Source organism: Miscanthus floridulus, unplaced genomic scaffold (assembly GCF_019320115.1).
Source record: "Miscanthus floridulus cultivar M001 unplaced genomic scaffold, ASM1932011v1 os_2097_1_2, whole genome shotgun sequence".
Classification (NCBI taxonomy): Eukaryota; Viridiplantae; Streptophyta; class Magnoliopsida; order Poales; family Poaceae; genus Miscanthus; species Miscanthus floridulus.
In genome coordinates this window covers 4,831-75,965 of record NW_027098099.1, presented here as the reverse complement: position 1 = coordinate 75,965, position 71,135 = coordinate 4,831, and the positions used below count along the sequence as shown (strand labels likewise).

Here is a 71,135-nt window from a genome sequence, read left to right as displayed (position 1 = left end):
GCATCATCGGTCATGATATCTCCCAAGATTTGGTTTGGTGTCATTGTGTTCAAATCGGTCCTCACTAATAAGGTGACCAACATGCCAAATCTTGTGGGCAAACATCTCAAGAACTTATTGGAGAAGTCCTTGTCCTCTATCTTCTCACCAAGTGCTTTGAGATCATTGACAATCACTTCCATCTGATGGAACATGTTCGGCACACTCTCATCTTCCTTCATCTTGAAGCTTGCAAACTTCTCTTTGAGAATATATGCCTTTACACCCTTCACAGCTTGAATGCTCTCAAATGATTCTTCCAATTTCTTCCAAGCTTCATGAGCCATCTTAATATTCTTGATTTGCTCAAATGTTCTCACATCAATTGCATCATGAATGGCACTTAGAGCAATGTCATTATTTTGGAGAAGCATTTCTTCAGCTACGGTGGGATTTTCTAGATCCTCAATCTTAATTTTGGTTTCTACCACCTATCACACCTTTCTATTGATTGACTTGATATGTGTGGTCATCTTTGATTTCCAATAAGAATAATTTGAGCCATCAAATTGGGGTGGCTTCTTGGTGTTGTTAATTTGAGCCATTTTAACACCGAAGGTTGTTAAGCCTCAAATAACGGTGACCTTGGCTCCGATACCACTTGAAAGGTCCTAATGGCTAGAGGGGGGTGAATAGCCTAATAAAAATTTCTACAACAACACTTAACAAAATGGTTAGACAATTATGAGGCGAAGCAAGTGCTGCGCTAGCCTACTCAAAATGCAAGCCACCTACCACAATTCTAGTTTAGATAGTGTCTATTCACACAAAAGCTATGACACTACCCTATGTTAGTGTGCTCTCAAAGGCTAACTAAAGAGCCACACCAATCAACCAAGCAAGCTCTCACAACTAGCCACACTAAAGAGCTTATCAACTAGTTTACGGTAAAGTAAGGAGAGTGATCAAGAAGGTTATATCGCCGTGTAGATGAAGAAACCAATCAATCACAAGAATGAAAAACAATGAAGACCAATCACCTCGGAATCAATGATGAACACAATGATTTTTACCGAGGTTCACTTGCTTGCCGGTAAGCTAGTCCTTGTTGTGGCGATTCACGAGGTTCACGTGCTAATTGGCTTCACACGCTAAACTCTCAATAGGGTGCCACACAACCAACACAAAATGAGGATCACACAAGCCACGAGCAATCCACTAGAGTACCTTTTGACTCTCCGTCGGGAAAAGGTCAAGCACCACGAAATAGAGCCGTTGGCTCAATTATTTGGCTGACTGCGCATCGACCGGACGCTCCGGTCAGAATGCACCGGACGCTCCGACCGTGAATACCAGACGTGTCCGGTTAGCCTACCGGACGTGTCCGGTAGCTCCCAGAGTGCCACGTGTCCAGTTCAAACTAACATAGCCATTGCTGCCCATTCTGCCGACAACCGGATGCTCATACCGGACGCACAAACACAAATGACCGGACGCAGAGCCGCTGCGTCCGGTCGAGTCCAGTAAGCCCCTAGGGCTGACCAGACATGTCTGTTAGAAACTGATCGGACGCTGAGCCTCAGCGTCCGGTCAAGTATAGTAAGCATCCATGCTCGACCAGACGCGTCCGGTCACACCGGACCGGACGCTGCTAGCGTCCGATCAACTATTCTGTCGAACACTGCGTTTGCTGATTCACACCGGACATGTCCGGTGTGGCGACCGGACGCGTCCGGTCACTGAGTTCGTCGCCAAATACCGGACGTGTCCGGTCACCATACCGGACGCGTCCGGTCACTCTGTAACCAGCGCGACTAACTCCTTTTCAACTCTATCTTCTTCACCCTTGCTCAAATGTGCCAACCACCAAGTGTATCACCTTGTGCACATGTGTTAGCATATTTTCACAAACATTTTCAAGGGTGTTAGCACTCCACTAGATTCTAAATGCATATGCAATGAGTTAGAGCATCTAGTGGCACTTTGACAACCGCATTTCGATATGAGTTTCACCCCTCTTAATAGTACGGCTATCAAACCTAAATGTGATCACACTCTCTAAGTGTCTTGATCACTAAAACAAAATGGCTCCTACAATTTATACATTTGCCTTGAGCCTTTTGTTTTTCTCTTTCTTCTTTTCTATTCCAAGCACTTGATCATTACCATGGCATCGCCATCTTCATGTCTTGATCTTCATTTGCTTCACCACTTAGAATGTGCTACCTATCTCATGATCACTTGATAAACTAGGTTAGCACTTAGGGTTTCATCAATTTACCAAAACCAAACTAGAGCTTTCACCCGGACCGGCGGCCCCAGCTGTCGTCGCCGTCGCCGTCAAGAGAGGAGGAGGGGAACACGCGGAGGAGAAGGAGAGCTCACCGCCGTCCCCTGCGCCAGCTCGGGCACCAGCCGGCGCCGCCATAGCCGCGACGGCCCTCCCCGCTGAGCTCCCCGCAGCTCACGCGAGGGGGGGGGGGGCATCGGCCTGCTGCCGCAGAGAAAGGAGAAAGGCCCCGCCGCCGCCATCCCTGCCGGCCGGGCGGCCATGCCGGCGGCCAGCTCCGGCGACGGCGCGACGGGGGGAGGGGAGGGGAGGGGCTGCTAGGGTTTGGGGGAGGAGCCGCCCGAGCCGCTCACGTGGGAGCGACGCGGGGGCAACAAAAATTTTGAAAACCACTTCTAGCCGAAACTGGAAGGTAACTAATAGTTCTGACATTTGAGAGAGGCATTTTATCCAACTTTTGAGTTTGAGCCTTTGAGGAACCTTAAACTCCAGCGATAGTTGGTAAAAAAGAAACATGCTAACGGATTTGTGTCCGAGTGATTCAATAGGCAGCATTTTGCTCATCTTGCACTATAGATTTTTGTCCAGGAAGACTGGAAGAGTCATCTATTAATCTGTACCTGATTGGCCACAATAAGTAAGTGAAATGAAATTTTCTGTCAATGTCATTGCTAGGTGCTGGCACCTAAAGATGATTGAACCGAGACATACTTCATTATCGTGAGGCCATGAAATATGTCATGCATGGAGTAGAAACTCAGACTCCGTTACTTGTGCACATTACATCGTCGCATTACTCATCAGGCCATCACCTCTCACCACTAATGCGGTAAATCTTCACCCAGGTCCCAGGCCATTACCTCTCACCGCCAGTGTGGTAAATCTTCACCCTAAGCTAGATAAGTTTCCCGTGCATTTTCCACGGGAAAATAGGACGAGTTGGAATACAACATGGAGAAGCACATTTGCTTTACAAAATTTGAGGCACGCCAACACTCAAACTAGGCCGACGTGCACGGCACATCTTCAGTACAATCTGCATTCCTAGTTCGTTTCACTTCAGGTTCAGGTGCTGATGGCTTGGATGGCCTATTGGGCTTGATCTCTTCGACCTTCTCCGTTGGGACGTCAAACTGCGGCGCAACAACAGAATATGACTAGTTAGATTCCTCATGGATAGTGGAAACATAATGATCGATATAGAAGCCAAATGCAGCACGCATAAAAGATATGGTGCTTTTGAATACTTAACATACCCTGAATCCACAGCCAGACACACAAGCATTGAAGCATTCCTGCACGGAAAACTGAATTCGTCAAAAACTACAATGAATAACTAAAACATGTCAGTATGTCAGACAATATGCAATGCAAACAATAATGTACAGAATAAACTTGATTAGTATTCCCTTGACAAATCTCAACAGCTATGGTTGTTGCGAATCGACACCAGAAAAGTTTAATACCACACCGGTCTCCCTTCAGATGGAAATGCATGCAGGACATCAAAACTTAGGAATTCACAGGCACTCTATATTTCTCCAAAATTTATATTAAATTGGGTTACCTGTTGTCACCAAATTATCAATAAATCGACATATAATCATTAACATAGGCAAAACAAAGTTCATCAGACTGATATTTGTATACCACTCAAATTATTCAACTCAGTTTTGTGACTGGACTGAAATATCAGAATTAACTACATTCTACTGGCATTATGCCTGTAAATATGTTGAAACATCGCCGCATTTATGCTTTTTAAGTAACCATTGTTTCATGCTTCCAATCAGCATATAAATTTTAAAATATTGAGCAGATAAAGGATTACATGACCCGTCACAAATACCAAACATAGTTATAGCCTTACATGCTTTAAACTAAAAAATGCCTCTGGTGCCCTGATTATGCAGATCAAATAATAACAAGATATCAAAAAATAACTATGTTCAAGGAGTGTATAAATTAGTTCAAAATGACATCAATTATCTATTTCTTCCAGCCATGCGTTCCTCTAAACTTGATTCTGTAAGGAGCATGTTCAAAATATGATAACAGCCAGAAAGTTGTAAATGTAGAAGTGCAGCAATAACCAGGATAGATGGTAAATGTTTAGTTTATATAATAACTTCTACACGATGTAACCAGAACAAACAGTAAAATGAAGGACTCACCAAAGAGTAACTATCCTGCCCTGGAGATCGATCAATATAGGCGCTCCACTGGCGATCTTCTAACACCGGATCTTTGTAGCATATTTCAGTACATTTTCCTATGCCTGAGGAGTTTACAGCGAGTAAGTTGCATGCACACTGCAAATACAGTGTCGAGAAGACGCAATACCATACTTTTCACAAATACTACTATACGAGCATACACGTTAGCAGAGGCAGACAGACACACTATGACAGGAGCCAGAGAGACCTAGTGCTAAAAATCAATTCTTAATCGACAGAGAAACTGAACAAGCTATTCTGAAATCAAACAAATTTAGCTCCAGGAAGAGCTCAATCCAGGGGATGACACGCAGCAACAGCCATTCATTCAGCTTCCACATCAAGTATACTCACACTCGTCCCAGGTGTCGCCGTCCGCGTTGCACCCCTTCTTGCAGAACACCCTCCCTGTAAATAAAACCAAATGACAGAAAAGAGAGGAGAAGAGGAGACCCGTTCGTTAGCTTGGAGTGAAGCAAGCAACCAAATCATTTAGCGGGGTGAAGGTGGACCGAGGCACTGACATGGGATCTGCACGAGGCTCGCGTACTTCTTGGTGCAGCAGCTGCCGCACGGCGGCGTCCAGTCGCCGGAGAACATCCCGGCCTGCCTCCGGCGCCTATCCCTCCCGCGTCTCGCACGGACACGGATCGGTCGGCGAAGCGAGCGGCAGCGGGACCGCGGCGGCTGCCGAGGGATGCTGGTGGGCGGGCACCGGTAAAGGGGGAGGCGAGGGGCAGGGGCGGAGGAAATGGAGGTGGAGAGGGAGCGGCGGCGGCGGCGCGCTGTTCGGTTCCTATGCCCTGTCCGCTGGTCGGCGCGGAGCAAATTGGGGAGAGGTATTGTAGTGAAATGAAAATAATAATGGAAATGGAAAAAAAAAGTTTCTATTTTTTCCGCAAACCGAGCCTAGCTGACCTCGGATGTCGGATGGTTAGATTCTTGTGACAATGGCATATGTCAATCCATATCATTGAAGTCCTCGAATTGACTGGTTGTTTATATTGTGCTAAATTTATTTTAGGATTTCCACTCCCGGTCAAACTATTTTTTAGTTCAATGAAGTTTTATTTGTTGAGCAAGAGCCGGAGCCAGAGCTGGAGCTAGAGCCGTTTTGGTAAACCGCTTCCTCCACATATAGAGCTCTTAGGGTGTTTTCAATGGCTTTTATCAAATCGCCGGCTCAAAAGGAGGAAAGAGAAGATAAAAAAAAAACTCTGGTATGAGATCCTCCACATATATAGCTCTCTAGGGTGTTCCCAATGGCCTTTATCAAATCACCTGCTCAAAACAAGGAAAGAGAAGATAAAAGAAAAAAGAAAACAAACTTTGGTACGAGACACATTAGTGGTTGGAGATTGTGCGAGCTAGTATCTTGAACCTCGCTAGCATTTTTGTTTTCATCATTCTCTTTCATCAATCTTGAATATAATATGCTCCTTACTAGCTATTTGGATTGCTGTTAGACACACCCTTACAGTCTCATAGAATCCCATACAGAACCCACCACGGTGAGGTGAAGCCGAGTGAAGCCGCTATTTTTTGCTTCACTCTCCATATATCCTCTATGAGAGCATGATTTAAGAAGGTCCTTAGGTGAAGCAGTTTCATTTTATTCGTCTGACACAAAATAGCTCCAAACGACTCTAGGAGCCGGTGGAGAGAAGCCGTTCCAAACGGGGCCTTAGTATACTGTGTTTTCAGTAGTATGTAACATGCTTATCAACATAAAAAAATATATTATCAATCTCTAGATTTGTCAAAGATGTTGATACAAATAAATATGACGTGTCTATTTTAGACCTAATTGTGGATCACCTGACCTGTTCACAAAAAAAGTCAACCCGACCCACCAGTATGTTGGGTCATGAATCATGATTTTTTGATCCGTTACTTGATCTAACCCGAAAAAAAATCTGACCCAAAGTAGAAAATTTGAGAAATAAATAACATGATCCGACCCAACCTGTCATCAGGTCAGACTTGACCTAAAGATTTCGACTTACATTTTTTTCTCGGACTGAAACCTGACCCAACACTCGATTGGGCCTAACATGTGTCGATAGAAGTGTGGATGTAGATACGTGAACATCTATGTCCAAAATATTAAAAGCTCTTTTATAGTAGTTGGAAAAGTACCATGGGTACTTTCAGGTACTTTCATTTTTTTGTTTATTAGCCATTTTATTGACAAAGATTATATATATATATGTCCCGTGCTGAATTTATTGTAGGAGAAAAACACTGTTCCGACTGAAAAAACAAGTTGAAAAGTACGGATTATAAGAGAAACGAACATAACCATAGAATATATTTTTTAAATTCTTGAGGGTATATTGGGGAATGGGGACACAGATTCAGTTGAAGCCACCTGCTACCTTAGCGGACGAGCTGGTGATGGCGTGGCGGTCGGTGTCTTCTGTGTGTCCGTGAAGAAGATGGTGTCCACGCACCGGCTCTGCAACTAGGCTGCGCTGGAGCCTTGCGGTGCTATGCTATGGCGGGGCCTGCCGTGCAGTGTGATCCTGCGCACGACAGCGCGGGGCTCCTCTACATCACGCACAGGGGACGATGACCGCGAGCTCGGGAGGCATGGAGGGTGCCGACGTGCGCGAGCGTGGGGCCGCAGTGCCGGTGAGCGCAGGAGGAGGAGGAGCGGGTGGGCACCGGGCATACGAGACAGGGATACGGCGAGGGCACACCCGCCAGGTGTTGCGACGGGCGGCCGACTGACAGCTCCAGCCTACAGCCGCCTGCGATGGGAGAAAATGACAGAGGGGTTGAAAGATAATGAATTGTCGTTTTACCCTTTACCATAATTTAATTAATTAATAAACACTAAGATATGGTCCCACTTATTTTAGTACCGGACCCACCTATTTTGGTACTATCCACACATATTTGATACCTCTAGATACTTTCAGTTTGGATCTCGGCGATCTCTCCGACCACCTCGACGAGCTCTCCGACCATCTCGACGATCTCTCCGACCACCTCGGCGATCTCTCCGACCACCTCAGCGAGCTCTCCGACCACCTCGGTGACCTCTCCGACCACCTCACCGGCTGATACACCACTCCAAGTTCCTACTGGACCAATCACTCGTAGCCACGCCAAAAAGATACAACAAGAGGTGCACACGCTACTTTGTGAATTTCAATTAAACATTGATGGTAATTTCGAGCTACCTAAGTCGTGCATGTTGTTATTACTCAGGTTCTTCGAGAAGGAAGACAAGGATACATCAAGAATGGATCAGAGAGAAGAGCTACGTTCGAGTCAATCCAACGTGGCGTCCGATCAGTTTTAGTGAAGACTGCTCCGAAGCTCAACAGTCTGCATGAAACTAAAGATCCCGTGTAAAACTGAAGGAGTTATGATCAAGATAATGAAGACTGCACAGAAGCCCAGAAGACGCGCGGAAACTAAAGACCACCTCATAAAAGCTCTAGCCAGTTGACCTTCCACCTTCCCAACGTGGTTTCTTCAGTTCACATCTATCTTAAGAGACTTCTCGTGGTATAAATACCACCTCGAGGCTACCAGTGATATTGCAGCCGAGCTGCCGAGTGTTTACTCAAACCTTTGTTCTTCCTTGTTTTTCCTGGACTTGTGAAGAGATTCCTCTGGGATCCACTAGTTCGTGCTTTGCGGGTTCCAGTACGGCTGCCCCGCCTTGTGTGGATTAGCTCCGGTTGTGGTTCTGCGGTCGTTCAGAGATCGAGTCGAAGTCTTCGTGGTTTCGGTGTCTCTCTCCCCGTTGCCTGGTCGCATCCAACCTTGGTCAGGTATAAAGCTAGTTACTCTGCTGTTCCCTAGTAAGTTACCCTTTTATCCCCGCTACCTTGTTGCAAGTTATCTTGATCATGACCTACTATTGTGAAAATCGGGCCAACTCCCGTACTAAAATAGTTTAGTACCTATCATCTGGTATCAGAGCTTTGGATTTGACACGGTAGGTCTTACCGTCATCCACATCGTTATCCTTGTTTAATCTACTTCATATATTTGTGTTTAATCATATCCTATAGTCCAAAGCCACACAAAAAATACCTATAACCATTTCGTGGTACTGTTATGTTATGTTTTGTGTTCATCAAGTTGCTAGTCACCACCGTTTATATAAAAATTGAGTTGTGTCGTTCGTTACCGCTGTCGGTGTTATAAAAAAATAGATCAAAAAAAGGAAGAAAGAAATATTAGTTTCAAAAAAAAGAGAGAGAAGTGAAAAGAATTTGAAGGATTTGTGTTGCGGTGTATTGCTGAAAATTTCAGATTACATATTTGAGTTGGTGGTGATCTTGTTAGGAGCAACGTTGTATCTTTGAGCACATCAAACCACTCGGTTGGCAGTACCGTAGCCCTCCTTGATAGCCACCTATAGCTCCACCAAAAACCTGAATCGGGACGTTCGATTCGTAATCCTTAGGACCTCTCTACCACCTCCGTTGAAGCTGCCACACCAGCACTGTCACAGTCCTTGAGATCAGGAAAGAACTTGGGTAAGTAAAAGGTGAGATCGAGTGTTTTCATAAATTTACCTATTCCACTTTTTCTTGCAACTAGTCTAACATGGCAGGATCCAATTCGAGTATTCATGGTGGAAACCATGGAGATGGGGAGCCCCCTGTCACACGGGCTGAGGTGCGCCATATGGCAAACTCGCTGGTGGAGGCGATGGAGAGGATGCTTGACGCTCGTCTTCCCGCGGAGGGAGTCCGAGGACCACATCGTCGTCATGAAGAAAATCACCGGGAGGAGTCTGGTGATGAGAATTCTAGTTTTGGCCATGGATTTGGTCGCTTCGGTGATGGCCATGGAGGACATGGTGGTGGTCGCCGTGCTGGTTTTGATAATTAGCTTGGTGGCCGTCGTGCACATGGACGTCGTGTACGATTTGAAGATGAAGATGAGGTTCATGATGAGTATGAAGCGGGATTTGATGATAATGAAAATCCTTTTGGTCACCATGGGTGTTTTGGATAGCCACATGAACATCGTCGTGGTGCTGGTCCTGATGGGGGAAATCATCATGGTCGTCGCAATAGAGATGATCCGGATAGCCTTGCTCGTGTAAAGTTGAGTGTTCCAAAAATTTTAGGGAAAGAAAATGCTGATGCTTATCTTGAATGGGAGGAGCAATGTGATTAGATTTTTAGAGTGCACAATTTTTCTGATCAGAGGCGTGTTAACCTTGCTTCTGTTGAGTTTTTAGGTTACGCTCTCACATGGTGGAACCAAGTTCAAGAAAATCAACGTGTGTTGGGACGTGATCATATCAACACATGGGCTGAGATGAAGAGAGTAATGAGAAGACGCTTTGTGCCATCAAACTATCAGCGTGACCTCCACAATAGGTTACAAACATTGAGATAAGGATCAAAATCTGTTGATGACTACTTCAAGGAGATGGAGTTACTCTTGGTGAGATCTGGAATTAGAGAAGATGAAGAGTAAAAAATGGCAAGATTTTTGAATGGTCTCAATGAAGAAATTTCAGGTTTTGTTGAGATGTTTCCATATCATAATTTGCAAGACCTTGTTGATCAAGCTATGCGTACCGAGAGAAAAATTTAGCAAGAGGGACGAAGAAGTTCTTATGGGAGCCAATCAATTTCAGCCCCATGGCGTCGGCAGCAGTCCGGTACCTTTATTGGCGAGGGAAGATCACAAGGAGTTGCTACTAGGCCTTCTCCATCCATTGGTGCTGCAAAGACCATGGTTTCTACTGTTTCTTCACTAGCAGTTCAGCAGGAACATCGATATCCTGCTGCAAGCACAGCAACCCTTTCTGTTGCATCAGCTGTTGCTTCTTCTTCCCATACCCGAGGCATTATTTGTCACAAGTGCCAAGGTCGAGGACATATTGCTGCTCAATGTCCTAGTCGAAGGACCATGATTATAAATGAGCAAGGTGAATGGGAATATAAAAGCGAACCTGAGGAAGAAGCTCCAATATATGATGAAGAAATTATGCAAGATAAAGGTGATGAAATTCAACCTGATGATGGAGACAACAATTGCTTCATTTCTCGCCGAGTGCTTAGTGTTACTACTGTCCAAGAAGAGAATAATCAGCAGCACAATCTTTTTCACACCCGAGGTATGATCAAGGACAAGTTGTGTCAAATCATTGTTGACAATGGTAGCTGCAATAATATTTCAAGTCAAGAATTAGTTGAAAGATTAGGACTGAAACAGCAGCGCCACCCTTCTCCATACAAGATGCAATGGTTAAATGATTGTGGTGCGCTGCATGTAACAAATATTGTGACCGTTCCTTTCTCCATTGGGCGGTACAATGATCATGCGGAGTGTGATGTGGTTCCAATGGAAATATGCCAATTGCTATTAGGAAGACCTTGGTTATATGACCGAGATGCTCAAATTTGCGGTCGCACCAACAAGATTGTTCTCATGTACAAAGGAGAGTGCATCACTTTGCTTCCCTTGTCACCGGAGGTGATTGTGAGAGATGATCTGAAAAGAAAACAGTGAGAGAGCGAGAATCACCTACGAGTGACCCACAAAAATAGTGAGGGAGAGATTCCAAAGTTAAATAAAACCACATGGCCTCAAAGAACCAAGACACCGGGAAAAGAGGGTTTAGTTATGATGGCTAGGAAAGGGGATTTAAAAGAATTGAGTGAACCCAATGCTGTGTTCTATGTGCTCCTGTATAAGGATAATTTTCTTGTCACTAACGACTTACCCTCTACTTTGCCTAGTGTTGTTTTTGATGTGTTACAGGAATATAAAGATGTGTTTCTAGATGAAGTGCCACCAGGACTACCACCTAAGAGAGGAATCGAACATCAAATTGATCTTGTGACCGGTGCTTCACTCTCAAACCGTGCTGCCTACCGCACCAACCCAGAAGAAACCAAGGAGATTCAGCGACAAGTGGAAGAATTGATGAGAAAAGGGTACGTACAAGAAAGTATGTCACCTTGTGCTGTTCATGTACTTTTAGTGCCTAAGAAAGATGGGTCTTGATGGATGTGTGTGGATTGCCGAGCAATAAATAACATTACCATAAGGTATAGACATCCCATCCCTCGGTTAGATGATATGCTTGATGAACTTAGTAGTGCTATAATATTCACTAAAATTGATTTAAGAAGTGGATACCACCAGATTCGCATGAGAGAAGGAGATGAATGGAAAACAGCCTTTAAAATAAAATTTGGGTTATATGAATGGTTGGTAATGCCTTTCGGGTTAACCAATGCACCAAGTATATTTATGAGATTGATGAATCATGTGCTTAGAGCTTTTATTGGCAAATTTGTTGTCGTTTACTTTGATGACATCTTAATTTACAGCAAGTCTCTTGATGAACATGTTGAACATATCCAATGTGTGCTTGCTGTTCTACGTGAACAGAAATTGTATGCTAACCTTGAAAAGTGCACCTTTTGCACCGACAAGGTAGTCTTTCTTGGATTTGTTGTTACAGGACAAAGAGTGGAGGTAGATGAAGAAAAGATCAAGGCTGTCCGGGACTAGATGCCTCCACAGAACGTGAGCCAAGTAAGAAGCTTCCTTGAACTTGCTGGTTTCTATCGGCGGTTCGTGAAGGATTTCAGCACTATTGCTGCACCAATCAATGAGTTGACAAAGAAAGAAGTGCTTTTCAAGTGAGGAGAAGCACAACAGAAGGCATTTGAAGAATTGAAGATGAAGTTAACAACAGCAACAGTCCTTGCACTCCTAGATTTTGGTAAGTCATTTGAAATAGAATGTGATGCAAGTAGAGTTGGGGGAGGTGTGCTCATGCAAGGACGAAGGCCAATTGCATACTTTAGTGAAAAGCTAAGTGGTCTAACTCTCAATTATTCAGTTTATGATAAAGAATTATATGCTCTTGTTCGAAGTCTGAAAACTTGGCAACATTACCTTTTTCCTAAAGAATTTATGATACATTCAGATCATGAATCATTGAAACACCTTAAAGGACAACTGAAACTGAATAGAAGACATTCAAAATGGTGTGAATTCATTGAATCATTTCCCTATATTGTCAAGTACAAGACAGGAAAAGAGAATGTTGTAGCAGATGCGTTGTCTCGACGTCACACATTGCTAACCCAACTTGACACTAAGATTCTTGGATTAGAAAGCATAAAAGGTTTATATACAACTGATTCATATTTTGCTGAACCATATTCCAAGTGTCGAGATGGCAAAGGATGGAAAAACTTTCATGTGCATGATGGGTTTTTGTTTCGAGCTAACAAACTATGTATTCTAGATTGCTCTGTTCGAATTTTACTTATGCAGGAAGCCCACGCAGGACTCATGGGCCATTTTGGCGCCAAGAAGATAGAACAAGTCCTTATAGACCACTTCTTTTGGCTAAAGATGAGAAGAGATGTGGAGAGATATGTTCTTCGCTGCGAATCATGCCACAAAGCTAAGTCTCGTGTGAATCCTCATGGATTATACACTCCTCTGCCTATCCCTAGTGTGCCTTGGGAAGATATCTCTATGGATTTTGTTCTTGGTTTACGTCGAACCAAGCGGGGAAGGGATTCCATCTTTGTTGTGGTTGATCATTTTCACAAGAGCGATGATGCTTCACATATCGCTGAATTGTTTTTCAAAGAAATTGTACGACTACATGGGGTGCCACGAACTATTGTTTCTGATCGTGACACCAAAATTTTTAGTTACTTTTGGAAAACTTTGTGGGGGAAACTTGGAACACGGTTGCTGCTCTCTACGACGTGTCATCCACAAACGGATGGACAAACTGAAGTTGTGAACCGTACTCTATCAATGCTACTGCGAGCTATCCTCAAAAAGAACTTGAAACTTTGGGAAGAAAGTTTGCCACATGTCGAGTTTGCAAACAACAGGGCAGTACACTCGACCACTAAATTTTGTCCATTTGAAATTGTATATAGGTTCAAACCCACTGCTCCCATAGATCTTTTGCCTTTACCTATGCAGGAACGTGTAAACTTCGATGCAAGCAAGCGAGCCGAGTTTGTTAAGAACCTTCATGATAGAGCTCGGACAAACATTGAAAAGATGACAACGATGTATGAAAAGCACGCTAATAAAGGTCGAAGGAAGGTGTTATTTGAACCAGGAGACTTGGTTTGGGTGCATCTACGCAAGGACAGATTTCCTGAACAACGCAAAAGCAAGTTGCAAGCCCGAGCTGATGGTCCATTCAAAGTGCTACGCAAGATCAACGACAATGCTTATGAAATTGATCTGCCTAGTACTTATGGTGTGAGTACCAGTTTTGATGTGGCCGACCTATCTCTATTTTTTGGATTGGAAGAGTCAAGGATGACTCTTTTTCAAGGAGGGGAGGATGATGTGACCACGCCAGCGTTGGGGACCTCGGCGATCTCTCCGACCACCTCGGTGAGCTCTCCGACCACCTCGGCGACCTCTCCGACCACCTCGACGACCTCTCCGACCACCTCACCGGCTGATACACCACTCCAAGTCCCTACTGGACCAATCACTCGTAGCCGCGCCAAAAAGATACAACAAGAGGTGCACGCGCTACTTTGTGAATTTCAATTAAACATTGATGGTAATTTCGAGCTACCTAAGTCATGAATGTTGTTATTACTCAGGTTCTCCGAGAAGGAAGACAAGGATACATCAAGGATGGATTAGAGAGAAGAGCTACGTTCGAGTCAATCCAGCGTGGCGTCCGACCAGTTTTAGTGAAGACTGCTCCGAAGCTCAACAGTCTGCATGAAGCTAAAGATCCTGTGCAAAACTGAAGGAGTTATGACCAAAATAATGAAGACTGCACAGAAGCCCAGAAGACGCGCGGGAACTGAAGACCACCTCATAAAAGCTCTAGCCAGTTGACCTTCCACCTTCCCAACATGGTTTCTTCAGTTCACATCTATCTTAAGAGACTTCTCGTAGTATAAATACCACCTCGAGGCTACTAGAAAAGTACCTTTTGATAATTTAATAATTCCAGTGATATTGTAGCCGAGCTGCCGAGTGTTTACTCAAACCCTTGTTCTTCCTTGTTCTTCCTGGACTTGTGAAGAGATTCCTCTGGGATCCACTAGTTCGTGCTTTGCGGGTTCCAGTATGGCTGCCCCGCCTTGTGTGGATTAGCTCCGGTTGTGGTTCTGCGGTCGTTCGGAGATCGAGTCGAAGTCTTCGTGGTTTCGGTGTCTCTCTCCCCATCGCCTGGTCGCATCCAACCTTGGTCAGGTATAAAGCTAGTTACTCCGCTGTTCTCCAGCAAGTTACCCTTTATCCCCGCTGCTTTGTTGCAAGTTATCTTGATCGTGACCTACTGTCGTGAAGATCGGGCCAACTCCCGTACTGAAATAGTTCAGTACCTATCACCACATATTTGATACCTCTAGATACTTTCAATTTGGTACCTTCTATTTTTCCATCGTCCGATCTCTATCCAATTGATGGTCCATGTTTTCTTCCAATCATTGTAATATTTCCCTAATATTAATTGAAAAAAAAATTTATGTTTCATATGCCCTACCTTAGTCTCTCTCTTAAGCTAATCTCTCTGTCGATGCACTCTACACAATATTTTTGTACATCATTAAGCATAGAGGCAGTATTGCTCATTTTTTTTCTAAAAGGGCAGTAAAAAAAATTATTGCAAAACTTACTGGAACAAACAAAGAGAAGTTTCACTCCAGTTTTTTTAGCGAAAATAGGCCAAAGACCATACAATTAGGGTCTTAGGGATGACGCGTCACGCATACCTTGAAACTAGAGCAGTATCATTACTCAATATCTATAGAATTGTGGTAATTGGTTACATATATGTATAAACGTAAATTCATTCTATAGCATGATGGGTTTGAGACGATGGAAAATTGGAAATAGAGGTTTTGATGTGGGATACCAAACACTTGGTGAAGAGCCGCGTGCCCGCGTGCATCGCCGAGCTCGCCGACAGGGAGCCAGGCAACGCCGTGCTGCTCTGTGTATTTAAACAAGCTAGGAGAATATTTAGAATCGTCTTTAGTACGGGAGAGCTAGATTGTTTATTAATGAAACAGGAAAAGCTTTATATATAACTAAAAGTTCGCATGCACTTGTATATTCCTTGTACTGATGATTCAAGTGTCGGTCCTAACAAAACTTCAGTGCTGCATTATCTGCTCACTCTGTTTCATAAGCTAACAAAAATTTTACCAAGCAAGATAGAGAAAAACTGAAAAAGAATCATATTTCCTCAGCAAATAGACACATCATCGAGTATTGCATCACATGCTTTAAATCGTTTTGCAGGTTTACAGTAAGCGAAACTGCTTATTTTTCTTCTTTGAGTCGCCACCCAAAATCCCATAGACACACTGTTTTGATCTCATGGTCTAAAGTTTAGTTGATTACTAAGCTTTACTAGACCACTTTAGCACACTTGTATGGTCTTATGAACTAATATTTCCCTAGATTGATTAAACTTTAGACAATAATGTATATCATCTGTTTATAGTCTCGAGAACTAGCTAAACTTTATACTATACGTAAAATCCAAACACGACCTACTAACAACCTATAATAAGTTCGAAGAGGCGGAACTTCTGCCGGAACACATGCATCCATCTCTTGTGTTTACGTGTGTGCCCCCTTAATTAATTTGCAAAGATGCCAAGCAAATGAAAAATAAGTACCGACCGCATAGCGTGTCATGTATTTAATTTCGAGGCTACTTTTCATTGAGCAACATGTTTAATGTTTTCGGTATACTTCCACATAACACTAGGTTTGTTAATTACCTTCGTTTAAATTTATATATAATAGCCCCCCTACATGTTTTTTGAGCGAACACGAGCCGCATGCACGCTCAAACTACATACAAAAGTAAAATAAATTAGGACGGCATGTTGGATGCGACACGGAGAGGCGTGGCGTATATAATAATACACAGTAGTCTTTTGTGTCACAGGAATCTCTCTTTATATTTTATATCGTGACGTGTGTAGTGCGAAACGTATAGGTGGGCTTTTTTTTTTAGCCCTACTATCAAAGCACCTCTGTATTGACGCACACTGGGCAGTACTCCCTCCGTCCTAAATTAAATATCATTTTAAGTTTTTATATCATAAATTTGACTAAATTTTATAGAAATACGTGCAATACTTTTATCTTTAAATAAATTTATTATGAAAACTGATTCAACGATCTAAATAATAATATTAATTATGTACTATAAATATTAATATATTTTTATATAAAATCAATTAAAATTATTTATCAAAAAACAAAAATAACAATTATTTTAAGACAGAGGGAGCAAGTAGGCTCGATGTTTTTTTGTTAGGCCTAGTAGGTAAGCACAGCTTGTGTTGTGTTGTGTGCGACGTGACAGTGCACGAGGAATCTGGGCATCTGGCGCGACGTGAATCTGTATCCATGGGGAAAAAAAAGAAAGCAAGTGGCGCAGCGCAGCACGTAATCCAAGCTACACACACGGTGCCCCCCGTTTTCCTCCCTCGGGCACGCATCAACGTGCGTCACGGTTTTACTTTATGGTAGAGCTACTACTACTAGCGTTTTGGTCTGGTGGTAGAAAAAGTCGTGGCTGTAATTTATCCTTAATATAATCTCATCATCTCTGTAGAGTGTAAACACAAGTGGTTGTGGACGTGGAGTCGGCGAGGCGGCTGCAATCCTCGTCAAGCGCCGGTTGGGAGCGGGAGCAGCCAATGGCGACCCTCCCAAATCGAAAGCCCGCGTCACACTCACTGACGCGTCCCCAACCGCCCCGCACGGACTAAACAAAGAATCTCCAATTTATTGCTCCAAAGAAAGGAAAAAAAAAAAACAAGAACCTCGAACTTCCGATTTTCGCAAAAGGCCGCAGAGATTCCCAAAGGTTCAACCCACTTGGATGGCGACCCCACAAGCCACACAGCGTGACAGGACTACCTTGGCCCACAGGGGCGCGCCCGGTCCAGTGGAACACGCCACGGGACGTCCCACCGACATCCCGGGCCCACAGGAATCCACGAGCCCACGGGTTGGGTGCTCCGGATCCACGCGACCACCGGGTGCCCCCCCGCGTCCACGGTTCCACCTCAGCAGGAGCCAGGAGCCGCCAAGCCACTAGACTAGCCGAGCGCAGGATCCCACCCACGGGCAGAACAGAATCCAGAAAGGGACGCAACTCACTCGACTGCGCGGAGGAACAGGACAAGGGAGGCGCAGCCGTGCAGGGCAAACCATGGTGGCGTCGGCCAAGGGACGGTTCGTGTCCGTGCTCGCGGTGGCGGCGGCGCTCGCGGCCGTGCTCCTCTACCGCGCGCCCTTCTCCAAGGTCCCCGGGATTATATTCCATCCTGACAGCGATTTCTGTTTGTTTTTCGTTCCTTGTGTCTCTTCTCTGTTCCATCTCTCTCTGTCCCCGTCGTATCGAATCTGTGGCGGCGGCGGCATGACAGCTGAAGCCGTGCGCGTCTCCTGTTGCTGCAGAGCTTGGGCGGCGAAGGGTGCAGCCTCCTCCCGCACGACCACTTCTGGATCGCCAGCGACCGCGTCGTCACGCTCGGCCGCGTCGGCCCCGCCGCAGGTACGTACTACGGTGACCGTTCCATGTCATATCCGCCCTCCCTTCCTCGCCATCGTTGTTCGACGCTGCCACTGAGGCCTGCGGGCGCAAGTGGAAGCCGACGGCTAGAGCATGCGGTTGAGAGTTGTGGCTTGGAGCTCTCTGATGCCGATGGTTGTTGCGTGGTTGATTGATTGGTGCCTGCAGTGGAGGTCAAAGGAGGGCTCATCAACGCCATCGCCGTCGGGGACTACCGGAGCTTCGTGCTCCGCCGGCCGCTCCTGGACTACGGGGACGCCGTCATCATGCCCGGCCTCATCGACGTGTAAGCATCTCATCTCATAGTCATACTTAAACTTAATACTACTATTAACCTGCCTAACTGAATAATGATCAACTGATGGAGGGAGATTAGGCATGGCCAAGATGTTGTTGTCAGCAGCGATGCTTTCTCTAACTCTTCCAGTTTTAATTTCTTTTTACCCGCTGTTTGATTGATGGTCCTGATGATTAATTGATTTCTTCAGGCATGCCCATCTCGACGAGCCTGGACGTGCCGAGTGGGAGGGCTTCTCCACCGGTACAAGAGCAGCTGCGGCAGGTGCAAATTCACTTCAGCCCACAGCTAACTGGTTACTACTTAACACTACAGTCTACAGTATAGTTATGGCAGGGGTCATCGTGCACCTGTATGTACACCCTTATGGAGCATGGGCATGGCCTCAGGCTCTCTCAGTCAAGAGCAAGCAGAGCAAATAACAAGTTTACAATGCATAGTTTCTCTTTAACAGCAAGTTTAATTTCTTGTATAAATCGTGTGGGTCATTTTTGTTTCAGGTGGGATAACGACGTTGGTGGATATGCCACTCAACAGCTTCCCGTCAACAGTCTCTGAAGAAACTCTCAAAATGAAGGTAAGGTTTCTCTGTCAGTTGCAAGTACCATACACCGTTGCTACTCTGCTTCATGTCTGTCATTGACACTGCCATTGCATGACTGAATTTCAGCTGGAAGCAGCTCAAGATAAGCTATATGTTGATGTGGGTAAGTTGACCGACTGAAACACTGAAACCAAAGGTTTTCTTATTTCTGGTTTTCCAAATTGAGACACCGTACAAAATCTGACTCCTGCGTGTGCTACTCTTATACAGGGTTCTGGGGAGGCCTTGTGCCAGAGAACGCCTTCAACCCAAGTGCTTTAGAGAGTCTCCTAAATGCAGGCGTTTTAGGACTCAAGGTTTGTTTCTCAGCTTCCAGACAGCACTGAAACTTCAACATGTTGTAGTTGTAACCTATAAGCACTGGGCTTTCGACATCATTTCAGTCTCTGTTCCTGGTTCCTTGTTTTCACAAGGAAGCTAAGCATGCACAATAGAACATTAGGACAATAGTAGTACCAGGCAGCGCAGCAAGTCCATTGTTTGGAGGTTCCTGCTAATTAGGGGTTGGGCCATGCTCCTTTTCCTCCTTTTAACCAGCAGATATACTCACAAACTAATTGCCTCTCGCTTTCATTTCATGGTTCTAGTCTTTTATGTGCCCCTCTGGCATCAACGACTTCCCCATGACAAATTCAACTCATATCGAGGTATGCTGCATTATTTCCTTATTTTGGATTGATTCTTATGGAATCTCTGACGAGTTTCCCTTAATGTTTAACACTGTAGGAAGGATTGGTTACACTGGCAAAATACAAGAGACCTTTACTTATCCATGCAGAACGTATACCTGAGGCTGAGGATGATGATGTGCAAGAGGATGAACTAGATCCTCGATCCTATATGACGTATCTAAAGTCTAGACCACCATCATGGTAATTCTTGCCCTTATGCTGCAAGGAATTGAATGGTAGTCTCTATCTTAGGTGCTGGGCTTCTATATCTTGATTTTTATGGGATCCTAGAGTACATACCTCAAAACTTACTGTTTGAAAAACATGCATAAACAATAGGTGTGAGGAGCTGTAGTGTCAACTGAGTTTTGTACAATTTAAACTGTACTAGGATCAGTGTCAATTGTATTTCCGATCAGTGTCAATTGCATTTCCGTACAACTTAAAATTGTGTACGATAAGTTTTACCATAAGTGACCTCACTTTATAAATTATGCAATCTCTTTAAAACAAGGGAGGAAGCAGCTATCAGAGATCTACACCGTGCAATGAAGGATACGGAGTCGGGTGGTCGGTCCGAAGGAGCTCATATTCACATTGTTCATCTATCAGATGCAAAAACTTCCTTGGAACTTATGAAGGTTGAATGACATCATATGAAAAATGTTGTGCGACTTTCCATGACTTATCTAAATTTATGGTTTTAAGTTTTAACGTCCTAAAAGAAACTCCATCAACGTATGGAAGGGAAGATTCACTGTTAATGAGAATTAGACATTGCTCCTAATATGTACAACTATTGTTGCGGACAAGTTCACACATATGACAGTTTATCTCTAGTTACTTTTTTTTTATCAAAGGTGTTTTTGGTTGGTTTTACTTACTACAACTCCCTTTGCTTGTAGGATGCTAAACGCAGTGGTGCAAGTTTATCAATAGAAACATGCCCTCATTACCTGGCATTTTCATCTGAAGAAGTTCCAGATGGAGATACTCGCTTTAAATGTTCTCCTCCCATACGTGATGACACAAACAGAGAGAATCTTTGGAAAGCTCTACTTGTAATGCTATTTTTGCCACTTTCTATTTTTGAAGTGAACACTTAATAAAGTGTTCTATTAATATGCTAACTATTGGTTTATGGCATAATTAATATTAGGATGGACACATAGACATGCTAAGTTCAGACCACTCACCATCAACTCCTGATCTCAAGCTAATGGAGGAAGGCAACTTTTTAAGGGCATGGGGAGGCATATCATCATTGCAGGTTAGTTTGTGTACAAAACCATTTGCAAAATCATGCGAATTAGTTCAAGATCACTAACTTCAAAAGTTATCAATTGAAGCATTTTTGGTATCTTAATTAAGTTGTAATAAAGAACAATACCTCATAATGGAAGTGGAAGTGTGATGCTAAACTTCTAAAAAGAAAGGTGTTTTGCGGATTCGATGTTTTTGCATTAAATTATTTTGGCATAACTATTTGTAGTTTGTCCTCCCGGTAACATGGTCATATGGGCGAAAGTATGGCATTACTCTAAATCAGCTAGCCTCATGGTGGAGCGAAAAGCCAGCCAAGCTTGCAGGCCAAAAGAACAAGGTACTTAAAATTATGCAATACGTTCAAGTCAGACACCAAAGAATTATGTTCAGTTATCATTCTTCATGTATTCTCCAAGAAATATCTTGTAGATGAAAAATGCATCTCATGTGTTAGTACTGAATCATGTAGGGAGCTATTCTACCAGGATACCATGCTGACATAGTAGTATGGAAACCCGAAACTGAGTTCCAACTTGATGACAACCATGCTATATATCATAAACATCAGGTTTACTTCCTTCCTCAAATGACCCTATAAAAATTCAGCTATTTAAAATGCTATACTCTGATACTTGGCAAATAACAAGTAATTTCATTATCTTTTTGCAGAATATTTCGGCGTATCTAGGAAAGCAACTTTCTGGTAAGGTCCTGTCAACTTTTGTGAGAGGAAACCTTGTGTTTGCTGAAGACAAGCATGCAAATGTTGCTTGTGGTGTTCCTATCCTCGCTAAGTAACATGCAGGTACAGTGGTGGATATCTTTCTTTTTAATTAAATATCATACCTTTTATCACTACATATACTACACACATATAAGGAAATTATGCATGCAGAAGTAGCTAGCATGATAAGACAGTAATATTCAGTGTTTATTCTTTTGTTTCAGGTGGATCCAGAGCTGCCATTGTTGATCCGTAGTGTATACAATCGTATGCACTATGTCAATTTGTAGGTTGCTCTTGTATATAATTGAACTGTCATTGTTGTATAGTAGCAGTCTAAAGGTATTGGCGTGCATTTTGCCTTGATCCCCAATTAGACTATTGGTTCTCTCTATTGATATGGAAGAATACACTTTGACCATTTTCACGTCTCTTTCTTATGTTGGCATGGTGTTATGGGCATTTGGTGTAGTGTAGAGGTGACTATTCATGGGGAAGACGAGTAGATGGTTGCATCCTCAAGCTTTGGTTGCCTTTACTCGGAAGATTCACTCCGACACTTTGCTTTATATAGCGAGATACTTTTATCTCCATGAAACTTTTTTTCGCGAGCATGCGTTTCACTAAGAGGACGAAGAAATGTTCGTGCCCGGCCACAGCCAAAGGTTGCTTGATTGCGAGGAGCAATTGAGCCTAAAACACAAAGCCACCTACAAGAGGTTGCTCGATTGCGAGGAGCAATTGAGCCTAAAACCCAAGGCCACCTATAAGATCACAAGACTGCTAAGTTGGGCACATAACAAGGGAAACGAGTCAAACGACCAACCAAAGACCTTAAGCGCGTGTTTAGTTTTAGGAAGTTGGAATTTGGGGCTACTGTAGCACTTTCGTTTTTATTTGGCAATTAGTGTTCAATCATGGACTAATTAGGCTCAAAACGTTCGTCTCGCAATTTTCCACCAAAACTGTACAATTAGTTTTTTTTTCGTCTACATTAAATGCTCGTATCACTTTTTGGAAATTTAAGGTGGAACTAAATAAGGCGTAAGCTGTTAAGCATCAGTTTGGAGCACTACGGCCAACGACGGTTAGATGAAGTGATCCAGGACCAGGCTCAGGCCATGCCTGCTAATCAAACCACATGTTTTTTTAGTATTTGCTAGACAAAAACCAGCCAACGATGATCTGACCAGTCCCGTGACTTTAAAAAAAACATTTGTATCATAATTTTCTGACCACCTTGCCAAAATAGACTTGGGGCTCTGGCTACAAAAATAAAATTTTACACGATAGTGCTACGCGTCTTACATTCGACATGAGTAGATCGTCGAACGCTCCCGTAGGTCCACCGCCTCGCTTGCGCTTTTACCCTATCGCTTGCTCTGCCCACGAGTTTATTAAAAAATCACTCATCCTTATCCCTTCCGCTTTCTAATCCTCTGTTGCAGCGCCTTGCGGCTAGACCTGAGCATTTTGCGGGCCGGGCCGGGCTGGGCCGAAAAAAGCACGGTTACTTCGGGCTGAAAGAGTCCCGCCCATGACCGTCCCATTGGGCAAGTCGGGCATAGTTTTCGGGCTAGGCCTAGGCTTGGGCGGGCCGACCGCGCGTTTTACACTACAAAAATAGCTAAAATAGTATTTAGGCCGGGCTCGGGCCAAGAAAAAATTTTCTGGGCAGTGAGATATGTGCCCTGGCCCTATCCAGTAAGGTCCGTGGGCGGGCCAAAGCCTATCGGGCTCAGGCCGGGTCGGGCCAGGCTCAATTTGCTCAGGTATACTAGCGACTGCTCCGTCCTAGATGCGGACGCGCACTCCCCTTGTTGCTGCTGCGCGCCTCATCTGCCGCCGCTCGCTCACGCCCCGTCGCGCGTGTCGCCTTCCTGGCCGACCCAAGCTCGGTGCTGTTGGCGCTGGTGGTGGGTGGTGCTCGCGCTCGCCGCTGGTGCTGGATGCTAGTGGTGCTTACGCGCCGCCACTCGCCGTAGGTTGGAATTGACCGGCATAGGTGCTCTCCCTCCCCTATATTGCAAATATATGTTTCAAGTGTTTCAGACGTTTTAGAGGTATGTTGCATCAGCCTGTTCGGTTGGCTGGTTCGTATCGTTGCTGGTTCGTGAAGAAGTACTGCTGGCTGGTTTGTGTGAGAGAAAAATACTATTTCAGCTGGAAATTTACGATCGTTTACGACAAGCCACAGCCAAACGAACATACTACATATTGTTTCATACGGATGTTGCAAAAGTAGATCGGGATGGTGCATACGTTGCAAGTGTTTTAGAGATATGTGCAAGAGTTTGTTCAAAATGTTTCATCTATTCCAGACGTATGTTGCAAGCGTTTTGATCTGGATGTTGCATATGTTTCACACATATGTTACAACAGTATATTCCAAATGTTTCATCTGTTCCAGTCTTCCGTTGCAGCAAGTGTTTTCATGTTGCAAGTTGTAAGTGTTCTATCTGGATGTTACATATATTTTTCACACATGTTGCAAGTGTATGTGCCCAGACAGGGGCGGGTCGAATCGAGGTGGACGGGGCGGATTGCGAGCGAGTCGTTCGGACGCGACGGCGGCGCGATGCGCATGCAAGCAGGGCAAATTAGCGGGCGGAGACAGACTATGCAGGCGCGTGCTAGAATCAGCCGTATGACGAAATCCTATCCCGTGGGAGGTCCAGGCGCCAGCACATCCCAACTTTATAATGCAAATAAATAAATCAAATGTTTCGGACATTGCCAAATCCTTCTTGGTTCACATTTAACCTTTTCATTCAAAGACCGGCCCAACAAGAGTCGTGGGCTGGGCTTAGCTCGGCGGGCCTGTTTTGCTCAAGCCTCTATCCCTATCCGTACCCAAACGAGTAGGATAAGGGGGAAGCAGTCCGTCGGTGTGGACCTCCCTCCGTCACCGGAAGCGGAAGAGACACCCGCTTCCTCCATCCATGGCTGCCACAGGTAAGCTTACCCTTCTCCTCCCAGTGACCCTCTCGTCTAGGTCCTCCCACCGCACGCGCGGCTTCATGCAGAATCCACGTCGTCAGCCGCCGCAACGCCTCACAGCGGCGGCCACCGAAACCTCCTCCTACAACCTACCATCTCGCTCCTCACCGGAGACGCCGGAGGCGAGGCAGATACGCCTGGAGACGGAGTCAGCGCTGGAATGGGGCGGCGTGTGCGGGCGGCTGGTCCACTTCGCCTCCACTGCCGCCGGCCGCGCCGCCTGCGAGGGAGGGCGCGTCCCCGTCGGGCGGAGCCGGGAGGAGAGCGAGAGGCTGCTCGACCAGACGGCGGCGGCGGTGCTGCTTCCGACGCCGCTCGATTTTGGCGGCGTCGAGGACGTGTCCGCGCTCGTCGCTGCGGCGGCCGCGGGCCGGGCGCTTGCGGTGAGGGAGCTTTGCGCAGTTGGGCGCAGCATCCGTGCCGTGCAGGCGGTGTTCGACCAGTTGAGGAGGCTTGCCGATGATATGCCGGATGGAAGGTGAGGAATTGCTTTGGTGCGTCCTGATGAATTGGATGGCATTGAAACATGCTATCATCAGGCAGTACTAGTATTTTTGTTTGATCATTTTGATGTGTATTGTGGATGTAAATCGTAATGCTGGTTACCATGTTACTGTTCACACAGTGTCTTACACATTACATGAGTCTATGGATATTATTGGTTCTTGTTTTCAGATTAAAAGAATGTCTATTTGTTCTCCTGCAGGTACTCTTCTCTTGTAGATATACTGCAAGGCTGTGACTTCTTAACTGAACTTGTTCAATGGATAGAGTTTTGCCTTGATTCCACCCTTTCTCTTGTCCTGGATCGGGCAAGCAAAAAGTTAGAAATAATCCGCCGAGAAAGGCGGAGGAACATCGAAATGTTAGAATCTCTGCTGAAAGATACAGCTGCAAAGATTTTCCAGGCTGGTGGGATTGATAGTCCACTGGTCACCAAGCGACGTTCTAGGATGTGTGTTGGTGTGAAAGCTTCACACAAGCATTTGGTGCCTGGTGGAATCGTTCTGAGTTCCAGTGGCTCTGGTGCAACGTACTTTATGGAGCCACGGGATGCTGTTGAGCTCAACAACAGGGAAGTTAAACTCTCAGGAGACGAGAGAGCAGAGGAACTGGCAATATTGAGCTTACTTACCTCAATGATCGCAGACTCCAAACTGAAGATCAGAAATTTGATGGACAAGGTTTTGGAATTGGACCTTGCTTGTGCTAGAGGGTCGTATGCCCGATGGACAAATGGTGTCAAACCAACCTTCACTGATAGTTATACCATTAGCCAATCGGATCAGTGCACTGACTATTCAGTTTATATTGAGGGCATTAGACATCCTCTTCTACTTGAACAGTCTCTTATGGCAGAAGAATCAACTACAGAAGCACCTGAAATGCCTGTTCCATTGGACATGTGGGTAAAAAAGGACGCAAGGATAGTTGTCATCTCTGGACCTAACACTGGAGGCAAAACTGCCACTATGAAGACCTTGGGGCTGTCCTCACTTATGTCAAAAGCTGGTATGTTCTTCCCAGCCAAAGGAAGTCCTAGGATTCCTTGGTTCGATCAGGTTCTTGCAGATATTGGCGATCACCAGGTAGTCTCTGTCCTTTGATGAGAATTTCTCTAATCACTTGCAGGACAATAAGCTTATTGATGAAAACTATTTTTTGGATTGAAGTCACTGGAGCACAGCCTCTCTACATTCAGTGGGCACATATCACGTCTGCGCAGCATTGTAGAAATCGTATCAAAGGACTCTCTAGTTCTAATTGATGAGATTGGCAGCGGCACTGATCCATCTGAAGGTGTAGCTCTTTCAACCAGCATTTTGAAGTATCTTGCGAGTAAAGTGAATTTGGCCATTGTGACAACTCATTATGCTGATCTAAGTCGGCTCCAGTCAGTTGACAACCGATTCGACAATGCTGCAATGGAATTTTGTGTAGAAACTCTACAGCCAACGTACCGAATCTTATGGGGCAGTACTGGTAATTCTAATGCACTTAGTATTGCAAAGTCAATTGGTTTTGATCAAAAAGTGCTTGATCGTGCACAAGAATGGGTTGAGAAACTATTGCCTGATAAGCAAAAGGAGCGGCAAGGTTTACTTTATGATTCTCTCCTTGATGAAAAAAAACTTTTGGAATCTCAAGCAAATAAAGCTGCATCTGTTCTTTCACAAGTTGAGGGGCTGTACAATGAGGTACTTATACTCATAATGTTTTGAAATTTCTGTAGCAGTGATGTACATAGATTCTCACCTTCCTCTCATTTTAAATCCAACCTGGTATATTTTCACTTTGAAGATTCGCTTGGAAGCTGATGATCTTGAAAGTCGAGTAGCTGCTTTGAGAACAAGAGAGACCCAAAAGGTACAACAAGAATTGAAGGTTGTAAAGTCTCAGATGGACACCATAATCAAGAACTTTGAAGCTCAGCTAAAGAATTCAAAACTTGAACAATACAATTCGCTATTGAGGAAAGCAGAAGCTGCCACTGCTTCCGTGGTTGCTGCTCATCAGCCAAGTGAAATAACTTTCGATGACGATGAAAACCAGAGCTCGTTTGTCCCACAAATTGGAGACAAAGTGTATATTCAAGGGCTGGGAGGAGGAATGATGGCTACTGTTGTCGAAACTTTTGGAGAAGATGAGAGCTGTATGGTTCAATATGGAAAGATAAAGGTTCGAGTCAAAAGAAGCAAGATAAAATTGGTTCAAAGAGGCACAAATAACGATGCAACAACTTCCTCTTCTGTAAAAGCAAAGGTATGATGCATCATCTCAACATACTATCTATTCACAGCATTGATAATTTTAGTAATCTTAATGAACCGCACAAGATGATAAGAACGGATATATTCAGAATGTCTGAGACAGAACGGATATATTCAGAATGTCTGAGACATCTTTTAACCAAACCATGTGATTTGTTACGAGTATATGATGATAAAATCTGTTTCAAGGTAGCAGTGACTGGAAAAACCAAGGTTCTAAAACTAAGCTAGCTATAGTTGCTCCATGTTCATGCATCGGTGGCATATCGACCAACCAGTTTAGTCGATTTTGTCGGCATTCCCGTTGTCTAACGAGTGGCATATTGCAATAACATGTCTAGAGAAACCAAGTTAGCTTCAGCCCTACAGAATGCATTGATTCTGACCTGCAAATTCCTGGCCTAGCTTTAGTTCGGGCAGATGCAGCAGCATGGAAGAACAGGCTGGACCTAGGATATGGTCCAAGGCTCCAAGCAATGATGCAAGGCTGGTGCATGCATGCATGAACCTTCGTTAACTCTGCCGCCGTTGCTGTACCTAGATAGTAGGCATGTTCGGATCATCGAGGATTGGCATGGTCGGCATGGCATGCCTTGTAAACGCCCACTGTCGTGGCTTGGTTTGCTTGGCTTTGCTGCAATCGTGCTCTGACCATGTTTGCTTTCCACCAGGGCCAAACACCGAAGCAGCGATCGGCAACGACAGACGGCGGCGGCAGCGTCTCCTTCGGCCCTGCCGTGCAGACGTCCAAGAACACGGTGGATCTGCGCGGGAAGCGGGTCAGCGAGGCGGCCTACGAGCTCCGAATGGCCATCGACGCGTGCAGGCCGTACCAGGTGCTCTTCGTGGTTCATGGCATGGGCACCGGGGCAGTGAAGGACTGCGCCATTGACGTCCTCCGGAACCATCCTCGAGTGGCCAAGTTCGAGGACGAGAGCCCTCTCAACTACGGCTGCACCGTCGCCTACATTCAGTAAACGGGGACAGTACCAACCTGTTTGGAACTGAATGCAGAAATTTCATAAGAATTGTACAGAAATCAGTTCGATTCCATAGAGAGAAAAAAACTCAGGAACAGTAAAAGAAAACTCCGACGTTCCAAACATGGCCAACAAGTGTACAGCTCGCTTCAAAGGAGAGTCGACGAGTACGGCAGATTTTGACTTGTTTATATGAGCCATGCATTTCTGCAGATTTTTTTTTCGGGGATGACGAAACATCTGGTGATATTTGTGATTGGTAGGAATGGCCCAGAGTGTCCGGATCACGTGTGTGGAATGGAGCTGGGTGGCTCTTCATAATGATTTTGCTAGCTGATTGACGGGTGGATTGGGATCAGATAAATGGCCTTGGCAACTGTGATCAGTTCGGCGTCCTATGCATTGCCATTGCAAGATCCCCAACGGAAGCAAGGTGTACGCCGCGTGCGTGCGCACGTGCGCTTTCTGCAGCTGTGGTGCAGGATTTTGTGTGGCGAGGGCTGCTGTGGCCAGGTTCGCCGTCGACAATGCCGCCGCTACGCTAGAGCAGTAGAGTTTGTGTGCTGCCAAGCTAGGTGGCCGACTCATACCCGTTTGTCGCTTCATTTTCAGAACAGTGAGAGATTAGGGAAGTAGTAATATTAACCATCAGTGCTGGATAAGGGTGGTTCCAAATCAACCATCGCATCAGACCATCAGTGCTACTAGGTTCACATCTAACTTTAAGACCTTTTTCATGGTAGTATGTGAACATAACTTTGTCTTGCATGAAATCTAGGGGTTTCCTACCACTTAATTTCTTGAGATTTTTTTTTTGTAGCCTTGAAGAGAGTATAGTAGGGCCTCTCAAGGCACTTTGGAAAACAAAAACTAGCAAAAGATGTCGTGAATAGACGAGGACAGATGATGCTCCAAATACATGTCATCTATATATATGCCTTGATCGCTCTCCGGTGCGGGACATTTGTGCTAAGCTCTAAAGTCATGGCAAGTCGAAAAACAAAACCGCAAGATAAGAAACGACTGAAGCGGGTGCCACTACTGACTATTCCCCCTCCTTCCTTCTTATTTTTCGTGAGTGACTAGATTTATATAAAAAATATTATGTTAATTTTTGTATCTCCTAATATGCTTATTATAAAAATCTATTTTATTACTAATCTGACATTGTTTATTTATTTAAAAACGGAGGGAGTGCGTGATCGGCAACAACGTTAAATCCCGGCCAAATTGCACGATCACACGAACAGCAAGGAGATTCATTCATGTACTGTATTAACGTGTGGTTGTGGTGGGGGAGGCAGCTCATGAACTCAAGGCAAAGACTCAGCGAGTGAGTGAGTGAGTGAGGCTGTGTAATGCATGGGAAGCAAGCAAGCACAGCGAGGCCTCCGCTTGCATCGAATTCCACTTTTAACTGGCCCCGTTCACGTGTCCTTAAACCTGGCTTGAGCCGCTTCTTTTTTCATCCGGAACAGTATTTTCTCTCACAGATTCCTCTAGAATTTCTCCAAACCATCCAAATTCCTCCAAAACCATACCATCTGAACGGGGCCTTAATCTGGTTGAAGGCACGCATCCGCCACCCCCAACTGCCACACCGGACAACTTCCTATATTCACTCACCCACCCGACGCATGTACGCGTCCACCCCTCCTCCCTCCCCGGCACATGCAGCGACACAGACACTGACCGTCGAGCCCACCCTTCTCTCCGCCCACTTGTCAGTTAGACGAACGTCAGCCTCTAGCTAGGTCTAGGTGTGCCCGGGCGGGCCCCACCTCTGCGTGCCTGTGTCAGTGGTATATATGGCCAACGGGTCGGCCCGGCACGGCACGGGCCCGTGCCAGCACGGCTCAATAGCCAACGGGCCGGCACGGCACGCCGTGCTTCACGGGGCGTGCCTCATAGGGCCACGGGCCTGGCCTTCGGCCCAGGCACGGCCCTATGGGCCGATTTCCGTGTCGGGCCGGCCCGCGAAGCATGGCCAATTTCATAGGTCGTGCTAGCCCGAGGCCCATTGGCTAGTGGCTGCCGACAGAGAGAGAGAGAGGGGAAGGGCGACGCTGTTCACTGGATCCGAGAAGGCAGAAGGGAGGGAGGGAGGACGTGGGGAGCGGATCTGCCACGGAGGAGGAGATCCGTGCCGTTGAAAGCTCTAGTTTGATTTTGGTTAATTGATGAAACCCTAAGTGCTAACCTAGTTTATCAAAATGATTATGAGATAGGTAGCACTACTCCAAGTGATGAAGCAATGGCGAAGATCATGACGATGGTGATGGCATGGTGATGATCAAATGCTTGAACTTGGAAAAGAAGAAAGAGAAAAACAAAAGGCTCAAGGCAAAGGTATAAATAGTAGGAGTCATTTTGTTTTGGTGATTAAGACACTTAGCGAGTGTGATCACATTTAGGTTAGATAGCCGTACTATTAAGAGGGGTGAAACTCGTATTGAAATGCGGTTATCAAAGTGCCATTAGATGCTCTAACTCATTGCATATGCATTTAGGATCTAGTGGAGTGCTAACACCCTTGAAATACTTTTTTGTGAAAATATGCTAACACATGTGCACAAGGTGATACACTTTGTGGTTGGCACATTTGAGCAAGGGTTAGAAACTTCACCAGCAGAATGTGCGGACAGTCCGATGGTGCCACCGGCGCCCTAGACAGAAAAGACAAGGGGTTCACAGAGTGACCGAACGCTGGGTTTAGAGTCCGGTCAGTAGCAGCAGTGAGCACGCGTCTCGGTCTTATGACCGGACGCTGGTGCAAAGAGTGATCAGACGCTGGCAAGGTGTGTCCGATCAATGCTGACGTATGCTGACGTGTGGTGCACAGTGGGGACATTGAGTGACCGGACGCTGGGTGAGTCCGGTCGAGCATGACTGGACGCGTCCGGTCATGAAAATTCACGTTTGGTACCTTACTAGAAACGACCGGACGCTGAGGTCCAGCTTCCGGTCACTTTCTAACTGACGCGTCCGGTCATCACTTGACCGTTGAAATCAGGCGATCGACGTTTGAAGCCGATGACACGTGGCGCACATCGCACGACCGGACGCTGAGGTCCAGCTTCCGGTTAATATGACCAGAGCGTCCGGTCGGCCTGTGTTCAGTGCAGTGAGGAGCCTAATGGCTCTATTTTGTGGGGGCTTCTATTTAAGCCCCATGACCGGCTCAAGCTCACTCTCTTAGCCATTTGCATTGACATAGCAACCTTGTGAGCTTAGCCAAAGCCCTCCCACTCATCTCCATCATTGATTCATCATCTTTGTGAGATTGGAAGAGAATCCAAGTGCATTGCTTGAGTGATTGCATCTAGAGGCACTTGGCATTCGTGTTTCGCTACGGGATTCACTTGTTACTCTTGGTGGTTGCCGCCACCTAGATGGTTTGGAGCAGCGAGGATCATTGAGTGGAGGTTGGTGATTGTTTTCGGCTCCGATCATGGTGATTGTGAGGGGTATTGTGCCTTCTCCGACGGAGAGCCAAAGGTAACTCTAGTGGATTGCTCGTGTCATTGAGTTACCTCATTTGTGGGTAGGTTCTTGTGGTGTCCAATTGTGTGGACGAGGTTCGTGCAACACCTCTTAGCCGCTGAACCACCAAGTGTTGGTTGATACAACGGGGACTAGCGTGTCGGCAAGCACGTGAACCTCGAGAGAAAAATTGGTTGTCTTTTGCCCTTTTGTATTCTCCCGATGATTGATTTAGTATTCATCTTGTGATTGGTTCACTCCTCTACACGGCGGTATAATCACCCTACTCACTCATTTATATTCTTGCAAACTAGTTGTGACAAGCTCTTTAGTGTAATTAGAATTGAGAGCTTACTTTGTTATTTTAAGTTCATCTAGTGGAGCTCTTTAGAGTAGCAAGTTTGAGAGCTCTTAGTGAGTAGTAACATTGCAAGTTGTGTGACTAGTAATTATTGCAACTAGAATTATTGGATAGGTGAATTGCAACCCTTGTAGAGCTAGAGCAGGTTTGCATTTCACTATTTGTCATACTAATCAAATTGCTCTAGTTGATTTGTAGATTTTTAAATAGGCTATTCACCCCCCTCTAGCCATATTAGGACCTTTCAAGTGGTATCAGAGCTGTGGTCACCGTTTGATTGAAGGCTTAACAACCTCGGTGTCAAATTATGGCTCAAGTTGTGTTCAACCATGTGGGGGGCAAACCATCGTTCTTTGATGGCACATGCTATGATTATTGGAAGAGAAAGATGAGGATATATCTTGGTTCAATTAATGATCAAGTATGGGAAGTAACCGAGAATGACTATGCTATCATTGATCCCGATGATCCCACCAACCAAGATAAGATCAGCAAGCAATGCAATACAATGGACTCTCAACACCATATATAATGCCATTGATTACAAGGTGTTTGAGCAAATCAAGGATTGTGAAAGAGCAAATGAAGGTGTAGAAGAGATTGGAGAAAACATATGAGGGCACACCGGTGGTGAAGAGTGTCAAGTTGTATATCCTCAAGGATAAATTGGACAAGCTTCAAGATGAAGGAAGATGAGAGCATTCGGAGATGTTCCATCATTTGCAAGTGATTGTCAATGATTTGAAGGCATTGGGAGAGAAAGATCAAGGATGATGATGTCTCTCATTAGTTCTTGATGTGCCTACTCTAAGATTTGAGATGTTGAGGATTGCTCATCATAATAGGAGGATTGAAGGAGATTACCCCCAACCAAGTACTAGGTGATGTCATAACCCAAGAGACATACCGTGTGGAAAGGAGGGGGATGACAAGGATAACAAAAGAAAGAAGAAGACAAGAAGAAGAAGAGTATAGCATTTAAGGCTAGCTCATCATCATCCAAGAACAAGGGTAAGTCCAAGAAAGAATCAAGTAATGATGATGATCTTAGTGATATTAATGATGAAGCTATGGCCCTGTTTGTACGCAAGATGGGAAAATTCATGAAGAAGAAGGGCTATGGTGCAAGAAAGAGAAGAGATCACACCAAAGCAAAGAGTATGTGAGAAGATGCTACAATTGCAAGAGTCTCAATCATGTTGTAGTAAATTGTCCCTACAATAGTGATAATGATGAAGATGAGAAGAAGAAGCATAAGAAAGATAAGAATGAAAAGAAGGAGAAGAACGAGAAGAGAATGACCTTCCAAAAGAAGAAGAAGGGTGGAGGCTATGTAGTCACTTGGGATATTGATGGTTCCTCAGATGGTGATAGCTCTAGTGATGATGACAAGAAATCTATCAAGAGAGCACTAGCAAGCATCACCATCAACAAAAGCTCTCCATCTTCGACACTCCATCGACATGTCTCATGGCAAAGCCTACCAAGATAAAATATGATGAAATGATGATGATGAATGTGAAAGTGACTCTTGTAGGAATGATAATGATGATGATGATGAGGAGGAGGAGTACACCAAGGAGGAGCTCTTGGACATGTGTGAGCAAGTGCACGCTTGCAATGAGATGAAGAGAAATGAGTGCAAAGAATTACGCAAGAAAGTAAAATTTCTTAGCAATCCTTTGATGAGCTCAATGCTACTCATGAGAGGCTAATGGAAGCCCATGAGAAGCTTGGCAAAGCTCACTCTAAGCTTGAAAAGGCTCACTCCTCTCGTATTGAGCAAGTCAAAGTGGAGGAAGCCAAGAAGGAAGCAAGTAATCATATCATATGATGTGGGACTAACATGTGATCTTATTGATGAATTATTTTTGTTGCTCCCACTAACACTTCTTGTAGCACTACCACTTCCACTTCACCCTTGAGTGATGGTCTCACTTGTGAAAACTCACTAAAAGTGGAAAATGAGATCCTCAAGAAGAGGTGAATGAGCTCACTCATGCCTTAGGCAATGCCTATGGTAGAGATGCCCGCTTGCTAAAGTGCTTGGGTAGCCAAAGGTTTTCTCTCAATAAAGAAAGATTAGGCTATACTCCCAAAAAAGGCAAGTCGGCCTTTGTCACTCCCAAAGCTAGCTTTGTGAAGGGCAATGGTCGGTTTTGCAATAGATGCAAGCAAGTTGGGCGTATAGAGCAAAATTGTAAGACTAATAAGAACAAGCTACCTAATGTATCCTCAATCAAATTTGATTCTTATTACATGCTTTATAAGGGTGCCAACGGTGTGAAGGCTAAGTTCATTGGTACACCAATTATGGGCCCAAAGAAGAAGGTCATTTGGGTACCAAAGACCTTGGTAACTAACCTACAAAGACCCAAGCAAGTTTGGGTGTCTAAAAAGAATTAATCTTCTTTTGTAGGTAAATTATAAAGCCGAAGGAAGGCATTGGGTGCTTGAGAGTGGGTGCACACAACACATGACCGGTGATCCAAGAATTTCAATTCAATCAATGAAAATAAGAGCAATATGATTGATAGTATCATATTTGGTGACAATGGCAAAGGCAAGGTCAAAGGGTTTGGTAAGATTATAATATCCAATGACTTGAGCATTTCCAATGTGCTACTAGTAGAGAGCTTGAACTTTAACCTATTATCGGTAGCTCAATTGTGTGATCTTGGTTTCAAGTGCATATTTGGTGTGGATGATGTAGAGATTATAAGTGTAGATGGCTCTAACTTGATATTCAAAGGATTTAGATATGAGAATCTATACTTGGTTGATTTCAATGCTAGAGAAGCTTAATTATCAACATGTTTGATCACTAAGTCTAGCATGAGTTGGTTATGGACATAGAAGGCTTGGTCATGTTGGAATGAAACAATTGAACAAGTTGATTAAGCATGACTTAGTTAGAGGCTTGAAAGATGTCACATTTGAGAAGGATAAGCTATGTACTGCATGTCAAGCCGAAAAGCAAGTTGGTAACACACATCCTAAGAAGAGCATGATGAGCATATCTAAGGCATTTGAGTTAATGCACATGGACTTGTTTGGACCAACCACATACACTAGCATTGGAGGAAATAAATATGGATTTGTGATTATGAATGATTTCACTAGATACACATGGGTATTCTTTCTTGTTGACAAGAGTGATGTGTTTGCAATATTCAAATCATTTCTCAAGGGCATTCACAATGAGTTTAAAACAACTATCAAGAAAGTTAGAAGTGACAATGGTAGTAAATTCAAGAACACTAGAATTGATGAGTTGTGTGATGAATTTGGAATTAGACATCAATTCTCGGCCAAGTACACTCCTAATTAAATGGCTTAGTTGAAAGGAAGAATAGAACTTTGATTGACATGGCAAATCAATGTTGAGTCAGTACAATGTGAGTCATTTATTTTGGGCCGAAGCAATCAACACGGCTTGCTATTATAGCAACCGTCTCTATTGTCACCCCATGATGGAGAAGACACCTTATGAGCTTTTGAATAGAAGAAAGCCCAACATAGCATGCTTTCGGGTTTTTTGTTGTAAATGCTATATATTAAAGAAATGCACTAGATTGAGCAAGTTTGAAAAGAAATGTAATGAAGGTTTCTGCTTTGGTACTGCACTACTAGCAAGGCTTATAGAGTTTAGAATTTGGCTAGTGGTACTCTTGAGGAGGTTCATGATGTGGAGTTTGATGAAACAAAATGGTTCCTAGGAGGAAGATGAGAATCTAAATGATGTGAAAGATACTCAATTGGTCAAGGCAATAAGAAATATGGACATTGGTGAGTTAGGCCTAGAGTAGTGATTGATATTGAAGATGACAAGAATCAAGTGCTCTCTAACTAAATGTGCAAGCTAGTGGTCTCATGATCAAATCCAAGCAAGCACTAGTTATGGCAATGTGCAAGATCAACAAATGGCAAATTCATCATCTCACCAAGTGATAATCAAATGCTAGCAATCAAGTGCAAGACTTCAACCAACCAATGTTGCAAGAGATCATCCATTGGACACTATCATTGGTGATATTTTAAGAGGTGTGCAAACAAGATCAAGAATTGGCTTCATTTTATGAGCATTTCTCATTTGTGTCATCCATTGAACCTAAGAAGATAGATGAAGCTTTGAGAGATGTTTGATTGGGGTCAATGCTATGCATGAAGAGCTAAACAACTTCACAAGAAATCAAGTATGGGATTTAGTTAAGAGGCCTAAGGATCATAATGTGATTGGAACAAGTGGGTCTTTCGAAACAAGCAAGATCAAGATAGGATAGTAATAAGGAACAAAGTAAGATTAGTGGCTCAGGTAACCAAGTTGAAGGTCTTGACTTTGGAGAAACATATGCCCGGTTGCAAGATTAGAAGCAATTAGGATCTTGATTAGCCTATGCTTATGCCCACAACATCAGTTGTATCAAATGGATGTGAAGAGTGCATTTCTCAATGGGTACATCAATGAGCTTGTGTATGTTGAACAACTCTTGGTTTTGAAGATGAAAAGAAACCAACCATGTTTACAAGTTGAGAAAGGACTTTGTATGGATTGAAACAAGCACCTAAGAGCATGGTATGAGAGATTGATGGATTTCCTACTCTCTAAGAGGATTTCAAGATGGAAAGGTTGACACCACTCTCTTCACCAAGAAGCTTGGAAATGACTTATTTGTAATGCAAATCTATATTGATAATATCATTTTTTGGGTCAACAAATCAAGATTTTGTGAGGAGTTGGCAAAATGATGGCAAGTGAGTTTGAAATATCCATGAATTGGAGAGCTTAGCTACTTCCTTGGTCTTCAAAATCAAGCCAAATGAAGGATATGGCACTATTTGTGAGTCAAGGCAAAGTAATCAAGGGACATGCTCAAGAAGTTTGGAATGGATGATGCTAAAGCTATTAGTACACCAATGGGGACAAGTGAAAGCTTGGATAGTGATGCTAGTGGCAACATGGTGGATCAAAAGATGTATCGGTCCATGATTGGAAGCCTACTCTATGTGACCGCATCAAGACCGGATGTGATGTTTAGTGTATGCATGTGTGCTAGATTTCAAGCCTCACCAAGAGAAAGTCATTGAAAGCAACAAAAAGAATATTGAGGTACTTGAAGCATACACAAAATGTTGGATTGTGGTATCCCAAAGGAGCAAGATTTGAGTTGATTGGATATTCGACTCCATTACGGGGATGCAAAGTTGAGAGAAAAGCACATCGGGCACATGTCAATATTGGGAAGATCACTTGTGTCTTGGTCATCAAAGAAGCAAAATAGTGTAGCACTTTCAACCGCCAAGCGGAGTATTTTGGCGGTAGTTGTTGTGCTCAATTACTTTGATGAAGGCTACTTGAGTGACTTTGGATCAAATTCAAGCAAGTGCATTGCTATGTGACAATGAGAGGGCCGTCAAAACTCACCAACAACTCCGTTAAACACTCAAGAACAAAGCATATTGATGTCCGCCATCATTTCATAAGAGATCACCACAAAAGGGGACATTTGGCATTGAGAGTGTGGGCACCGAAGAATTCAACTTGCCGATATCTTCACCAAGCCACTTGATGAAAAAGGTTTTGCAAGCTAAGGAATGAATTGAACATACTTGACTTCTCAAATGTGTTGATGCACCCCCATTATATGACATGCCTCTCCTTCGAGCAAAGCAAGGTAAAATTGATTGACATGTCATCCATCCATTGCTAAGGACTTGTTTAGTGCATCTAGTCATTCCTATCATATCCTAGGCTCATTCATGAAAATCAAATGAATTTGATGCTTATATGGTACCACTATTGCTTGTATGTTTGAAATGATCTAGTGGTAGCATATGACATGTTTGTGGGCTTGTAAACCTAGTGTTTGATCTAGAAAATAAGCTACAAGTGTTTAACTCAACATGGTACAAGATAACCCTTATTTGGAGGTGTGAAGAAGCTTGTCCTTGGATCAAACCAGTTAAATATCTTTTGCAAGTAATCTAGATTGAACCAAATTGGAAAATATCCTCATTTCACATGGTTTCACCCAACCTATCTATAATTTGAGCTCACCTTTTTGCAATTGTTGACAAAGGGGAGAGAAATTACAAAGATAGTAAGATAGGAGGAGCAAACAAATGAAAAGACATTGTAAGGGGATCAATCAAAATTACACACAAGTAGGGGGAGCAAGCTCATAAACTTATATGATGCATTTGAATGTGCATTTCATATATTTGCTTGCATGGTACAAGTTCTTAATTTCAATATCCATGCTTGTGTGGTGTATGCTAGTTGTAGGTTTGAATGTTGAAATGAAAAACTAGCATGCATAGGCTAAAGTAACTAGACCTATGTTTTTCTATGAAAACTAGACCCTTATTTATAATATTGATCTCATGGGGTATTCTAGTTTTTGTGTATGTCTAGTTACTAATGGTGCTAAGGATGGTATATTGGTGCACTCCGATTGGTATCATGCTTCAAAGGTCCATCTCTTATACCTTAGCATCATTTGGTAGAAATTGACTCCTATATTTCCTATCTAAGCATATGTGCAAGCTACAATCCAAACTCTTAGCACATATGTAGGGGGAGCAATTGCTACCATTTGAGTTCATGAAACTTGTCCATATTCCTTTACACATGGTAAATATGCTTGGGCAAGCAACATGGATTCAATTAAATTTCAACTCATATCTTTGAAAGGGTTGTCATCAATTACCAAAAAGGGGGATTGAAAGCTCTAGTTTGGTTTTGGTTAATGATTGATGAAACCCTAAGTACTAACCTAGTTATCAAAGTGATTATGAGATAGGTAGCACTACTTCAAGTGATAAAGCAATGGCGAAGATCATGACGATGGTGATGGCATGGTGATGATCAAATGCTTGAACTTGGAAAAGAAGAAAGAGAAAAATAAAAGGTTCAAGGCAAAGGTATAAATAGTAGGAGCTATTTTGTTTTGGTGATCAAGATACTTAGTGAGTGTGATCATATTTAGGTTAGATAGCCGTACTATTAAGAGGGGTGAAACTCATATTGAAATACGGTTATCAAAGTGCCACTAGATGCTCTAACTCATTGCATATGCATTTAGGATCTAGTGGAGTGCTAACACCCTTGAAATGCTTTTGTGAAAATATGCAAACACATGTGCACAAGGTGATACACTTGGTGGTTGGCACATTTGAGCAAGGGTTAGAAACCCCACCGACGGAGTGTGCGGACAGTCCGACGGTGCCACCGGCGCCCTAGATAGAAAAGACAAAGGGTTCATAGAGTGATCGGACGCTGGTAATGTAGTGACCGGATGCTGGATTCAGAGTCTGGTTAGTAGCAGCAGTGAGCACGTGTCTCGGTCTTGTGACCGGACACGGCGTAAAGAGTGATCGGACGCTGGCAAGGTGCGTCTAGTCAATGCTGATGTACGCTGACGTATGGTGCACAGTGGAGACATTGAGTGACCGAACGCTGGGTGAGTCTGGTCGAGCATGACCAGACATGTTCGGCCGTGAAAATTCGTGTTTGGAACCTTACTAGAAACGACCAGACTTCACTAGCATTGAAATCAATCAAGTATAGATTCTCATATCTAAATTCTTTGAAGATCAAGTTAGAGCTATCTACACTTATGATCTCTACATCACCTACCCCAAATATGCATTTGAATCCAAGGTCACACAATTGAGCTATGGATAGCAAATTGAAGTTCAAGCTCTCTACTAGCAACACATTGGATATACTCATGTCATTGGATATTGCAATCTTACCAAGCCCTTTGACCTTGCCTTTGCCATTATCACCAAATGTGATACTATCATAACCATCATTGCCATTGGTATTGATTGAGTTGAACATTCTTGCATCACCGATCATATGTTGAGTGCACCCACTATCAAGAACACAATACTTTCCTCCGGCTTTATAATTGACCTACAAAAGAAGATCAATTCTTTTTAGATACCCAAACTTGCTTAGGTCCTTAAAGGTTAGTCACTAAGCTCTTTGGTACCCAAATGACTTTTTTCTTTGAGCCCATCCATGGTTTACCAATGGACTTAGCATTCACACCATTTGTACCCTTAGTAAGCATATAGCATGAATCAAGCTTAAGAGAGGATACATTAGCATTTTTGCTCTTGTTTTTGCACTCTTGCTCTTTATGACCAACTTGCTTGCAATTAGTGCAAAACCGACCATTGTTCTTCACAAAACTAGTCTTGTGAGGAGCAAAGGCCGCCTTGCCTTTTTTGGAGGTATAACCCAATCCCTCTTTGTAGAGAGAAGCTCTTTGGCTACCCAAGCATATAAGCAAGCGGTCCTCACCACCATAGGCCTTAGCCAAAGTGTGAGTGAGCTTAGTAACCTTCTTCTTGAGGTTCTCATTCTCAACCATTAGTGAGGCATCACAAGTGAGATCATCACTACTAGATGAGGCGGAAGTAGATGTACTACAAGAAGGATTAGTAGGAGCAACAATGATAGGTATAGATAGTGATGTATTAATTAAGTCACAAGTTACACCTATATCACAAGTTTCAGCATACTTCTTTTTATCTTATTCATTAAGCAAAGTGGAATGAGCCTTTTCAAGGCTTTTGTGAGCCTTGCCAAGCTTCTCATAGGCTTCCTCTAGCTTCTCATGAGTTGCTTTGAGCTCATCAAGGGCTTACTTAAGGGCTTTTACCTCCTTATTCATGCTCTTGCATTCCCTTCTCTTAATGTCAAAGTGTTCTTTAGCATCTTCTAGCATGTCAAATAATTCATCCTTAGTTGGTTCATCATTATCACTATCACTATTATTTTCATTTTCATGTTCATTATCATCATCATATTCTTCATCACTTCCATCATCACAAGATTGTACCTTAGTGGCCTTAGTCATGAAGCATGATGAAGATTCGAAGAGAGAAGGCTTCTCATTTATAGCAATGCTTGCAAGAACCTTCTTCTTGGTGATTTTGTTGTCATCACTATCATCATCATCATCACTTGATGAAGCATCACTATCCCAAGTGACTACATAAGAACCACCCTTCTTCTTCTTGAAGGTCATCTTATCCTTCTTCTCTTTCTTTTCCTTTTTGTCCTTCTTCTTGTTGTCATCATCATTGTCGCTATTGTATGGGCATTGGGCGACAAGATGATCTTTGCTTCCACACTTGAAGCACCTTCTTGACTCTTCTTTGTTTTTGGATGAAGATTTCTTTCTTCTTGCACGGTAGTCCTTCTTCACCATGAACTTGCCAAATCTTTTGACAAAGAGACCCATCTTCTCATCATCATCATCATCCCATGAATCATCCTCTTCACTTGATGTCTCTTGTTTAGCTTTACCCTTGGATGATGTGGCCTTGAATGCCACACTCTTCTTCTTGTCATCCTCCTTCTCATCTTTCTTTTCCCTCTTTTCTTTTTTCTCATCATCATCTCTATAAGCATCATCGGTCATGATATCTCCCAAGATTTGGTTTGGTGTCATTGTGTTCAAATCGGTCCTCACTAATAAGGTGACCAACATGCCAAATCTTGTGGGCAAACATCTCAAGAACTTATTGGAGAAGTCCTTGTCCTCTATCTTCTCACCAAGTGCTTTGAGATCATTGACAATCACTTCCATCTGATGGAACATGTTCGGCACACTCTCATCTTCCTTCATCTTGAAGCTTGCAAACTTCTCTTTGAGAATATATGCCTTTACACCCTTCACAGCTTGAATGCTCTCAAATGATTCTTCCAATTTCTTCCAAGCTTCATGAGCCATCTTAATATTCTTGATTTGCTCAAATGTTCTCACATCAATTGCATCATGAATGGCACTTAGAGCAATGTCATTATTTTGGAGAAGCATTTCTTCAGCTACGGTGGGATTTTCTAGATCCTCAATCTTAATTTTGGTTTCTACCACCTATCACACCTTTCTATTGATTGACTTGATATGTGTGGTCATCTTTGATTTCCAATAAGAATAATTTGAGCCATCAAATTGGGGTGGCTTCTTGGTGTTGTTAATTTGAGCCATTTTAACACCGAAGGTTGTTAAGCCTCAAATAACGGTGACCTTGGCTCCGATACCACTTGAAAGGTCCTAATGGCTAGAGGGGGGTGAATAGCCTAATAAAAATTTCTACAACAACACTTAACAAAATGGTTAGACAATTATGAGGCGAAGCAAGTGCTGCGCTAGCCTACTCAAAATGCAAGCCACCTACCACAATTCTAGTTTAGATAGTGTCTATTCACACAAAAGCTATGACACTACCCTATGTTAGTGTGCTCTCAAAGGCTAACTAAAGAGCCACACCAATCAACCAAGCAAGCTCTCACAACTAGCCACACTAAAGAGCTTATCAACTAGTTTACGGTAAAGTAAGGAGAGTGATCAAGAAGGTTATATCGCCGTGTAGATGAAGAAACCAATCAATCACAAGAATGAAAAACAATGAAGACCAATCACCTCGGAATCAATGATGAACACAATGATTTTTACCGAGGTTCACTTGCTTGCCGGTAAGCTAGTCCTTGTTGTGGCGATTCACGAGGTTCACGTGCTAATTGGCTTCACACGCTAAACTCTCAATAGGGTGCCACACAACCAACACAAAATGAGGATCACACAAGCCACGAGCAATCCACTAGAGTACCTTTTGACTCTCCGTCGGGAAAAGGTCAAGCACCACGAAATAGAGCCGTTGGCTCAATTATTTGGCTGACTGCGCATCGACCGGACGCTCCGGTCAGAATGCACCGGACGCTCCGACCGTGAATACCAGACGTGTCCGGTTAGCCTACCGGACGTGTCCGGTAGCTCCCAGAGTGCCACGTGTCCAGTTCAAACTAACATAGCCATTGCTGCCCATTCTGCCGACAACCGGATGCTCATACCGGACGCACAAACACAAATGACCGGACGCAGAGCCGCTGCGTCCGGTCGAGTCCAGTAAGCCCCTAGGGCTGACCAGACATGTCTGTTAGAAACTGATCGGACGCTGAGCCTCAGCGTCCGGTCAAGTATAGTAAGCATCCATGCTCGACCAGACGCGTCCGGTCACACCGGACCGGACGCTGCTAGCGTCCGATCAACTATTCTGTCGAACACTGCGTTTGCTGATTCACACCGGACATGTCCGGTGTGGCGACCGGACGCGTCCGGTCACTGAGTTCGTCGCCAAATACCGGACGTGTCCGGTCACCATACCGGACGCGTCCGGTCACTCTGTAACCAGCGCGACTAACTCCTTTTCAACTCTATCTTCTTCACCCTTGCTCAAATGTGCCAACCACCAAGTGTATCACCTTGTGCACATGTGTTAGCATATTTTCACAAACATTTTCAAGGGTGTTAGCACTCCACTAGATTCTAAATGCATATGCAATGAGTTAGAGCATCTAGTGGCACTTTGACAACCGCATTTCGATATGAGTTTCACCCCTCTTAATAGTACGGCTATCAAACCTAAATGTGATCACACTCTCTAAGTGTCTTGATCACTAAAACAAAATGGCTCCTACAATTTATACATTTGCCTTGAGCCTTTTGTTTTTCTCTTTCTTCTTTTCTATTCCAAGCACTTGATCATTACCATGGCATCGCCATCTTCATGTCTTGATCTTCATTTGCTTCACCACTTAGAATGTGCTACCTATCTCATGATCACTTGATAAACTAGGTTAGCACTTAGGGTTTCATCAATTTACCAAAACCAAACTAGAGCTTTCACCCGGACCGGCGGCCCCAGCTGTCGTCGCCGTCGCCGTCAAGAGAGGAGGAGGGGAACACGCGGAGGAGAAGGAGAGCTCACCGCCGTCCCCTGCGCCAGCTCGGGCACCAGCCGGCGCCGCCATAGCCGCGACGGCCCTCCCCGCTGAGCTCCCCGCAGCTCACGCGAGGGGGGGGGGGGCATCGGCCTGCTGCCGCAGAGAAAGGAGAAAGGCCCCGCCGCCGCCATCCCTGCCGGCCGGGCGGCCATGCCGGCGGCCAGCTCCGGCGACGGCGCGACGGGGGGAGGGGAGGGGAGGGGCTGCTAGGGTTTGGGGGAGGAGCCGCCCGAGCCGCTCACGTGGGAGCGACGCGGGGGCAACAAAAATTTTGAAAACCACTTCTAGCCGAAACTGGAAGGTAACTAATAGTTCTGACATTTGAGAGAGGCATTTTATCCAACTTTTGAGTTTGAGCCTTTGAGGAACCTTAAACTCCAGCGATAGTTGGTAAAAAAGAAACATGCTAACGGATTTGTGTCCGAGTGATTCAATAGGCAGCATTTTGCTCATCTTGCACTATAGATTTTTGTCCAGGAAGACTGGAAGAGTCATCTATTAATCTGTACCTGATTGGCCACAATAAGTAAGTGAAATGAAATTTTCTGTCAATGTCATTGCTAGGTGCTGGCACCTAAAGATGATTGAACCGAGACATACTTCATTATCGTGAGGCCATGAAATATGTCATGCATGGAGTAGAAACTCAGACTCCGTTACTTGTGCACATTACATCGTCGCATTACTCATCAGGCCATCACCTCTCACCACTAATGCGGTAAATCTTCACCCAGGTCCCAGGCCATTACCTCTCACCGCCAGTGTGGTAAATCTTCACCCTAAGCTAGATAAGTTTCCCGTGCATTTTCCACGGGAAAATAGGACGAGTTGGAATACAACATGGAGAAGCACATTTGCTTTACAAAATTTGAGGCACGCCAACACTCAAACTAGGCCGACGTGCACGGCACATCTTCAGTACAATCTGCATTCCTAGTTCGTTTCACTTCAGGTTCAGGTGCTGATGGCTTGGATGGCCTATTGGGCTTGATCTCTTCGACCTTCTCCGTTGGGACGTCAAACTGCGGCGCAACAACAGAATATGACTAGTTAGATTCCTCATGGATAGTGGAAACATAATGATCGATATAGAAGCCAAATGCAGCACGCATAAAAGATATGGTGCTTTTGAATACTTAACATACCCTGAATCCACAGCCAGACACACAAGCATTGAAGCATTCCTGCACGGAAAACTGAATTCGTCAAAAACTACAATGAATAACTAAAACATGTCAGTATGTCAGACAATATGCAATGCAAACAATAATGTACAGAATAAACTTGATTAGTATTCCCTTGACAAATCTCAACAGCTATGGTTGTTGCGAATCGACACCAGAAAAGTTTAATACCACACCGGTCTCCCTTCAGATGGAAATGCATGCAGGACATCAAAACTTAGGAATTCACAGGCACTCTATATTTCTCCAAAATTTATATTAAATTGGGTTACCTGTTGTCACCAAATTATCAATAAATCGACATATAATCATTAACATAGGCAAAACAAAGTTCATCAGACTGATATTTGTATACCACTCAAATTATTCAACTCAGTTTTGTGACTGGACTGAAATATCAGAATTAACTACATTCTACTGGCATTATGCCTGTAAATATGTTGAAACATCGCCGCATTTATGCTTTTTAAGTAACCATTGTTTCATGCTTCCAATCAGCATATAAATTTTAAAATATTGAGCAGATAAAGGATTACATGACCCGTCACAAATACCAAACATAGTTATAGCCTTACATGCTTTAAACTAAAAAATGCCTCTGGTGCCCTGATTATGCAGATCAAATAATAACAAGATATCAAAAAATAACTATGTTCAAGGAGTGTATAAATTAGTTCAAAATGACATCAATTATCTATTTCTTCCAGCCATGCGTTCCTCTAAACTTGATTCTGTAAGGAGCATGTTCAAAATATGATAACAGCCAGAAAGTTGTAAATGTAGAAGTGCAGCAATAACCAGGATAGATGGTAAATGTTTAGTTTATATAATAACTTCTACACGATGTAACCAGAACAAACAGTAAAATGAAGGACTCACCAAAGAGTAACTATCCTGCCCTGGAGATCGATCAATATAGGCGCTCCACTGGCGATCTTCTAACACCGGATCTTTGTAGCATATTTCAGTACATTTTCCTATGCCTGAGGAGTTTACAGCGAGTAAGTTGCATGCACACTGCAAATACAGTGTCGAGAAGACGCAATACCATACTTTTCACAAATACTACTATACGAGCATACACGTTAGCAGAGGCAGACAGACACACTATGACAGGAGCCAGAGAGACCTAGTGCTAAAAATCAATTCTTAATCGACAGAGAAACTGAACAAGCTATTCTGAAATCAAACAAATTTAGCTCCAGGAAGAGCTCAATCCAGGGGATGACACGCAGCAACAGCCATTCATTCAGCTTCCACATCAAGTATACTCACACTCGTCCCAGGTGTCGCCGTCCGCGTTGCACCCCTTCTTGCAGAACACCCTCCCTGTAAATAAAACCAAATGACAGAAAAGAGAGGAGAAGAGGAGACCCGTTCGTTAGCTTGGAGTGAAGCAAGCAACCAAATCATTTAGCGGGGTGAAGGTGGACCGAGGCACTGACATGGGATCTGCACGAGGCTCGCGTACTTCTTGGTGCAGCAGCTGCCGCACGGCGGCGTCCAGTCGCCGGAGAACATCCCGGCCTGCCTCCGGCGCCTATCCCTCCCGCGTCTCGCACGGACACGGATCGGTCGGCGAAGCGAGCGGCAGCGGGACCGCGGCGGCTGCCGAGGGATGCTGGTGGGCGGGCACCGGTAAAGGGGGAGGCGAGGGGCAGGGGCGGAGGAAATGGAGGTGGAGAGGGAGCGGCGGCGGCGGCGCGCTGTTCGGTTCCTATGCCCTGTCCGCTGGTCGGCGCGGAGCAAATTGGGGAGAGGTATTGTAGTGAAATGAAAATAATAATGGAAATGGAAAAAAAAAGTTTCTATTTTTTCCGCAAACCGAGCCTAGCTGACCTCGGATGTCGGATGGTTAGATTCTTGTGACAATGGCATATGTCAATCCATATCATTGAAGTCCTCGAATTGACTGGTTGTTTATATTGTGCTAAATTTATTTTAGGATTTCCACTCCCGGTCAAACTATTTTTTAGTTCAATGAAGTTTTATTTGTTGAGCAAGAGCCGGAGCCAGAGCTGGAGCTAGAGCCGTTTTGGTAAACCGCTTCCTCCACATATAGAGCTCTTAGGGTGTTTTCAATGGCTTTTATCAAATCGCCGGCTCAAAAGGAGGAAAGAGAAGATAAAAAAAAAACTCTGGTATGAGATCCTCCACATATATAGCTCTCTAGGGTGTTCCCAATGGCCTTTATCAAATCACCTGCTCAAAACAAGGAAAGAGAAGATAAAAGAAAAAAGAAAACAAACTTTGGTACGAGACACATTAGTGGTTGGAGATTGTGCGAGCTAGTATCTTGAACCTCGCTAGCATTTTTGTTTTCATCATTCTCTTTCATCAATCTTGAATATAATATGCTCCTTACTAGCTATTTGGATTGCTGTTAGACACACCCTTACAGTCTCATAGAATCCCATACAGAACCCACCACGGTGAGGTGAAGCCGAGTGAAGCCGCTATTTTTTGCTTCACTCTCCATATATCCTCTATGAGAGCATGATTTAAGAAGGTCCTTAGGTGAAGCAGTTTCATTTTATTCGTCTGACACAAAATAGCTCCAAACGACTCTAGGAGCCGGTGGAGAGAAGCCGTTCCAAACGGGGCCTTAGTATACTGTGTTTTCAGTAGTATGTAACATGCTTATCAACATAAAAAAATATATTATCAATCTCTAGATTTGTCAAAGATGTTGATACAAATAAATATGACGTGTCTATTTTAGACCTAATTGTGGATCACCTGACCTGTTCACAAAAAAAGTCAACCCGACCCACCAGTATGTTGGGTCATGAATCATGATTTTTTGATCCGTTACTTGATCTAACCCGAAAAAAAATCTGACCCAAAGTAGAAAATTTGAGAAATAAATAACATGATCCGACCCAACCTGTCATCAGGTCAGACTTGACCTAAAGATTTCGACTTACATTTTTTTCTCGGACTGAAACCTGACCCAACACTCGATTGGGCCTAACATGTGTCGATAGAAGTGTGGATGTAGATACGTGAACATCTATGTCCAAAATATTAAAAGCTCTTTTATAGTAGTTGGAAAAGTACCATGGGTACTTTCAGGTACTTTCATTTTTTTGTTTATTAGCCATTTTATTGACAAAGATTATATATATATATGTCCCGTGCTGAATTTATTGTAGGAGAAAAACACTGTTCCGACTGAAAAAACAAGTTGAAAAGTACGGATTATAAGAGAAACGAACATAACCATAGAATATATTTTTTAAATTCTTGAGGGTATATTGGGGAATGGGGACACAGATTCAGTTGAAGCCACCTGCTACCTTAGCGGACGAGCTGGTGATGGCGTGGCGGTCGGTGTCTTCTGTGTGTCCGTGAAGAAGATGGTGTCCACGCACCGGCTCTGCAACTAGGCTGCGCTGGAGCCTTGCGGTGCTATGCTATGGCGGGGCCTGCCGTGCAGTGTGATCCTGCGCACGACAGCGCGGGGCTCCTCTACATCACGCACAGGGGACGATGACCGCGAGCTCGGGAGGCATGGAGGGTGCCGACGTGCGCGAGCGTGGGGCCGCAGTGCCGGTGAGCGCAGGAGGAGGAGGAGCGGGTGGGCACCGGGCATACGAGACAGGGATACGGCGAGGGCACACCCGCCAGGTGTTGCGACGGGCGGCCGACTGACAGCTCCAGCCTACAGCCGCCTGCGATGGGAGAAAATGACAGAGGGGTTGAAAGATAATGAATTGTCGTTTTACCCTTTACCATAATTTAATTAATTAATAAACACTAAGATATGGTCCCACTTATTTTAGTACCGGACCCACCTATTTTGGTACTATCCACACATATTTGATACCTCTAGATACTTTCAGTTTGGATCTCGGCGATCTCTCCGACCACCTCGACGAGCTCTCCGACCATCTCGACGATCTCTCCGACCACCTCGGCGATCTCTCCGACCACCTCAGCGAGCTCTCCGACCACCTCGGTGACCTCTCCGACCACCTCACCGGCTGATACACCACTCCAAGTTCCTACTGGACCAATCACTCGTAGCCACGCCAAAAAGATACAACAAGAGGTGCACACGCTACTTTGTGAATTTCAATTAAACATTGATGGTAATTTCGAGCTACCTAAGTCGTGCATGTTGTTATTACTCAGGTTCTTCGAGAAGGAAGACAAGGATACATCAAGAATGGATCAGAGAGAAGAGCTACGTTCGAGTCAATCCAACGTGGCGTCCGATCAGTTTTAGTGAAGACTGCTCCGAAGCTCAACAGTCTGCATGAAACTAAAGATCCCGTGTAAAACTGAAGGAGTTATGATCAAGATAATGAAGACTGCACAGAAGCCCAGAAGACGCGCGGAAACTAAAGACCACCTCATAAAAGCTCTAGCCAGTTGACCTTCCACCTTCCCAACGTGGTTTCTTCAGTTCACATCTATCTTAAGAGACTTCTCGTGGTATAAATACCACCTCGAGGCTACCAGTGATATTGCAGCCGAGCTGCCGAGTGTTTACTCAAACCTTTGTTCTTCCTTGTTTTTCCTGGACTTGTGAAGAGATTCCTCTGGGATCCACTAGTTCGTGCTTTGCGGGTTCCAGTACGGCTGCCCCGCCTTGTGTGGATTAGCTCCGGTTGTGGTTCTGCGGTCGTTCAGAGATCGAGTCGAAGTCTTCGTGGTTTCGGTGTCTCTCTCCCCGTTGCCTGGTCGCATCCAACCTTGGTCAGGTATAAAGCTAGTTACTCTGCTGTTCCCTAGTAAGTTACCCTTTTATCCCCGCTACCTTGTTGCAAGTTATCTTGATCATGACCTACTATTGTGAAAATCGGGCCAACTCCCGTACTAAAATAGTTTAGTACCTATCATCTGGTATCAGAGCTTTGGATTTGACACGGTAGGTCTTACCGTCATCCACATCGTTATCCTTGTTTAATCTACTTCATATATTTGTGTTTAATCATATCCTATAGTCCAAAGCCACACAAAAAATACCTATAACCATTTCGTGGTACTGTTATGTTATGTTTTGTGTTCATCAAGTTGCTAGTCACCACCGTTTATATAAAAATTGAGTTGTGTCGTTCGTTACCGCTGTCGGTGTTATAAAAAAATAGATCAAAAAAAGGAAGAAAGAAATATTAGTTTCAAAAAAAAGAGAGAGAAGTGAAAAGAATTTGAAGGATTTGTGTTGCGGTGTATTGCTGAAAATTTCAGATTACATATTTGAGTTGGTGGTGATCTTGTTAGGAGCAACGTTGTATCTTTGAGCACATCAAACCACTCGGTTGGCAGTACCGTAGCCCTCCTTGATAGCCACCTATAGCTCCACCAAAAACCTGAATCGGGACGTTCGATTCGTAATCCTTAGGACCTCTCTACCACCTCCGTTGAAGCTGCCACACCAGCACTGTCACAGTCCTTGAGATCAGGAAAGAACTTGGGTAAGTAAAAGGTGAGATCGAGTGTTTTCATAAATTTACCTATTCCACTTTTTCTTGCAACTAGTCTAACATGGCAGGATCCAATTCGAGTATTCATGGTGGAAACCATGGAGATGGGGAGCCCCCTGTCACACGGGCTGAGGTGCGCCATATGGCAAACTCGCTGGTGGAGGCGATGGAGAGGATGCTTGACGCTCGTCTTCCCGCGGAGGGAGTCCGAGGACCACATCGTCGTCATGAAGAAAATCACCGGGAGGAGTCTGGTGATGAGAATTCTAGTTTTGGCCATGGATTTGGTCGCTTCGGTGATGGCCATGGAGGACATGGTGGTGGTCGCCGTGCTGGTTTTGATAATTAGCTTGGTGGCCGTCGTGCACATGGACGTCGTGTACGATTTGAAGATGAAGATGAGGTTCATGATGAGTATGAAGCGGGATTTGATGATAATGAAAATCCTTTTGGTCACCATGGGTGTTTTGGATAGCCACATGAACATCGTCGTGGTGCTGGTCCTGATGGGGGAAATCATCATGGTCGTCGCAATAGAGATGATCCGGATAGCCTTGCTCGTGTAAAGTTGAGTGTTCCAAAAATTTTAGGGAAAGAAAATGCTGATGCTTATCTTGAATGGGAGGAGCAATGTGATTAGATTTTTAGAGTGCACAATTTTTCTGATCAGAGGCGTGTTAACCTTGCTTCTGTTGAGTTTTTAGGTTACGCTCTCACATGGTGGAACCAAGTTCAAGAAAATCAACGTGTGTTGGGACGTGATCATATCAACACATGGGCTGAGATGAAGAGAGTAATGAGAAGACGCTTTGTGCCATCAAACTATCAGCGTGACCTCCACAATAGGTTACAAACATTGAGATAAGGATCAAAATCTGTTGATGACTACTTCAAGGAGATGGAGTTACTCTTGGTGAGATCTGGAATTAGAGAAGATGAAGAGTAAAAAATGGCAAGATTTTTGAATGGTCTCAATGAAGAAATTTCAGGTTTTGTTGAGATGTTTCCATATCATAATTTGCAAGACCTTGTTGATCAAGCTATGCGTACCGAGAGAAAAATTTAGCAAGAGGGACGAAGAAGTTCTTATGGGAGCCAATCAATTTCAGCCCCATGGCGTCGGCAGCAGTCCGGTACCTTTATTGGCGAGGGAAGATCACAAGGAGTTGCTACTAGGCCTTCTCCATCCATTGGTGCTGCAAAGACCATGGTTTCTACTGTTTCTTCACTAGCAGTTCAGCAGGAACATCGATATCCTGCTGCAAGCACAGCAACCCTTTCTGTTGCATCAGCTGTTGCTTCTTCTTCCCATACCCGAGGCATTATTTGTCACAAGTGCCAAGGTCGAGGACATATTGCTGCTCAATGTCCTAGTCGAAGGACCATGATTATAAATGAGCAAGGTGAATGGGAATATAAAAGCGAACCTGAGGAAGAAGCTCCAATATATGATGAAGAAATTATGCAAGATAAAGGTGATGAAATTCAACCTGATGATGGAGACAACAATTGCTTCATTTCTCGCCGAGTGCTTAGTGTTACTACTGTCCAAGAAGAGAATAATCAGCAGCACAATCTTTTTCACACCCGAGGTATGATCAAGGACAAGTTGTGTCAAATCATTGTTGACAATGGTAGCTGCAATAATATTTCAAGTCAAGAATTAGTTGAAAGATTAGGACTGAAACAGCAGCGCCACCCTTCTCCATACAAGATGCAATGGTTAAATGATTGTGGTGCGCTGCATGTAACAAATATTGTGACCGTTCCTTTCTCCATTGGGCGGTACAATGATCATGCGGAGTGTGATGTGGTTCCAATGGAAATATGCCAATTGCTATTAGGAAGACCTTGGTTATATGACCGAGATGCTCAAATTTGCGGTCGCACCAACAAGATTGTTCTCATGTACAAAGGAGAGTGCATCACTTTGCTTCCCTTGTCACCGGAGGTGATTGTGAGAGATGATCTGAAAAGAAAACAGTGAGAGAGCGAGAATCACCTACGAGTGACCCACAAAAATAGTGAGGGAGAGATTCCAAAGTTAAATAAAACCACATGGCCTCAAAGAACCAAGACACCGGGAAAAGAGGGTTTAGTTATGATGGCTAGGAAAGGGGATTTAAAAGAATTGAGTGAACCCAATGCTGTGTTCTATGTGCTCCTGTATAAGGATAATTTTCTTGTCACTAACGACTTACCCTCTACTTTGCCTAGTGTTGTTTTTGATGTGTTACAGGAATATAAAGATGTGTTTCTAGATGAAGTGCCACCAGGACTACCACCTAAGAGAGGAATCGAACATCAAATTGATCTTGTGACCGGTGCTTCACTCTCAAACCGTGCTGCCTACCGCACCAACCCAGAAGAAACCAAGGAGATTCAGCGACAAGTGGAAGAATTGATGAGAAAAGGGTACGTACAAGAAAGTATGTCACCTTGTGCTGTTCATGTACTTTTAGTGCCTAAGAAAGATGGGTCTTGATGGATGTGTGTGGATTGCCGAGCAATAAATAACATTACCATAAGGTATAGACATCCCATCCCTCGGTTAGATGATATGCTTGATGAACTTAGTAGTGCTATAATATTCACTAAAATTGATTTAAGAAGTGGATACCACCAGATTCGCATGAGAGAAGGAGATGAATGGAAAACAGCCTTTAAAATAAAATTTGGGTTATATGAATGGTTGGTAATGCCTTTCGGGTTAACCAATGCACCAAGTATATTTATGAGATTGATGAATCATGTGCTTAGAGCTTTTATTGGCAAATTTGTTGTCGTTTACTTTGATGACATCTTAATTTACAGCAAGTCTCTTGATGAACATGTTGAACATATCCAATGTGTGCTTGCTGTTCTACGTGAACAGAAATTGTATGCTAACCTTGAAAAGTGCACCTTTTGCACCGACAAGGTAGTCTTTCTTGGATTTGTTGTTACAGGACAAAGAGTGGAGGTAGATGAAGAAAAGATCAAGGCTGTCCGGGACTAGATGCCTCCACAGAACGTGAGCCAAGTAAGAAGCTTCCTTGAACTTGCTGGTTTCTATCGGCGGTTCGTGAAGGATTTCAGCACTATTGCTGCACCAATCAATGAGTTGACAAAGAAAGAAGTGCTTTTCAAGTGAGGAGAAGCACAACAGAAGGCATTTGAAGAATTGAAGATGAAGTTAACAACAGCAACAGTCCTTGCACTCCTAGATTTTGGTAAGTCATTTGAAATAGAATGTGATGCAAGTAGAGTTGGGGGAGGTGTGCTCATGCAAGGACGAAGGCCAATTGCATACTTTAGTGAAAAGCTAAGTGGTCTAACTCTCAATTATTCAGTTTATGATAAAGAATTATATGCTCTTGTTCGAAGTCTGAAAACTTGGCAACATTACCTTTTTCCTAAAGAATTTATGATACATTCAGATCATGAATCATTGAAACACCTTAAAGGACAACTGAAACTGAATAGAAGACATTCAAAATGGTGTGAATTCATTGAATCATTTCCCTATATTGTCAAGTACAAGACAGGAAAAGAGAATGTTGTAGCAGATGCGTTGTCTCGACGTCACACATTGCTAACCCAACTTGACACTAAGATTCTTGGATTAGAAAGCATAAAAGGTTTATATACAACTGATTCATATTTTGCTGAACCATATTCCAAGTGTCGAGATGGCAAAGGATGGAAAAACTTTCATGTGCATGATGGGTTTTTGTTTCGAGCTAACAAACTATGTATTCTAGATTGCTCTGTTCGAATTTTACTTATGCAGGAAGCCCACGCAGGACTCATGGGCCATTTTGGCGCCAAGAAGATAGAACAAGTCCTTATAGACCACTTCTTTTGGCTAAAGATGAGAAGAGATGTGGAGAGATATGTTCTTCGCTGCGAATCATGCCACAAAGCTAAGTCTCGTGTGAATCCTCATGGATTATACACTCCTCTGCCTATCCCTAGTGTGCCTTGGGAAGATATCTCTATGGATTTTGTTCTTGGTTTACGTCGAACCAAGCGGGGAAGGGATTCCATCTTTGTTGTGGTTGATCATTTTCACAAGAGCGATGATGCTTCACATATCGCTGAATTGTTTTTCAAAGAAATTGTACGACTACATGGGGTGCCACGAACTATTGTTTCTGATCGTGACACCAAAATTTTTAGTTACTTTTGGAAAACTTTGTGGGGGAAACTTGGAACACGGTTGCTGCTCTCTACGACGTGTCATCCACAAACGGATGGACAAACTGAAGTTGTGAACCGTACTCTATCAATGCTACTGCGAGCTATCCTCAAAAAGAACTTGAAACTTTGGGAAGAAAGTTTGCCACATGTCGAGTTTGCAAACAACAGGGCAGTACACTCGACCACTAAATTTTGTCCATTTGAAATTGTATATAGGTTCAAACCCACTGCTCCCATAGATCTTTTGCCTTTACCTATGCAGGAACGTGTAAACTTCGATGCAAGCAAGCGAGCCGAGTTTGTTAAGAACCTTCATGATAGAGCTCGGACAAACATTGAAAAGATGACAACGATGTATGAAAAGCACGCTAATAAAGGTCGAAGGAAGGTGTTATTTGAACCAGGAGACTTGGTTTGGGTGCATCTACGCAAGGACAGATTTCCTGAACAACGCAAAAGCAAGTTGCAAGCCCGAGCTGATGGTCCATTCAAAGTGCTACGCAAGATCAACGACAATGCTTATGAAATTGATCTGCCTAGTACTTATGGTGTGAGTACCAGTTTTGATGTGGCCGACCTATCTCTATTTTTTGGATTGGAAGAGTCAAGGATGACTCTTTTTCAAGGAGGGGAGGATGATGTGACCACGCCAGCGTTGGGGACCTCGGCGATCTCTCCGACCACCTCGGTGAGCTCTCCGACCACCTCGGCGACCTCTCCGACCACCTCGACGACCTCTCCGACCACCTCACCGGCTGATACACCACTCCAAGTCCCTACTGGACCAATCACTCGTAGCCGCGCCAAAAAGATACAACAAGAGGTGCACGCGCTACTTTGTGAATTTCAATTAAACATTGATGGTAATTTCGAGCTACCTAAGTCATGAATGTTGTTATTACTCAGGTTCTCCGAGAAGGAAGACAAGGATACATCAAGGATGGATTAGAGAGAAGAGCTACGTTCGAGTCAATCCAGCGTGGCGTCCGACCAGTTTTAGTGAAGACTGCTCCGAAGCTCAACAGTCTGCATGAAGCTAAAGATCCTGTGCAAAACTGAAGGAGTTATGACCAAAATAATGAAGACTGCACAGAAGCCCAGAAGACGCGCGGGAACTGAAGACCACCTCATAAAAGCTCTAGCCAGTTGACCTTCCACCTTCCCAACATGGTTTCTTCAGTTCACATCTATCTTAAGAGACTTCTCGTAGTATAAATACCACCTCGAGGCTACTAGAAAAGTACCTTTTGATAATTTAATAATTCCAGTGATATTGTAGCCGAGCTGCCGAGTGTTTACTCAAACCCTTGTTCTTCCTTGTTCTTCCTGGACTTGTGAAGAGATTCCTCTGGGATCCACTAGTTCGTGCTTTGCGGGTTCCAGTATGGCTGCCCCGCCTTGTGTGGATTAGCTCCGGTTGTGGTTCTGCGGTCGTTCGGAGATCGAGTCGAAGTCTTCGTGGTTTCGGTGTCTCTCTCCCCATCGCCTGGTCGCATCCAACCTTGGTCAGGTATAAAGCTAGTTACTCCGCTGTTCTCCAGCAAGTTACCCTTTATCCCCGCTGCTTTGTTGCAAGTTATCTTGATCGTGACCTACTGTCGTGAAGATCGGGCCAACTCCCGTACTGAAATAGTTCAGTACCTATCACCACATATTTGATACCTCTAGATACTTTCAATTTGGTACCTTCTATTTTTCCATCGTCCGATCTCTATCCAATTGATGGTCCATGTTTTCTTCCAATCATTGTAATATTTCCCTAATATTAATTGAAAAAAAAATTTATGTTTCATATGCCCTACCTTAGTCTCTCTCTTAAGCTAATCTCTCTGTCGATGCACTCTACACAATATTTTTGTACATCATTAAGCATAGAGGCAGTATTGCTCATTTTTTTTCTAAAAGGGCAGTAAAAAAAATTATTGCAAAACTTACTGGAACAAACAAAGAGAAGTTTCACTCCAGTTTTTTTAGCGAAAATAGGCCAAAGACCATACAATTAGGGTCTTAGGGATGACGCGTCACGCATACCTTGAAACTAGAGCAGTATCATTACTCAATATCTATAGAATTGTGGTAATTGGTTACATATATGTATAAACGTAAATTCATTCTATAGCATGATGGGTTTGAGACGATGGAAAATTGGAAATAGAGGTTTTGATGTGGGATACCAAACACTTGGTGAAGAGCCGCGTGCCCGCGTGCATCGCCGAGCTCGCCGACAGGGAGCCAGGCAACGCCGTGCTGCTCTGTGTATTTAAACAAGCTAGGAGAATATTTAGAATCGTCTTTAGTACGGGAGAGCTAGATTGTTTATTAATGAAACAGGAAAAGCTTTATATATAACTAAAAGTTCGCATGCACTTGTATATTCCTTGTACTGATGATTCAAGTGTCGGTCCTAACAAAACTTCAGTGCTGCATTATCTGCTCACTCTGTTTCATAAGCTAACAAAAATTTTACCAAGCAAGATAGAGAAAAACTGAAAAAGAATCATATTTCCTCAGCAAATAGACACATCATCGAGTATTGCATCACATGCTTTAAATCGTTTTGCAGGTTTACAGTAAGCGAAACTGCTTATTTTTCTTCTTTGAGTCGCCACCCAAAATCCCATAGACACACTGTTTTGATCTCATGGTCTAAAGTTTAGTTGATTACTAAGCTTTACTAGACCACTTTAGCACACTTGTATGGTCTTATGAACTAATATTTCCCTAGATTGATTAAACTTTAGACAATAATGTATATCATCTGTTTATAGTCTCGAGAACTAGCTAAACTTTATACTATACGTAAAATCCAAACACGACCTACTAACAACCTATAATAAGTTCGAAGAGGCGGAACTTCTGCCGGAACACATGCATCCATCTCTTGTGTTTACGTGTGTGCCCCCTTAATTAATTTGCAAAGATGCCAAGCAAATGAAAAATAAGTACCGACCGCATAGCGTGTCATGTATTTAATTTCGAGGCTACTTTTCATTGAGCAACATGTTTAATGTTTTCGGTATACTTCCACATAACACTAGGTTTGTTAATTACCTTCGTTTAAATTTATATATAATAGCCCCCCTACATGTTTTTTGAGCGAACACGAGCCGCATGCACGCTCAAACTACATACAAAAGTAAAATAAATTAGGACGGCATGTTGGATGCGACACGGAGAGGCGTGGCGTATATAATAATACACAGTAGTCTTTTGTGTCACAGGAATCTCTCTTTATATTTTATATCGTGACGTGTGTAGTGCGAAACGTATAGGTGGGCTTTTTTTTTTAGCCCTACTATCAAAGCACCTCTGTATTGACGCACACTGGGCAGTACTCCCTCCGTCCTAAATTAAATATCATTTTAAGTTTTTATATCATAAATTTGACTAAATTTTATAGAAATACGTGCAATACTTTTATCTTTAAATAAATTTATTATGAAAACTGATTCAACGATCTAAATAATAATATTAATTATGTACTATAAATATTAATATATTTTTATATAAAATCAATTAAAATTATTTATCAAAAAACAAAAATAACAATTATTTTAAGACAGAGGGAGCAAGTAGGCTCGATGTTTTTTTGTTAGGCCTAGTAGGTAAGCACAGCTTGTGTTGTGTTGTGTGCGACGTGACAGTGCACGAGGAATCTGGGCATCTGGCGCGACGTGAATCTGTATCCATGGGGAAAAAAAAGAAAGCAAGTGGCGCAGCGCAGCACGTAATCCAAGCTACACACACGGTGCCCCCCGTTTTCCTCCCTCGGGCACGCATCAACGTGCGTCACGGTTTTACTTTATGGTAGAGCTACTACTACTAGCGTTTTGGTCTGGTGGTAGAAAAAGTCGTGGCTGTAATTTATCCTTAATATAATCTCATCATCTCTGTAGAGTGTAAACACAAGTGGTTGTGGACGTGGAGTCGGCGAGGCGGCTGCAATCCTCGTCAAGCGCCGGTTGGGAGCGGGAGCAGCCAATGGCGACCCTCCCAAATCGAAAGCCCGCGTCACACTCACTGACGCGTCCCCAACCGCCCCGCACGGACTAAACAAAGAATCTCCAATTTATTGCTCCAAAGAAAGGAAAAAAAAAAAACAAGAACCTCGAACTTCCGATTTTCGCAAAAGGCCGCAGAGATTCCCAAAGGTTCAACCCACTTGGATGGCGACCCCACAAGCCACACAGCGTGACAGGACTACCTTGGCCCACAGGGGCGCGCCCGGTCCAGTGGAACACGCCACGGGACGTCCCACCGACATCCCGGGCCCACAGGAATCCACGAGCCCACGGGTTGGGTGCTCCGGATCCACGCGACCACCGGGTGCCCCCCCGCGTCCACGGTTCCACCTCAGCAGGAGCCAGGAGCCGCCAAGCCACTAGACTAGCCGAGCGCAGGATCCCACCCACGGGCAGAACAGAATCCAGAAAGGGACGCAACTCACTCGACTGCGCGGAGGAACAGGACAAGGGAGGCGCAGCCGTGCAGGGCAAACCATGGTGGCGTCGGCCAAGGGACGGTTCGTGTCCGTGCTCGCGGTGGCGGCGGCGCTCGCGGCCGTGCTCCTCTACCGCGCGCCCTTCTCCAAGGTCCCCGGGATTATATTCCATCCTGACAGCGATTTCTGTTTGTTTTTCGTTCCTTGTGTCTCTTCTCTGTTCCATCTCTCTCTGTCCCCGTCGTATCGAATCTGTGGCGGCGGCGGCATGACAGCTGAAGCCGTGCGCGTCTCCTGTTGCTGCAGAGCTTGGGCGGCGAAGGGTGCAGCCTCCTCCCGCACGACCACTTCTGGATCGCCAGCGACCGCGTCGTCACGCTCGGCCGCGTCGGCCCCGCCGCAGGTACGTACTACGGTGACCGTTCCATGTCATATCCGCCCTCCCTTCCTCGCCATCGTTGTTCGACGCTGCCACTGAGGCCTGCGGGCGCAAGTGGAAGCCGACGGCTAGAGCATGCGGTTGAGAGTTGTGGCTTGGAGCTCTCTGATGCCGATGGTTGTTGCGTGGTTGATTGATTGGTGCCTGCAGTGGAGGTCAAAGGAGGGCTCATCAACGCCATCGCCGTCGGGGACTACCGGAGCTTCGTGCTCCGCCGGCCGCTCCTGGACTACGGGGACGCCGTCATCATGCCCGGCCTCATCGACGTGTAAGCATCTCATCTCATAGTCATACTTAAACTTAATACTACTATTAACCTGCCTAACTGAATAATGATCAACTGATGGAGGGAGATTAGGCATGGCCAAGATGTTGTTGTCAGCAGCGATGCTTTCTCTAACTCTTCCAGTTTTAATTTCTTTTTACCCGCTGTTTGATTGATGGTCCTGATGATTAATTGATTTCTTCAGGCATGCCCATCTCGACGAGCCTGGACGTGCCGAGTGGGAGGGCTTCTCCACCGGTACAAGAGCAGCTGCGGCAGGTGCAAATTCACTTCAGCCCACAGCTAACTGGTTACTACTTAACACTACAGTCTACAGTATAGTTATGGCAGGGGTCATCGTGCACCTGTATGTACACCCTTATGGAGCATGGGCATGGCCTCAGGCTCTCTCAGTCAAGAGCAAGCAGAGCAAATAACAAGTTTACAATGCATAGTTTCTCTTTAACAGCAAGTTTAATTTCTTGTATAAATCGTGTGGGTCATTTTTGTTTCAGGTGGGATAACGACGTTGGTGGATATGCCACTCAACAGCTTCCCGTCAACAGTCTCTGAAGAAACTCTCAAAATGAAGGTAAGGTTTCTCTGTCAGTTGCAAGTACCATACACCGTTGCTACTCTGCTTCATGTCTGTCATTGACACTGCCATTGCATGACTGAATTTCAGCTGGAAGCAGCTCAAGATAAGCTATATGTTGATGTGGGTAAGTTGACCGACTGAAACACTGAAACCAAAGGTTTTCTTATTTCTGGTTTTCCAAATTGAGACACCGTACAAAATCTGACTCCTGCGTGTGCTACTCTTATACAGGGTTCTGGGGAGGCCTTGTGCCAGAGAACGCCTTCAACCCAAGTGCTTTAGAGAGTCTCCTAAATGCAGGCGTTTTAGGACTCAAGGTTTGTTTCTCAGCTTCCAGACAGCACTGAAACTTCAACATGTTGTAGTTGTAACCTATAAGCACTGGGCTTTCGACATCATTTCAGTCTCTGTTCCTGGTTCCTTGTTTTCACAAGGAAGCTAAGCATGCACAATAGAACATTAGGACAATAGTAGTACCAGGCAGCGCAGCAAGTCCATTGTTTGGAGGTTCCTGCTAATTAGGGGTTGGGCCATGCTCCTTTTCCTCCTTTTAACCAGCAGATATACTCACAAACTAATTGCCTCTCGCTTTCATTTCATGGTTCTAGTCTTTTATGTGCCCCTCTGGCATCAACGACTTCCCCATGACAAATTCAACTCATATCGAGGTATGCTGCATTATTTCCTTATTTTGGATTGATTCTTATGGAATCTCTGACGAGTTTCCCTTAATGTTTAACACTGTAGGAAGGATTGGTTACACTGGCAAAATACAAGAGACCTTTACTTATCCATGCAGAACGTATACCTGAGGCTGAGGATGATGATGTGCAAGAGGATGAACTAGATCCTCGATCCTATATGACGTATCTAAAGTCTAGACCACCATCATGGTAATTCTTGCCCTTATGCTGCAAGGAATTGAATGGTAGTCTCTATCTTAGGTGCTGGGCTTCTATATCTTGATTTTTATGGGATCCTAGAGTACATACCTCAAAACTTACTGTTTGAAAAACATGCATAAACAATAGGTGTGAGGAGCTGTAGTGTCAACTGAGTTTTGTACAATTTAAACTGTACTAGGATCAGTGTCAATTGTATTTCCGATCAGTGTCAATTGCATTTCCGTACAACTTAAAATTGTGTACGATAAGTTTTACCATAAGTGACCTCACTTTATAAATTATGCAATCTCTTTAAAACAAGGGAGGAAGCAGCTATCAGAGATCTACACCGTGCAATGAAGGATACGGAGTCGGGTGGTCGGTCCGAAGGAGCTCATATTCACATTGTTCATCTATCAGATGCAAAAACTTCCTTGGAACTTATGAAGGTTGAATGACATCATATGAAAAATGTTGTGCGACTTTCCATGACTTATCTAAATTTATGGTTTTAAGTTTTAACGTCCTAAAAGAAACTCCATCAACGTATGGAAGGGAAGATTCACTGTTAATGAGAATTAGACATTGCTCCTAATATGTACAACTATTGTTGCGGACAAGTTCACACATATGACAGTTTATCTCTAGTTACTTTTTTTTTATCAAAGGTGTTTTTGGTTGGTTTTACTTACTACAACTCCCTTTGCTTGTAGGATGCTAAACGCAGTGGTGCAAGTTTATCAATAGAAACATGCCCTCATTACCTGGCATTTTCATCTGAAGAAGTTCCAGATGGAGATACTCGCTTTAAATGTTCTCCTCCCATACGTGATGACACAAACAGAGAGAATCTTTGGAAAGCTCTACTTGTAATGCTATTTTTGCCACTTTCTATTTTTGAAGTGAACACTTAATAAAGTGTTCTATTAATATGCTAACTATTGGTTTATGGCATAATTAATATTAGGATGGACACATAGACATGCTAAGTTCAGACCACTCACCATCAACTCCTGATCTCAAGCTAATGGAGGAAGGCAACTTTTTAAGGGCATGGGGAGGCATATCATCATTGCAGGTTAGTTTGTGTACAAAACCATTTGCAAAATCATGCGAATTAGTTCAAGATCACTAACTTCAAAAGTTATCAATTGAAGCATTTTTGGTATCTTAATTAAGTTGTAATAAAGAACAATACCTCATAATGGAAGTGGAAGTGTGATGCTAAACTTCTAAAAAGAAAGGTGTTTTGCGGATTCGATGTTTTTGCATTAAATTATTTTGGCATAACTATTTGTAGTTTGTCCTCCCGGTAACATGGTCATATGGGCGAAAGTATGGCATTACTCTAAATCAGCTAGCCTCATGGTGGAGCGAAAAGCCAGCCAAGCTTGCAGGCCAAAAGAACAAGGTACTTAAAATTATGCAATACGTTCAAGTCAGACACCAAAGAATTATGTTCAGTTATCATTCTTCATGTATTCTCCAAGAAATATCTTGTAGATGAAAAATGCATCTCATGTGTTAGTACTGAATCATGTAGGGAGCTATTCTACCAGGATACCATGCTGACATAGTAGTATGGAAACCCGAAACTGAGTTCCAACTTGATGACAACCATGCTATATATCATAAACATCAGGTTTACTTCCTTCCTCAAATGACCCTATAAAAATTCAGCTATTTAAAATGCTATACTCTGATACTTGGCAAATAACAAGTAATTTCATTATCTTTTTGCAGAATATTTCGGCGTATCTAGGAAAGCAACTTTCTGGTAAGGTCCTGTCAACTTTTGTGAGAGGAAACCTTGTGTTTGCTGAAGACAAGCATGCAAATGTTGCTTGTGGTGTTCCTATCCTCGCTAAGTAACATGCAGGTACAGTGGTGGATATCTTTCTTTTTAATTAAATATCATACCTTTTATCACTACATATACTACACACATATAAGGAAATTATGCATGCAGAAGTAGCTAGCATGATAAGACAGTAATATTCAGTGTTTATTCTTTTGTTTCAGGTGGATCCAGAGCTGCCATTGTTGATCCGTAGTGTATACAATCGTATGCACTATGTCAATTTGTAGGTTGCTCTTGTATATAATTGAACTGTCATTGTTGTATAGTAGCAGTCTAAAGGTATTGGCGTGCATTTTGCCTTGATCCCCAATTAGACTATTGGTTCTCTCTATTGATATGGAAGAATACACTTTGACCATTTTCACGTCTCTTTCTTATGTTGGCATGGTGTTATGGGCATTTGGTGTAGTGTAGAGGTGACTATTCATGGGGAAGACGAGTAGATGGTTGCATCCTCAAGCTTTGGTTGCCTTTACTCGGAAGATTCACTCCGACACTTTGCTTTATATAGCGAGATACTTTTATCTCCATGAAACTTTTTTTCGCGAGCATGCGTTTCACTAAGAGGACGAAGAAATGTTCGTGCCCGGCCACAGCCAAAGGTTGCTTGATTGCGAGGAGCAATTGAGCCTAAAACACAAAGCCACCTACAAGAGGTTGCTCGATTGCGAGGAGCAATTGAGCCTAAAACCCAAGGCCACCTATAAGATCACAAGACTGCTAAGTTGGGCACATAACAAGGGAAACGAGTCAAACGACCAACCAAAGACCTTAAGCGCGTGTTTAGTTTTAGGAAGTTGGAATTTGGGGCTACTGTAGCACTTTCGTTTTTATTTGGCAATTAGTGTTCAATCATGGACTAATTAGGCTCAAAACGTTCGTCTCGCAATTTTCCACCAAAACTGTACAATTAGTTTTTTTTTCGTCTACATTAAATGCTCGTATCACTTTTTGGAAATTTAAGGTGGAACTAAATAAGGCGTAAGCTGTTAAGCATCAGTTTGGAGCACTACGGCCAACGACGGTTAGATGAAGTGATCCAGGACCAGGCTCAGGCCATGCCTGCTAATCAAACCACATGTTTTTTTAGTATTTGCTAGACAAAAACCAGCCAACGATGATCTGACCAGTCCCGTGACTTTAAAAAAAACATTTGTATCATAATTTTCTGACCACCTTGCCAAAATAGACTTGGGGCTCTGGCTACAAAAATAAAATTTTACACGATAGTGCTACGCGTCTTACATTCGACATGAGTAGATCGTCGAACGCTCCCGTAGGTCCACCGCCTCGCTTGCGCTTTTACCCTATCGCTTGCTCTGCCCACGAGTTTATTAAAAAATCACTCATCCTTATCCCTTCCGCTTTCTAATCCTCTGTTGCAGCGCCTTGCGGCTAGACCTGAGCATTTTGCGGGCCGGGCCGGGCTGGGCCGAAAAAAGCACGGTTACTTCGGGCTGAAAGAGTCCCGCCCATGACCGTCCCATTGGGCAAGTCGGGCATAGTTTTCGGGCTAGGCCTAGGCTTGGGCGGGCCGACCGCGCGTTTTACACTACAAAAATAGCTAAAATAGTATTTAGGCCGGGCTCGGGCCAAGAAAAAATTTTCTGGGCAGTGAGATATGTGCCCTGGCCCTATCCAGTAAGGTCCGTGGGCGGGCCAAAGCCTATCGGGCTCAGGCCGGGTCGGGCCAGGCTCAATTTGCTCAGGTATACTAGCGACTGCTCCGTCCTAGATGCGGACGCGCACTCCCCTTGTTGCTGCTGCGCGCCTCATCTGCCGCCGCTCGCTCACGCCCCGTCGCGCGTGTCGCCTTCCTGGCCGACCCAAGCTCGGTGCTGTTGGCGCTGGTGGTGGGTGGTGCTCGCGCTCGCCGCTGGTGCTGGATGCTAGTGGTGCTTACGCGCCGCCACTCGCCGTAGGTTGGAATTGACCGGCATAGGTGCTCTCCCTCCCCTATATTGCAAATATATGTTTCAAGTGTTTCAGACGTTTTAGAGGTATGTTGCATCAGCCTGTTCGGTTGGCTGGTTCGTATCGTTGCTGGTTCGTGAAGAAGTACTGCTGGCTGGTTTGTGTGAGAGAAAAATACTATTTCAGCTGGAAATTTACGATCGTTTACGACAAGCCACAGCCAAACGAACATACTACATATTGTTTCATACGGATGTTGCAAAAGTAGATCGGGATGGTGCATACGTTGCAAGTGTTTTAGAGATATGTGCAAGAGTTTGTTCAAAATGTTTCATCTATTCCAGACGTATGTTGCAAGCGTTTTGATCTGGATGTTGCATATGTTTCACACATATGTTACAACAGTATATTCCAAATGTTTCATCTGTTCCAGTCTTCCGTTGCAGCAAGTGTTTTCATGTTGCAAGTTGTAAGTGTTCTATCTGGATGTTACATATATTTTTCACACATGTTGCAAGTGTATGTGCCCAGACAGGGGCGGGTCGAATCGAGGTGGACGGGGCGGATTGCGAGCGAGTCGTTCGGACGCGACGGCGGCGCGATGCGCATGCAAGCAGGGCAAATTAGCGGGCGGAGACAGACTATGCAGGCGCGTGCTAGAATCAGCCGTATGACGAAATCCTATCCCGTGGGAGGTCCAGGCGCCAGCACATCCCAACTTTATAATGCAAATAAATAAATCAAATGTTTCGGACATTGCCAAATCCTTCTTGGTTCACATTTAACCTTTTCATTCAAAGACCGGCCCAACAAGAGTCGTGGGCTGGGCTTAGCTCGGCGGGCCTGTTTTGCTCAAGCCTCTATCCCTATCCGTACCCAAACGAGTAGGATAAGGGGGAAGCAGTCCGTCGGTGTGGACCTCCCTCCGTCACCGGAAGCGGAAGAGACACCCGCTTCCTCCATCCATGGCTGCCACAGGTAAGCTTACCCTTCTCCTCCCAGTGACCCTCTCGTCTAGGTCCTCCCACCGCACGCGCGGCTTCATGCAGAATCCACGTCGTCAGCCGCCGCAACGCCTCACAGCGGCGGCCACCGAAACCTCCTCCTACAACCTACCATCTCGCTCCTCACCGGAGACGCCGGAGGCGAGGCAGATACGCCTGGAGACGGAGTCAGCGCTGGAATGGGGCGGCGTGTGCGGGCGGCTGGTCCACTTCGCCTCCACTGCCGCCGGCCGCGCCGCCTGCGAGGGAGGGCGCGTCCCCGTCGGGCGGAGCCGGGAGGAGAGCGAGAGGCTGCTCGACCAGACGGCGGCGGCGGTGCTGCTTCCGACGCCGCTCGATTTTGGCGGCGTCGAGGACGTGTCCGCGCTCGTCGCTGCGGCGGCCGCGGGCCGGGCGCTTGCGGTGAGGGAGCTTTGCGCAGTTGGGCGCAGCATCCGTGCCGTGCAGGCGGTGTTCGACCAGTTGAGGAGGCTTGCCGATGATATGCCGGATGGAAGGTGAGGAATTGCTTTGGTGCGTCCTGATGAATTGGATGGCATTGAAACATGCTATCATCAGGCAGTACTAGTATTTTTGTTTGATCATTTTGATGTGTATTGTGGATGTAAATCGTAATGCTGGTTACCATGTTACTGTTCACACAGTGTCTTACACATTACATGAGTCTATGGATATTATTGGTTCTTGTTTTCAGATTAAAAGAATGTCTATTTGTTCTCCTGCAGGTACTCTTCTCTTGTAGATATACTGCAAGGCTGTGACTTCTTAACTGAACTTGTTCAATGGATAGAGTTTTGCCTTGATTCCACCCTTTCTCTTGTCCTGGATCGGGCAAGCAAAAAGTTAGAAATAATCCGCCGAGAAAGGCGGAGGAACATCGAAATGTTAGAATCTCTGCTGAAAGATACAGCTGCAAAGATTTTCCAGGCTGGTGGGATTGATAGTCCACTGGTCACCAAGCGACGTTCTAGGATGTGTGTTGGTGTGAAAGCTTCACACAAGCATTTGGTGCCTGGTGGAATCGTTCTGAGTTCCAGTGGCTCTGGTGCAACGTACTTTATGGAGCCACGGGATGCTGTTGAGCTCAACAACAGGGAAGTTAAACTCTCAGGAGACGAGAGAGCAGAGGAACTGGCAATATTGAGCTTACTTACCTCAATGATCGCAGACTCCAAACTGAAGATCAGAAATTTGATGGACAAGGTTTTGGAATTGGACCTTGCTTGTGCTAGAGGGTCGTATGCCCGATGGACAAATGGTGTCAAACCAACCTTCACTGATAGTTATACCATTAGCCAATCGGATCAGTGCACTGACTATTCAGTTTATATTGAGGGCATTAGACATCCTCTTCTACTTGAACAGTCTCTTATGGCAGAAGAATCAACTACAGAAGCACCTGAAATGCCTGTTCCATTGGACATGTGGGTAAAAAAGGACGCAAGGATAGTTGTCATCTCTGGACCTAACACTGGAGGCAAAACTGCCACTATGAAGACCTTGGGGCTGTCCTCACTTATGTCAAAAGCTGGTATGTTCTTCCCAGCCAAAGGAAGTCCTAGGATTCCTTGGTTCGATCAGGTTCTTGCAGATATTGGCGATCACCAGGTAGTCTCTGTCCTTTGATGAGAATTTCTCTAATCACTTGCAGGACAATAAGCTTATTGATGAAAACTATTTTTTGGATTGAAGTCACTGGAGCACAGCCTCTCTACATTCAGTGGGCACATATCACGTCTGCGCAGCATTGTAGAAATCGTATCAAAGGACTCTCTAGTTCTAATTGATGAGATTGGCAGCGGCACTGATCCATCTGAAGGTGTAGCTCTTTCAACCAGCATTTTGAAGTATCTTGCGAGTAAAGTGAATTTGGCCATTGTGACAACTCATTATGCTGATCTAAGTCGGCTCCAGTCAGTTGACAACCGATTCGACAATGCTGCAATGGAATTTTGTGTAGAAACTCTACAGCCAACGTACCGAATCTTATGGGGCAGTACTGGTAATTCTAATGCACTTAGTATTGCAAAGTCAATTGGTTTTGATCAAAAAGTGCTTGATCGTGCACAAGAATGGGTTGAGAAACTATTGCCTGATAAGCAAAAGGAGCGGCAAGGTTTACTTTATGATTCTCTCCTTGATGAAAAAAAACTTTTGGAATCTCAAGCAAATAAAGCTGCATCTGTTCTTTCACAAGTTGAGGGGCTGTACAATGAGGTACTTATACTCATAATGTTTTGAAATTTCTGTAGCAGTGATGTACATAGATTCTCACCTTCCTCTCATTTTAAATCCAACCTGGTATATTTTCACTTTGAAGATTCGCTTGGAAGCTGATGATCTTGAAAGTCGAGTAGCTGCTTTGAGAACAAGAGAGACCCAAAAGGTACAACAAGAATTGAAGGTTGTAAAGTCTCAGATGGACACCATAATCAAGAACTTTGAAGCTCAGCTAAAGAATTCAAAACTTGAACAATACAATTCGCTATTGAGGAAAGCAGAAGCTGCCACTGCTTCCGTGGTTGCTGCTCATCAGCCAAGTGAAATAACTTTCGATGACGATGAAAACCAGAGCTCGTTTGTCCCACAAATTGGAGACAAAGTGTATATTCAAGGGCTGGGAGGAGGAATGATGGCTACTGTTGTCGAAACTTTTGGAGAAGATGAGAGCTGTATGGTTCAATATGGAAAGATAAAGGTTCGAGTCAAAAGAAGCAAGATAAAATTGGTTCAAAGAGGCACAAATAACGATGCAACAACTTCCTCTTCTGTAAAAGCAAAGGTATGATGCATCATCTCAACATACTATCTATTCACAGCATTGATAATTTTAGTAATCTTAATGAACCGCACAAGATGATAAGAACGGATATATTCAGAATGTCTGAGACAGAACGGATATATTCAGAATGTCTGAGACATCTTTTAACCAAACCATGTGATTTGTTACGAGTATATGATGATAAAATCTGTTTCAAGGTAGCAGTGACTGGAAAAACCAAGGTTCTAAAACTAAGCTAGCTATAGTTGCTCCATGTTCATGCATCGGTGGCATATCGACCAACCAGTTTAGTCGATTTTGTCGGCATTCCCGTTGTCTAACGAGTGGCATATTGCAATAACATGTCTAGAGAAACCAAGTTAGCTTCAGCCCTACAGAATGCATTGATTCTGACCTGCAAATTCCTGGCCTAGCTTTAGTTCGGGCAGATGCAGCAGCATGGAAGAACAGGCTGGACCTAGGATATGGTCCAAGGCTCCAAGCAATGATGCAAGGCTGGTGCATGCATGCATGAACCTTCGTTAACTCTGCCGCCGTTGCTGTACCTAGATAGTAGGCATGTTCGGATCATCGAGGATTGGCATGGTCGGCATGGCATGCCTTGTAAACGCCCACTGTCGTGGCTTGGTTTGCTTGGCTTTGCTGCAATCGTGCTCTGACCATGTTTGCTTTCCACCAGGGCCAAACACCGAAGCAGCGATCGGCAACGACAGACGGCGGCGGCAGCGTCTCCTTCGGCCCTGCCGTGCAGACGTCCAAGAACACGGTGGATCTGCGCGGGAAGCGGGTCAGCGAGGCGGCCTACGAGCTCCGAATGGCCATCGACGCGTGCAGGCCGTACCAGGTGCTCTTCGTGGTTCATGGCATGGGCACCGGGGCAGTGAAGGACTGCGCCATTGACGTCCTCCGGAACCATCCTCGAGTGGCCAAGTTCGAGGACGAGAGCCCTCTCAACTACGGCTGCACCGTCGCCTACATTCAGTAAACGGGGACAGTACCAACCTGTTTGGAACTGAATGCAGAAATTTCATAAGAATTGTACAGAAATCAGTTCGATTCCATAGAGAGAAAAAAACTCAGGAACAGTAAAAGAAAAACTCCGACGTTCCAAACATGGCCAACAAGTGTACAGCTCGCTTCAAAGGAGAGTCGACGAGTACGGCAGATTTTGACTTGTTTATATGAGCCATGCATTTCTGCAGATTTTTTTTTCGGGGATGACGAAACATCTGGTGATATTTGTGATTGGTAGGAATGGCCCAGAGTGTCCGGATCACGTGTGTGGAATGGAGCTGGGTGGCTCTTCATAATGATTTTGCTAGCTGATTGACGGGTGGATTGGGATCAGATAAATGGCCTTGGCAACTGTGATCAGTTCGGCGTCCTATGCATTGCCATTGCAAGATCCCCAACGGAAGCAAGGTGTACGCCGCGTGCGTGCGCACGTGCGCTTTCTGCAGCTGTGGTGCAGGATTTTGTGTGGCGAGGGCTGCTGTGGCCAGGTTCGCCGTCGACAATGCCGCCGCTACGCTAGAGCAGTAGAGTTTGTGTGCTGCCAAGCTAGGTGGCCGACTCATACCCGTTTGTCGCTTCATTTTCAGAACAGTGAGAGATTAGGGAAGTAGTAATATTAACCATCAGTGCTGGATAAGGGTGGTTCCAAATCAACCATCGCATCAGACCATCAGTGCTACTAGGTTCACATCTAACTTTAAGACCTTTTTCATGGTAGTATGTGAACATAACTTTGTCTTGCATGAAATCTAGGGGTTTCCTACCACTTAATTTCTTGAGATTTTTTTTTTGTAGCCTTGAAGAGAGTATAGTAGGGCCTCTCAAGGCACTTTGGAAAACAAAAACTAGCAAAAGATGTCGTGAATAGACGAGGACAGATGATGCTCCAAATACATGTCATCTATATATATGCCTTGATCGCTCTCCGGTGCGGGACATTTGTGCTAAGCTCTAAAGTCATGGCAAGTCGAAAAACAAAACCGCAAGATAAGAAACGACTGAAGCGGGTGCCACTACTGACTATTCCCCCTCCTTCCTTCTTATTTTTCGTGAGTGACTAGATTTATATAAAAAATATTATGTTAATTTTTGTATCTCCTAATATGCTTATTATAAAAATCTATTTTATTA

General features: G+C 44.2%; 4 protein-coding genes across 4 annotated transcripts; 2 read left to right on the top strand and 2 right to left on the bottom strand.

Moving 5' to 3' along the window:
- Positions 1-2,961: 2,961 nt before the first annotated feature.
- On the bottom strand, positions 2,962-5,335 carry LOC136534619 (uncharacterized). The gene is made up of 5 exons (XM_066527026.1): positions 5,010-5,335; positions 4,840-4,893; positions 4,444-4,547; positions 3,526-3,564; positions 2,962-3,402 (listed from the first exon to the last, which is right to left on the bottom strand). The coding sequence occupies exons 1-5, from the start codon at positions 5,083-5,085 to the stop codon at positions 3,271-3,273; spliced, it is 405 nt and encodes a 134-aa protein (XP_066383123.1). The 5' UTR covers positions 5,086-5,335; the 3' UTR covers positions 2,962-3,270.
- A 12,248-nt stretch (positions 5,336-17,583) lies between these two features.
- Positions 17,584-28,471, top strand: LOC136534618 (uncharacterized). Its single transcript, XM_066527025.1, has 21 exons — positions 17,584-17,770; positions 17,926-18,022; positions 18,209-18,326; positions 18,529-18,602; positions 18,839-18,915; positions 19,009-19,045; positions 19,153-19,238; positions 19,530-19,589; positions 19,669-19,814; positions 20,128-20,254; positions 20,519-20,674; positions 20,773-20,883; positions 21,106-21,216; positions 21,349-21,447; positions 21,549-21,673; positions 21,828-21,847; positions 24,475-25,081; positions 25,310-26,192; positions 26,277-26,801; positions 26,905-27,366; positions 28,046-28,471. Exons 1-21 carry the CDS (start codon positions 17,678-17,680, stop codon positions 28,349-28,351), a joined length of 4,320 nt encoding a protein of 1,439 aa, XP_066383122.1. The 5' UTR covers positions 17,584-17,677; the 3' UTR covers positions 28,352-28,471.
- A 16,114-nt stretch (positions 28,472-44,585) lies between these two features.
- On the bottom strand, positions 44,586-46,959 carry LOC136534620 (uncharacterized). The gene is made up of 5 exons (XM_066527027.1): positions 46,634-46,959; positions 46,464-46,517; positions 46,068-46,171; positions 45,150-45,188; positions 44,586-45,026 (listed from the first exon to the last, which is right to left on the bottom strand). The coding sequence occupies exons 1-5, from the start codon at positions 46,707-46,709 to the stop codon at positions 44,895-44,897; spliced, it is 405 nt and encodes a 134-aa protein (XP_066383124.1). The 5' UTR covers positions 46,710-46,959; the 3' UTR covers positions 44,586-44,894.
- A 12,248-nt stretch (positions 46,960-59,207) lies between these two features.
- LOC136534615 (uncharacterized) lies at positions 59,208-70,170 on the top strand. Its single transcript, XM_066527022.1, has 21 exons — positions 59,208-59,394; positions 59,550-59,646; positions 59,833-59,950; positions 60,153-60,226; positions 60,463-60,539; positions 60,633-60,669; positions 60,777-60,862; positions 61,154-61,213; positions 61,293-61,438; positions 61,752-61,878; positions 62,143-62,298; positions 62,397-62,507; positions 62,730-62,840; positions 62,973-63,071; positions 63,173-63,297; positions 63,452-63,471; positions 66,099-66,705; positions 66,934-67,816; positions 67,901-68,425; positions 68,529-68,990; positions 69,670-70,170. Exons 1-21 carry the CDS (start codon positions 59,302-59,304, stop codon positions 69,973-69,975), a joined length of 4,320 nt encoding a protein of 1,439 aa, XP_066383119.1. The 5' UTR covers positions 59,208-59,301; the 3' UTR covers positions 69,976-70,170.
- The last annotated feature ends 965 nt before the right edge of the window (positions 70,171-71,135 follow it).

Coding starts and splice junctions, on each gene's coding strand:
- LOC136534615 (XM_066527022.1), top strand. CDS start 59,302: ATGGTGGCGTCGGCCAAGGGACGGTTCGTGTCCGTGCTCGCGGTGGCG. Junction 59,951..60,152: donor ATGCCCGGCCTCATCGACGT/GTAAGCATCTCA, acceptor TGATTTCTTCAG/GCATGCCCATCTCGACGAGC. Junction 63,298..63,451: donor GGTGTTCCTATCCTCGCTAA/GTAACATGCAGG, acceptor CTTTTGTTTCAG/GTGGATCCAGAGCTGCCATT.
- LOC136534618 (XM_066527025.1), top strand. CDS start 17,678: ATGGTGGCGTCGGCCAAGGGACGGTTCGTGTCCGTGCTCGCGGTGGCG. Junction 18,023..18,208: donor CCGCGTCGGCCCCGCCGCAG/GTACGTACTACG, acceptor TGGTGCCTGCAG/TGGAGGTCAAAGGAGGGCTC. Junction 19,239..19,529: donor CAGGCGTTTTAGGACTCAAG/GTTTGTTTCTCA, acceptor TCATGGTTCTAG/TCTTTTATGTGCCCCTCTGG.
- LOC136534620 (XM_066527027.1), bottom strand. CDS start 46,709: ATGTTCTCCGGCGACTGGACGCCGCCGTGCGGCAGCTGCTGCACCAAG. Junction 46,172..46,463: donor CGGCGACACCTGGGACGAGT/GTGAGTATACTT, acceptor TAAACTCCTCAG/GCATAGGAAAATGTACTGAA. Junction 45,027..45,149: donor TGTCTGGCTGTGGATTCAGG/GTATGTTAAGTA, acceptor GTTGCGCCGCAG/TTTGACGTCCCAACGGAGAA.
- LOC136534619 (XM_066527026.1), bottom strand. CDS start 5,085: ATGTTCTCCGGCGACTGGACGCCGCCGTGCGGCAGCTGCTGCACCAAG. Junction 3,565..4,443: donor GGCAGGATAGTTACTCTTTG/GTGAGTCCTTCA, acceptor TTTTCCGTGCAG/GAATGCTTCAATGCTTGTGT. Junction 3,403..3,525: donor TGTCTGGCTGTGGATTCAGG/GTATGTTAAGTA, acceptor GTTGCGCCGCAG/TTTGACGTCCCAACGGAGAA.